At 36.6% G+C, this 66,577-nt stretch overlaps 4 protein-coding genes and 1 non-coding gene across 7 annotated transcripts; 4 read left to right on the top strand and 1 right to left on the bottom strand.

Moving 5' to 3' along the window:
* The first annotated feature begins 5,946 nt into the window (after nt 1-5,946).
* LOC122297460 (glucan endo-1,3-beta-D-glucosidase) lies at nt 5,947-8,922 on the top strand. Its single transcript, XM_043107518.1, has 4 exons — nt 5,947-6,105; nt 6,693-7,681; nt 7,963-8,293; nt 8,610-8,922. The coding sequence occupies exons 1-4, from the start codon at nt 6,012-6,014 to the stop codon at nt 8,645-8,647; spliced, it is 1,452 nt and encodes a 483-aa protein (XP_042963452.1). The 5' UTR covers nt 5,947-6,011; the 3' UTR covers nt 8,648-8,922.
* A 2,531-nt stretch (nt 8,923-11,453) lies between these two features.
* TRNAE-UUC lies at nt 11,454-11,525 on the top strand. The gene has a single exon. It is a non-coding gene; the product is annotated as a tRNA-Glu (tRNA).
* A 102-nt stretch (nt 11,526-11,627) lies between these two features.
* LOC122295435 (glucose-6-phosphate isomerase, cytosolic) lies at nt 11,628-30,098 on the top strand. 2 transcript variants are annotated; one of them, XM_043104452.1, is made up of 25 exons: nt 11,640-11,772; nt 12,099-12,235; nt 12,516-12,593; nt 12,695-12,771; nt 12,934-13,015; nt 13,093-13,140; nt 13,626-13,781; nt 13,858-13,954; nt 14,858-14,900; nt 15,852-15,919; nt 16,048-16,132; nt 16,316-16,364; nt 16,738-16,810; nt 16,886-16,946; nt 17,586-17,652; nt 17,932-17,988; nt 18,102-18,155; nt 18,243-18,371; nt 20,136-20,199; nt 20,321-20,394; nt 21,317-21,370; nt 21,446-21,514; nt 22,277-22,366; nt 22,550-22,657; nt 29,683-30,098. In XM_043104452.1, the coding sequence occupies exons 3-25, from the start codon at nt 12,543-12,545 to the stop codon at nt 29,734-29,736; spliced, it is 1,710 nt and encodes a 569-aa protein (XP_042960386.1). In that variant the 5' UTR covers nt 11,640-11,772; nt 12,099-12,235; nt 12,516-12,542; the 3' UTR covers nt 29,737-30,098. The 2 variants fall into 2 exon arrangements, with proteins under 2 accessions (XP_042960385.1, XP_042960386.1); XM_043104451.1 differs by lacking the exon at nt 12,099-12,235 and having other exon boundaries at nt 11,628-11,772.
* A 2,039-nt stretch (nt 30,099-32,137) lies between these two features.
* On the top strand, nt 32,138-33,313 carry LOC122296704. Its single transcript, XM_043106505.1, has 2 exons — nt 32,138-32,647; nt 33,008-33,313. The coding sequence occupies exons 1-2, from the start codon at nt 32,138-32,140 to the stop codon at nt 33,311-33,313; spliced, it is 816 nt and encodes a 271-aa protein (XP_042962439.1).
* A 981-nt stretch (nt 33,314-34,294) lies between these two features.
* On the bottom strand, nt 34,295-38,189 carry LOC122297437 (deoxyuridine 5'-triphosphate nucleotidohydrolase). 2 transcript variants are annotated; one of them, XM_043107483.1, is made up of 4 exons: nt 37,979-38,189; nt 35,109-35,226; nt 34,917-35,008; nt 34,295-34,829 (listed from the first exon to the last, which is right to left on the bottom strand). In XM_043107483.1, exons 1-4 carry the CDS (start codon nt 38,157-38,159, stop codon nt 34,585-34,587), a joined length of 636 nt encoding a protein of 211 aa, XP_042963417.1. In that variant the 5' UTR covers nt 38,160-38,189; the 3' UTR covers nt 34,295-34,584. The 2 variants fall into 2 exon arrangements, with proteins under 2 accessions (XP_042963417.1, XP_042963418.1); XM_043107484.1 differs by having other exon boundaries at nt 35,109-35,205; nt 37,979-38,184.
* Nucleotides 38,190-66,577: the final 28,388 nt, after the last annotated feature.

Here is a 66,577-nt window from a genome sequence, read left to right as displayed (position 1 = left end):
AAATTCTCAACGGCAAAAATGAAATATTAAAAATATTTAATGTTAATCAGAATAGTAGTAAGCACAATCCCTTCATACTTCATGTCTTCCTTCAAGTTGCCAAAATCAATGTGTAAGTCCCTCAACACAAAATTTAAAAATTTTTGGTGAGAGTTCCCAAAAGGAAAATCTTACAACCTGACCCTCAAATCATGGAAATCAATATGTCGGTCAAAAACGGTAGGAGGACTGGGGATAAGAAAGATGGAAAATATGAGCTCTGCTCTACTTGTTAAAATAGGGTGGGAAATGAGTGAAAAAAAGGGGCTATGGTGTAATCTCTTATCCATCAAATATCTCAATAGAATGGATTTCTGGAGCGTTACGCCAAAACACTTGGATTCTAACCAATGGAAAGGAATCCTCCAGACGAGAGAGCTACTCAAGCAAGGAAGATGCTATCAAATCATTAATGGGAACTCAATCAATATATGGTCGGACACTTGAATACCAACTACTGAAAATTACAAACCAAAGCCACTTCATGTTGAAGTCAGTTTTGCTTCGCCCAATGCGTCATTAAAGGTCTCTGATTTAATTAACTGCAACCCAAAGTCTTAAGACATACAGAAATTGCAAACTCTTTTCAACCCCAATAGCATCCAACCAATTCAACAAATTCCATTATCAGATCACTCGCAGAGGATTGACAAAATAGTGTGGACCCCAAATCATAATGGAAAATTATCTATTAAATCTGCTTACCAATAGGTGATAAATAGTCAAGTGCAAACACAAGTGAGCCAAATAAGTGCACTTTTCAAACCTTTTATGGAGTCTGAAAATCCATGAAAGGCACAAGCTACTTTTATGGAAAATGCTTTGGAAGATCCTCCCTACCAAAGGAAGAGTGAAGGAAGTCATCCCCTCCATACAATTCGATGAATGTTCGTTGTGCAATCAATCAACAGAAACTCTTGAGCATCTCTTTGTGTAGTGTCTTGTCATTTGAAAAATTTGGAATCAAGGCCCTTGGCCACTGCATATAGAAAATCTCCCGATCGATCTCTTCTATATCGGATTGGATTAAAATGATAATATGCCCAGAGAAGGAATTGAGACTGAAAGAGCTAGAGAAACACCACTTTCAGCTCTATGCAATCATTATTATGGATTATATCTGGCGCTTGAGAAACGATATTATCCACAATCACTCTTCCTTTGATCTTAATAGGGCCATATCGCACATCCAACAAGTTTATCATAACTACAAAGATGCTTGGGTTCAGAAAAAAATGATTAACTTGGAACAGTGGGTAGCTCCTCTCCCTCCTTTTCTCAGTTTCTCTTTTGACGTTGTAATAAGAAATTCCTATTCTGTTATCTCGGCAATATGCGGAAACAACAATGGAGCCGTTCTTGAAATTAAAATAGAACAAATCTCACCCTTGAATCATTTGGCAGCGGTAGCCTTGGCAACGCTCTTAGCTACTAAAATGGTTTCGGCACTTCATTAAAGAAAAGCCATTATTGAATGTGACGCTTTGCAGGTAATTTCAGCAATCAAGGATCCAGTTTCCTCTTCCCTTTCGAGAATCTCCCCCATTATTGAAGATATACGAAACCTCTCCCAGCTTAACAATGAATGGATTCTAACGAAAATTCATTGATCCTAGAATCGATGTACGCACTTTGTTGCGCATTAGGTAGCTACTAGTCTTGTTTTTAGTAGCATACCTCCTGTTTTCCTTTTTTATTTTATTTTTAATCCTCCTTGAACTCTTGTACTCTTTCATTATTAATGAATTTGCTTGATTAGAAAAAAAAAAAAAAAGGATAAATTCATATCGAGATTTTGTTTAATCTCAAATTGGGTTTAAGGCACTGTTCATTTAATTATATACTTGATACATAAATATTACACCCGTTTGTTAAGTCAAAATATTGTAATGAACCAACCTATAAAATAGACCGTTAACATTTTAAATAATAAAAATATATGTGGTGAAAATATATGTCATTTGAAAAAGTGATAGTATTCAAGTAGCTTTTTAACTATACCTATTTAATTTCATAAACTCTAACATAAAACTTTAGTTTCAGAAAATATTTCATTGAAATTTTTTTCTCTTATTTTCTAAAACACAATTTAAAAAAAAAAATTCATAATTTTAAAAAATTTTCATAACCAAACATGGGCTATTCTAGAATATAGGGTAAGGAAAAATAAACAAATGAAATCAACCTACATTGATATTCATCGAGTATTTGAAACCAATTCATTTTCGTGCCTATCACTTTCACTTTAACATCATGCAGCCTTACTAATGTTCATTGATTGGGCAATAAGAAACGAGCATTGGCAAGAAAGACACCACATGGATCATATGGGTTAGGCCTCCTGTTGTTAAAGATGCTTTGCTATCTTTTTAAAGGCAGGTGGGGAATTAAAAAAAAAGGAGGAGGAAGGAACAAGGATGCGTGCTTGAATTCTTCCCTTCAGAAGCACTAAAAAAAGAAAAAGAAAAAGAGACAAAATGGTATGATCCATGCTAAGTATCATTTTCCCTTTTCATTTTAATTTTATATATGGCTACAAAGAATAAGAATAAGGTTGCATTGGGTTATTAAATTAAACTCAATTTATTTTAAATTAATTATTGATAAAATTTACTACTTTTTCGACTTTCTATAAAAAAAATTAAGAAAAATAATAAAGCCACCGAAAAAGTGAACACCTATTTTATACCGATTTTTTTTTTTTACGCAATGATTAATGAAGTATTTTTTAATGATATTGTAATTTTTTTAATTTTTAAAAATGTTTAAATGGGTATTAAATGTTTAAAAAAATTGAAACGAAAAAAAAAATTACAATTCGGTAGAAAGAAGGTGTATAAATTTATGTGGGCCTAGCATTACTCAAAAGTTAAACTCATCTGAACTTACTTCATATATTTTAACTTAAAAAGTTAAACACATCTTAATGGGACTCACAAAATATTACTATTCACAACTCAACTCATCTCAATATCTAAACGTAGTTTTACTTTAAAATTTTTGGTGTAAAAAATTCTAAATTGTTAATAGTTATTGAATATTTAATAATATTTGAATGATACACAAGAGCAACAACATATTTAAGTGCTAAGCCTATGCACCTAGCTCTCTATATAATTCAGGACTTTGAATTTGCATGAAAATTTAGATGATCCAAACACATTTAATGCAACATAAACATATTCTTGAAATGAAATTTTGGATTTTTTTTTTCTTAATCACCAATATGAATAGCAAGTTAGTTATGAATCTTGCAAAAATGTTTCTTAAGAAAGGGATATTACAATAGGGTGGCACTAGAGCTACCGATAGTCAGTTTTGTGTATTTTTTTTTTTTTTACATGTATATTTAGGATTTTTAAATATTTTTTTTAAAATATAACATTATTAAAAATCACTTACTTAATCATTAAGTAAAAAAATAATAAAATAAATAATAAAAAAATCCAGTGGTAGCCCCCAGCAGATTACCAGTGGACTTCCAAGCATTTTCCATTACAATAAGGAGTGGCACCAACTTTGCAAACATGTTGTTGAAGAAGTCTCCCTACACCCTCTAAATTACACATTCTTTCTTCTTTTAGTAGTACTTTTTTTAAGTGCTCCCTTGGTCCAAAGGGCCAAAGGGATTCTTCATTCCTCTTTGCTCCATTTCTTTAAGTTAAATTAAAATAATAGAGAAAGGACAGGATATTTTTTTTGCAAAGAAATACGTTATTGAAAAGTTGGTTTTGGTATAGATGGGCGTTATTGGCCATGGCATTCTTGTGGACTGCCCCCATTCTTTATGCTCACTTTAGCATTAATTAGTAGGTTCGTTTTACCAAAAACCAAAGTGGTTTGAGATATATTGTAAAGGGTGTTTTGGTTGAACTTATTTCACAACCTTTTTTTTTTTTGGACTTTGCTAGACGCAGTCGGCAAATACAGTTGGCATGCAGTCGGCTGTACGGAATAAATAAAAATATATATAAAAATATTTTTTTTCATAGTTGTACAGAATGAATAAAAAAAAGTTATAAAAATAAATTTTTTTTTTTCATATAGGTCCCATATTAATTCATTTTTTTTAAAGCGACTGTACACCGACTGCATTTGCCGACTGCACAAATCATTTCTCTTTTTTTTTGTTATATTTTATATTTTTTTAGATTATTTTCACAGATGAGATGAGATGAGTTGAGTTGAGATGAAAATTGAAAGCTAAATAAAATATTATTATAATATTATTTTTTAATATTATTTTTGTTTTAAGATTTGAAAAAGTTGACTTTTTTTTTTTGTGAAAATTTAGAAAAGTTATAATGTTTATTTATTTATTTATTTTTTGTTGTGGTGGCATTGGTGGTGTTGACTAGGTTTTTTTCTTTTTTGTATTGTTGATTAGGTTTTTCCTTCTTTTGTTTGTTTATTTATTTATTTATTTTTATTTTTTTGTCATTGTTGATTAGGTTTGTCTTTGCATATTTTTAATATAAATTATTAAAAAAATTTCGTCGATAAATTTTTATAATTCAAAGAGAAATAAGAACAACATTTGAGTCTTACAATATTACCAATAAAAATATAAATTATTTGATACAAAATTATAAATAATTAAAATACATAATTCCTCTAACAAAATACACAAGATCAAATTACCAATAAGCTGGAACTTAGTTTCCACAACTGTTGTTGTAAATGCATTATAAAAGGAAGAAGAACAAGTCTTAAGGTTCTGCTTGGCCACTGAGATTTTTCATATGAGAATTTTGAGTTTTAAGATTAAATATTAAAATATTATATTTTAATATTATTATTGTATTGAGATTTGAAAAAGTTAAGAAAAAGTTGAATTGTTTATTATATTTTATATGAGGATTTGAAAAAATTGTAATGATAAGATGAGAATTTTATATTTGAAATGAGAATTTCATGTGGCCAAACAGTACCTAAGACAACAAATTGGTAGCATCTTTTAAATTCATGATCATTAAATGTAGGAATGGTTGTATGGCTTAATAATAGATAAAATACCCTATAGTAATGACAATATACTAAAGACAACAAATTGGTAGTCATATTTTGCAAGTATAATGATGATTATGCATTTTTTCATGGATAAATTAGATTATAAAATTATTAAATACAATGCGACCGGAGAAAAGTCCTTGAAAAAATTCTAAAACAAATATTATAATTCAAAAAATAAAATCAATAAAAAACAAACTTAATGATTTTAGTCCTATAATTTATCGATTTGTAATTGAAAAAAGTATGTTTATAATATGATAAATGATATTTGCAGTCTTATAGTATGTAAGTTTCGCATACTCATTTTTTAAAAAATAGGTAAATTTGATACTCGCGTAAAAAAATTATTTATTAATAATGGACCTCATTTTTTTTAAAAAATTAAGCGAGATTTGCAAACACTAAGGCTATGTTTGAATGTCAAGATTATCTTAATCCATCTCAAATCAATCATTGATGACTAACTACTTTTTCAATTTTATGTTAAAAGTTAAATCTATTTCAATATATTTCATACATTCAAACATATAGAACTCATAAAATATTATTATTTACAAATTAACTAGATCATCTATCATCCACGTGGAGACTAGACTGAACTAACATTAGTCTTAAAGATATGGAATGACAATGACGGTAAGATAGGGACTAGTAAAGTGGCCAGCTAAGAATTTGAATGCCTGAAAGCTTTGCTTATGGTTAATGTAAAGCTTGCTTGTGCATGAATGATACCAAACCTTCTCAAAGCTTGCCAACACTTGTGCGTGTTCCTTATATTAAACAAAAACATAATATTCTACGACAATAATAGAAACTCTTTTTACTTAGCACAGAAGTAACACCCACTGGCCTTTTTCCTTTTCTGCTTGTGGAATTTCTCCCTTTTTTTTTAATAAAAAGAGAGGCCTTTGCTTCTAAACATCCCCACTTCTAGCTACCCGACAGCTCTGCTCCGTAACATGCGAAACAGAGAGCTCTCTTCTCCTATGGCGGTTCTTCCTTATGCCTCGCCTTTCGTCTTTCTCACCCTCTTTCTTGCTGTCCATGTCGCTCGTAAGTTTGTAATTCGTTTTCCAGTTTACATGAGCGCTATATATTTGTGCTTTTGTTTGTTTGTTTGTGTGTGTTTGGATCTCTGCCTCTCTGAATTTCCTTCTCGGAGAAGGCATGCATGGCTTTTTTTGTTAAAAAAAAGGTTGTCGGTTTGGTCCTCTCGTTCCTCAGAAATTGAATTTTCTCACAAGCTTGTGTGGGCTGTTCAGTTCTTTTCAAATTTTTTTTTTTTTGGTTCTGTTTGAGGATATCATATTTCGTATGTCTTTACGTAAATGCTTGCTTTTTCTTTGTTCCCATCTGGTCTTCGTGCTGAGAGGACAAAACGGACACCAGTTGACCCTCGTCTTATGGTTAATTCTTTTGAACGTAACGGCTTCCCGCCAATAAAAAAGTATTTCCCCGTTTGGTAGCCAAGAAATCAAAGGAAAATAGAGTCACAGAGAGAGAGAGAGAGAGAGAGAGAGAGAGTGTGTGTGTGTGTAAAGTGTTAAGTAGACTTATTCCCATTACTCAGCCAGTTTCAGTATTCGAGTTTTAAATTTCCTTTCAATTTTTTGTAACGGTGTAAAATCTAATTTTTGTAGACTCCCAATCGTTCATTGGCGTGAATTATGGGCAAGTCGCCGACAACCTCCCACCACCTGCAGCCACCGCGAAGCTTCTCCAATCCACATCAATCCAGAAAGTCCGACTTTACGGATCCGACCCGGCCATCATCAAAGCCCTGGGAAATACCGGAATCGGAATCGTAATCGGTGCCTCCAACGGTGACATTCCTGCCCTAGCATCTGACCCTAATTTCGCCAAAAGCTGGATCAACTCAAACGTGATTCCCTTTTACCCTGCGAGCAAGATAATCCTCATCACCGTTGGTAACGAGGTCTTGACTTTCGGCGAGCGGAGCTTAATGGATCAGCTTCTACCGGCTATACAGAACATTCAAAACGCGCTCAATGATGCTTCACTGGGAGGGAAGATTAAAGTGTCGACAGTCCACGCCATGGCGGTGCTCCAGCAGTCTGAGCCTCCGTCCACCGGAAGTTTCGACCCGAGCACCAGTGACTTGATGAAAGGTCTGTTGGGATTCTTAAACGCGACTGGTTCGCCGTTTACGATCAATCCGTACCCTTACTTCGCCTATCGGGGAGACCCGAGGCCGGAGACTCTGGCGTTCTGTCTTTTCCAGCCAAACGGAGGGCGATTCGACCCGAACACGAAGATCAATTACATGAACATGTTCGATGCTCAACTGGACGCCGTTCGCTCTGCGTTGAACTCTATGGGCTTCAAGAACGTCGAGATTATGGTAGCCGAGACCGGATGGCCGTACAAAGGAGATCCCAATGAGGTGGGCGCAAGTGTTGAGAATGCCAAGGCTTATAACGGTAATTTGATTGCTCACCTGAGGTCGATGGTGGGGACGCCATTGATGCCGGGCAAATCGGTGGATACATATCTTTTTGCACTATACGATGAGGATTTAAAGCCTGGAGCTGGCTCTGAGCGAGCATTCGGACTTTACAAGACTGATTTGACCATGACCTATGATGTTGGTCTCTCCAAGACCAGACAGGTGAGGCTGCAATGCCTTTTTCAATGCAATTCAAGTTAATGAATCCTCAATGTTCTGCCAAAAATATGCTTTTTCCAACATCATTTTTTTTGTAGCAGATATCTAGTATCACAATATGTTTGTTGTTAATCGTTTTATAAGCCATAGTTTTGTTTTTAGGAATTATCAGTGGTTAAGCATCAGCTACAAAATCCTCATCTATACTTTTGCTGTTTGATATGTAGTAGTAGTTGGTTATTTGGTTTGATAAGCTTTACTGACACAAATTCTTTTGCTTGAAGGATTCGTCTATGCCAAAAACTCCAGTCAATCCAGCACCGACTCCGGTCAATCCTACGCCGACTCCGGCTAATCCTTCACCGGGGTCGAAGAAAGCAGTGTGGTGTGTGCCAAAGGTAGGAGTCTCAGATGCCCAATTGCAGGCAAATTTGGATTATGCTTGTGGACACGGTATTGACTGTAGTCCAATCCAACCAGGCGGGGCTTGTTTTGAGCCTAATACACTGGCTAGCCATGCTGCTTATGCCATGAATCTCGTTTATCAAACTGCTGGTCGGAATCCATGGAACTGTGACTTCTCACAAACAGCCACCCTTTCATCAAAAAATCCCAGTAAGTTCTCTAAAACAACACTCTTTTGTTGTTTTCCCCATGTCAATGTCATTACAACACAACCAATAACCATTCCAAGCTTAAATCAAGACATATTAGGTGGGGATTCAACGCTTTCCTATCTTGAATTTTTCTATTGTTCAATCTGGAACTTCCCTAACATTGCTCCCATGATTAATGTTAAAACTTTGTAATTTTTGTTTTGTGCATTATTATAGCTATTGATTGCTTTAGAAGAATTTTCCATCTTTAGTAGGAGATTTCCATTTCTCTACAAGTCTGTTATTTTCAACAAGTCTCTTTCATTTTGCTGCAGGCTATAACAACTGCGTTTACCCTGGTGGCAGTACTTGAGAAGAAGACTTCATATTTGCTAAGAAGAAAACAATAAAAGTGGGACTTCGTTCTATTTTCTTTTGCTTGCTGACAAAGGCATCATGCTGTTCCTAGAAATCCTAAATTCTGACTCCTTTATATTTATTTATAGCATGTATATATGTGTGTGTGTGTGTGTGTGTTTGCGGCAGAGTGGTCTGTAATGTTTTGGTGTTGTAAAGATGGTTGATTGCAAGAGGTGTATTTCCTTGAATCTTCTTTGTAATTGTAATGCTTTTGAATTTTCTTTGTAACTTGTTGCTTTCATTGCCTTCGTCTCTCCTTCTCACTTTCATTTTCCCTTTAAGATGCTTTTGAGAACGTAATTATACATCCTTTTGCCTTTTTATCAATTGGGGAAGGAAGAAAAAAAAAAAAAAATCATCTTTTATTGATAAACAATTCAAATCTCATCATTACAATATTTCTAAATTGCTACACAAAGTATAATAAACAATTCAACTATTTTAAATTTCTAAACAATAATAATATTAAAAAATAATATTATAATAATATTTTATTTAACTTTTAATTTTTATCTTTTATCTAATCTCAACTCATTATCTAAACAGTACCTTAATCTTTCAATTTAAAATTAGTAATTATAATACATTTAAATATTGTCAAGAATTATTGTTCTTCCTAGTTATAAGTGAAATAAAGATAGTTTTCCATAGAGAAATACTTTAGACATAAAAGTAAATTCATAAATTGATATGACTCGATGTGGTATATCAAATTGTAAAATTATTTTTATTAAAAAGTAAATCTAATGGATCTTATGAAATTATATCAGTCTATAAATTTTTTTATATATAATTTCTTTATGTATGTAACAGTTATCTTTTTCAAATATTCATTTCTAAAATTAATTGACCATTATTTTCCTCGCCCTTAAAGTCCACTACCAAAAAAAATTAATTTTCACTTTCTATAAGTCTACGACGTCGTTTAACCATGATTGATCTAGCAATTTTACTTCCCCAAGCAAAATCAGAAAAAATTGAAAAAATTATTCCCTAATAGAATCATAAGCTGCCATATGTAAGAATTTTTAAAAAATTAAGTTATTATTTTTTAAATTAGGAATACATTTATTTATGTTTTTATAACAAGAACTTGATTATCAAATTTTTATGTAACTCACAATTATTCTTACCGATGTGACATATTTAATGGATAATTGTAAAGACTATTAAAGTTAAAAAAATACAAGAATTGTAACTCACATTCCCATCTCTAGGGCTGAATTTGTAATTTCATGCAACAATTAGTTCCAAGTGCAAAGAACTTCTTCAAATCTTCAACTTTATGCCTATACCATGCCCAACTTGCATTTGAATTCTGGATATCCCTGACCAATTGGAGTGCAACACCTTAAAAAATGACCTATGTAAGCTTATCTCATTGCTAAAATCAGTTGCTCTCTCCAAAGCTAGAATTTCGACAATAAGAGGATTCTACACATAAACCCTTGACCAACTAGCAGATGCTATTAAATCCCCTTTCACGTTATAGATTTGGCAGCTAAAACTTTCTAATAATGTCAAAGTGTTTATGTGGAAAGTTGTTAGTGAGGCTTTCTTATAAAGATGAATCTTTTTAAGAGGCACCTGATAAAGGATGATTGCTGTCCCATTTGTTTTCAAGATGCAGAAATAAATTCTCATGCGTTGTGAGGATGTGTGGCTGCTCAAGATATATGGGCAGATAGCCATAGCCCTTTACAGAAATTTAAACGTATGAAGATTGATTTTTGTTTCATCTAGAAAGGTTTGATCATGCAATATGAACAACCAACCCTGGATCTTATCTCTTGTGTTTTCAGACGTATATGGCTAAGGAGAAACAAGCACGTTTTTAAATGAGTGTGTGATAGCCCTACTCAACTATGGCTTAGGGCAAAAAATGAACTTGAAAGCTTTCAACATGCACAAAGTGTAAGTATTAATCAAATCTTTGGGTCACAGGCTTCTAATGGTGTGGTGAGGTGGGTAAAACCTGAGTTAGGATGCTATAAATTAAATTGGGATGCAACTTTTGATGAGAAGAGGAAGAGAATGAGAGGAGGGGTAGTGATACGAAATTGGAATTAAGATATTTTATTGAATTTTAAAAAATAAGATAGAAAAAATTGAATAAAAATATTATAAAGTAAAAAACTTGTTTGAATATAGGAAAAGAGTTCCGCTACTTATCATTTTTACACACCACACACTAAATTTATTTTTCTTAAACTAGTTAAATTCTTCTGCTCATTACCTATACATCACACATTTTGTAAGGAAAAAAGTAAAAATAAAAATATATATAATGTGTGGAGATAATTAATAGAATTTTTTTATAAGAAAATACTTTGTATCCCGACAAAGCATCCTGATAATGGGTCCCAATTTTTTTTTTTTTTACTTAATGATTAATTAAATATTTTTTTAATAATGTTGTGATTTTTTTAAAAAATGTTTAAGAGGACTAAAAAAATGTATAAAATAGAACAAAAAATGCCAAATTGTCTTCTCGGTGACTTCTCTTAGGCTACACCGTCTGTGGGTTTAGCATTGTCATTGAATATAATCTTTTAATATTATTTTTATTTTTATATTTATAAAAATTGTATTGATTTTTGTGTTTTATTTTGAAGTTTGTAATTATTCGATAGAAAAGAAGAAAATATAAAATTGAAGAATTTAATAATTTTGTATCTCATATCTGCGTCTAAAAAGTCTGTGAGAACAAGAATTGAATGTCTTTAAATATTTTTAGATTTTGCAAGGTATTAAACAAATCCGTTGTCGTCCAGCGGTTAGGATATCTGGCTTTCACCCAGGAGACCCGGGTTCGATTCCCGGCAACGGAAGATTTTTTCCTTCTTTTTTGTCTTGGGGGTTCCTGCACTGCCTTATGCCCAAGGAACGACGACGTTTAATCAGACACAACACAAAATCAAACATCATCGGATCTCGCCACACGTGTGGAAGGAAGCTTCGCTAGTTTCTCCCTAATTCCGAGGGTGCAGCTTCCTATTGGCATTAAATGTATAAAATCCACTGACCCAATCCGATCCCCATCTCTTGATCTCTTCTCACTATCAACGTCAATCTCAGGTACGCTCTCAACTATACCTCCCTCATAAACACCCACACCCACACCCACACCCCTGCACCCACTGATTTTCGATCCTTTTTCTACCTTTGGTTGTGGTTGTTTTAATTGGATTCATGGCCATCGCTTTTATTTTTCTCCACCATCGAAATTGGTTCACCACTTCGATCGTTCTGATTCGTCGCCACCCATCTTCTTGTTCGCGGATTTTTTGAATTTTGGTCGAAGTTATCCAATTTGAACTTGTTTTCATTACCTGCAATGTTGTTTTACTGATTAATAATAATGGTGGATTTGTTTATGGTTTTTTTGGCGCTGCTTTTGTTAGTCTGTCAATTTGAAGTATGCTTTGTTTGGCTGCTGAGAAACCGGATGAAAAGGAAGGATTTTCAAACTTATGACGCCTATTTTCTGCCCTCCGAACACTATGTCACTTAAGAGCTACCACTTAGAGTAGAGTCACAAGTGAGCTTCCGTTCTCTCAGAAACCCAATATTCAGAGAGTATTGTATCTTGATCTACCTATAAAGGATGACTTACAGGGTTTCAGGGTGTAGATAACTCTCTCCCTCAAAAAACAAAAAAATGATAACTCTCTCCCCACAAGCAGCATCAATGGAATTTTAGCATTTTTCCTCGATTTTTTTGCCGGCAATCCAATTTATCTCCAATCAATTGGAAAGACGTATTTCTTTTCCTTTCCAATGCGTCAGCAAAGAACTTAATTTTGCAATGTTTGGAACAGGATTTGGTTGTTTGATAATAATTTCCAATGGCTTCACCCACTCTAATCTCCGACACCAACGCGTGGAAGGACTTGAAGGTAACTGGCATGATACTACATACAATTTTTTTTTTAAGGCGAAGTGTATTTGAATGTATCTATAAAATCTGTGTATCGCGTGGAAATGTTTGATTATGTAGGGCCATGTTGAGGAGATAAAGAAGACCCATTTACGTGATTTGATGGGTGATGTTGACCGATGCAAGTCAATGACAGTGTATGATTCTCCATTGGACTTTATATGCTATAGTCAATCACACTTTAGTTTTTCGAGAAAAGTGTGAAACATGGAGAATTCGGATGAATATTGAATAATAGATTAATAATAAAGTTAATTATAATGCTATCACTAACTCTTTTCCCTGCACATTGTCTATAGAGAGTTTGATGGGGTGCTGTTGGACTACTCACGGCAGCGTGCCACTCTTGAAACCATAGATAAGCTCTTCAAGTTGGCAGATGTGCGTATTTACACTGTATACTTTCTGTGATATTGAAATATAGCCTTTTAATTATCTTTACCATTGTGTGAATGCAGGCTGCACATCTCAAAGAAAAGATTAACCGTATGTACACTGGGGAGCGTGTAAGTTGAAAATTTTTCCTTGGTTCACAGGGACTTGGCAATTTACGTAACCTGTTGTTTGAACCTCCATCATCTGTAAAGACAAGGCTTCCTGCTAACTTAAACTTAATTTCACACCATTAAATGTCATTTGGGATTTTGATGCTATAATTCAAAACGAATGCTCCCCACTTAATTCGAAGTAGTAAAAACAATGTCTCCTTGCATAATATGGATTCCAGATGACCTTGTCCCATTTGATTCCTGGAATGGCCTGACTGAATAAGCCATTCCAATTTTCTTGCTGGGCTTGAAAATTGGGTTGTATACTAGAAAAATAAATGACGATATATCTGGTCTGGAAGTTGGCCAACATTTCTTTTTTCACCTGTAATCTAGTGGTACATTGTGAAAGCCTGTCCAATATCTTCTCTATTATCTATGGTAGAACTGAGAAATGCTCCCTCCTTATGTCATTTTTTGCATCATTTTGGTGGTGCCTTCAGATAAACAGCACAGAGAATAGGCCAGTACTTCATGTAGCCCTTCGTGCTTCAAGGGATGCTGTTATACAGAGTGATGGGAAGAATGTGGTTCCTGAGGTCTGGAAAGTTCTGGACAAGATCCGGGAGTTTTCTGAGAGGGTCCGCAGTGGTTCTTGGGTAATCTTGCTGTTATTAAAAAACTATTTTGAACATTAAATGTGTGAAATGTTGAGTAACAAGATAACTTTGGTAGGTTGGAGCAACAGGAAAAGCACTGAAGGATGTCATTGCCGTTGGTATTGGTGGCAGCTTCTTGGGTCCTCTATTTGTACATACTGCCCTTCAAACAGGTTGGAAGTTGTTTTCCCTTGTAATCCTGTGCCACCATTATGCACTCATCTTTTTGTGGAGATCTTATTCTTTTATATGTGAAATCTTTGAAGCTTATTAAACCACATAAACCCAGTCAACATGTTCATGGTTTGTTGCATCTTAGAGCACTAGTATTGGTATCACTATCTGCTCTAGCAAGGCAAAATTTGCCTCATTTGTCTCAAATTTTTTCAGCATTGGAGTAGGCATAGTACAAGCAAGATGCATTGGTGCTACTGTGCTTGTACATATATGTACGCCTACTGCTCTTAGCTAACATATTTTAATTATTTTTTTCTCTCTCTATCAAATGGTAAAATCTTCTATTTTTCTTCTCTTCACATCATATACATGCAGACCCCATCTTCATCTCCTTCTTCTTTTTTCACTAGCAGTTTCACCTCCATTTATGCAGAGCCCAGTCTTTTTTTGTTCTCCTCCGTTTCACCTCTAGCATTGTCTCTCAATTTCTCCTCTCTTTTTTCTTCTCTGTTTCACCCACACCACATAGATGGGGAGCTTCCCATCTTTGTTGTCATCTCCTTCTTCTTTCTTTTTTCTCCTCCATTGCCAGCAAAATAAACTCCAACCGTTAGTTGCTGCTTCTTTGGTTTTTGAATTCTTCTTCAATTTTTTATTTTCCTGGAGCAAGAAGTGGCGATGAAAGGGTTGAAGAACTCTGGTTTTGGGATTGCTCCTTAACACCCGTTGGAAGAAATTAATCAGAAACAAAATAAAAATTAGTATTGTAGGAGTGTAGTACAAAAAGAAGCTAATCCAAAGTGGGGAGTAATTTATATAAGTTAGCCAAAGTCCAAAAATAACCATCTTTAGCCAAATTTGGCCAGTTTTGGACTAATTCGATGCTAATGCTCTTACAGAACCAGAGGCTATTGAATCAGCAAGGGGACGCCAGCTGCATTTGTGAGTATTTATATTTCACTATGATGTCCTAACACTTTTTTATGATTCTTATTTTAGAGGCCTTAATTATATATAAATATGTAACTTTCAGCTTTTAGTTTTTCTAGTGTTACCTATCAAAAAAAAGTTTTTCTAGTGTTGCCCTAGAATGTTGCTTTAGCCACATGCTTAATTAGGTGTTTTCTTTTGTATACATCTTGTATACTTGGGCTTTGCCTACATTTCTATTAATGAAATTTTTGCTTATCCACACTCGGGCTTAGGGGCAGCCCAATATAAATTGAGGACTAAGAAAAAATTAAAATGAGTCATTTTTAATTATAATATAATAAAATGTAAATCATTATATTGAATATTTTTCAAAATTCTGAAGAAAATGAGGCTTTATTTAAAATCTTTCAATAAAAGTTTTTTGAATTTATATTTAATACAACAACTTAAAATGAGACCTCATTGTAAAAGTTTGTCTCAATTTAGCAAGATCTTAGAAGAATCTGCTTAAAAATATAAATTATTCATTTTATTAAATATAAAATTTAGTATCATGGGGCTTGCACATGTTATAAAATATAAAAAATTATTTTAAATTTTATTTAATTGAATGGTTTTTATATTTTTTTTCCTTAAAAAAACATCTCACTTTTATTTTTGGGGGCCTTGTATAGGGTGGGGCCTTAGGCAATGGCCTGAGTGGCCTTAACCTTAGGCCGGCCCTGCTCGTGCTAGAGATTTTAGAAGGACATTGTAGGACATTAGGATTTGTTTTTTACCTTTCTCTGAAGTGAGCTGTAACATGTGTTTCTTGATTCTTATTCTCATGGTTGGCAGAATGTGTGTTGTGCTATTGATGTCACACTGTGATTATGAGTTCTGCCTAGAACAGTTACATATTTAAATGTTGAACTATTTTCTTTATTATCAATCTAACCCTTTGTTTTCATCTGTCTGCAGTCTTGCAAATGTTGATCCTATTGATGTTGCTAGAAATATCACGGGATTAAATCCTGAAACTACACTTGGTAAACAAAAATCTTGTTTATTTGTTTCTCTAACTAATACTGTTTAAGAGAAACCTGAGATCTACTTAATCTCATCGAGTTACATTCTGTGTACCAAAGCACTATTAGGTTTCTTCTGATATTTGCAGTTGTTGTGGTTTCAAAGACTTTTACGACAGCTGAAACTATGCTGAATGCCCGAACTCTTAGGGAATGGATTTCAGCTGCTCTTGGGTTAGTTCCATAATAAGACTGTTACTTCAAGGATATGGTATAATATTGCTGTTTTGGGATTCTGAAGTTATCTAGATTTGATAATGGATGTGAACTAGGAAGGCAGACATGGGGAATAATTCAAAAGAAATGTTAAAGAATGTCTTGGAGATTATCATATGATTGATTTTTTTTTTTTTTCAGGCCCTCTGCTGTTGCAAAGCATATGGTAGCTGTTAGTACTAACCTTACGGTATGACAACCTTTCCTCTCTTACACTTAACTGATTCGGCAGCTGTGTCATCCCAACCTTTATATATTCGTTTGGGTTGCCAAATATATATGTCTATTTATATATGTATGTTAAATTAATACGTTGGTACATGGTGAAAAATTCACATACATGTATTGAGCATGGCTTGTGCTTGCCCTTCAACACTTAGAAAAGAAATTTACCCTGGAAAGTTTGATTTATTTTTTCAGATTTTCTCATGATTATTGAGAAGGAAAAGAAAATACAGTTTTTCTTGTTTGTTCCTTAAACTCAATGGAAATCATAATAAGAACATTAATCAACTCTGAAACAGTTTAACTCTAGTTAATCTCATTTTCTTTTTCTCATGCAGCTTGTGGAGAAGTTTGGCATTGATCCGAATAATGCTTTTGCATTCTGGGACTGGGTCGGTGGCCGCTATAGTGGTAAGATATTTTCCTTTCCTCGGAGGAATTTATGGTAATCTGGCGGTTAATTGGAAATTTTATTCCTGGCTGCAGTTTGCAGTGCTGTTGGAGTGTTGCCATTATCTCTCCAATATGGTTTCTCAGTTGTCGAGAAGTATGTAGCTTATAATCGTTTTAACTTTTTTTGCAAGCATTTCTTCTCTTGAGTTAGGCAGTACTTATTTAATTTTTAGATGGATTAATATGATTTATAATGGTTCGCCGGGTATTACTGATTGGCTAGTACTCCTTAATAGGTTCTTTTGATTGAGTAAAAGGTATGCAACTTCATATTTTACAGAAAGAATACATATAAGTTAAGATTGTGCTTTTTTGTTCTTGTATTTTTAGGAATGTAATGTGCTTTCTACAGACTTTACACATAATACATCTATGTTTATTAGCTTTTAATTGTTTGATTTGCTGCTTGCTTTACTTTAAAAACTGTAAAGTTTTATGTCCAAATAATCCAAAACTCAAGGTAGATATTGCTCTGAAAATTGTTTTAAGGTGTAATGCTACTTGTATCGCTGCCAGCATAACACCCATGTAGCAGAACTGATATGGCAGGCATGCATTGGATGTTATTGTTTGATTTTAGAATTTCAAAATTTTTATGGGTAATGCATGCCTGCCACATCTATGTTATTATGTGGGTGTTATGTTGTGGTGTTACAAGTAGCATTGCTTTATTTTAAAATTTTAAATGATTTTGGTGTTGAATAAATGTTGCATTTTTTTTTTTCAATTGAAGGTTCTTAAAGGGAGCCTCAAGTATTGATCAGCATTTCTACTCAGCACCCTTTGAGAAAAATATACCTGTAAGTGCCCTACTTATTGCAAAGTTTTAATAGAGTTGTAATTTTGTTTCACCAACTGTATATAGGATAGAATAATGATGAGTTAACATCTTAGTAATTATGAAACTGGCTAGGCTTCAGTGTCAGAATCAGCCAGTACTCACAATGGTTGTCATCCATTAAGTTTTTTTTTTTTTTTTTGGCCTCCACCAGGCAGGGGAAGCTTATTCTGGTGACCTTCCAATGTTGCACTAGTAGATAATTAATGAAATGTTTAATAACATTGTGTCAGTGCTGCAGGTGCTTCTAGGTTTGTTGAGTGTATGGAATGTTTCGTTTTTTGGATATCCTGCAAGAGTAAGCACTCACCATCTGCTCAAGACTTGTCAATTTCCTTGTGTTAAACTTTTTCTTATGTTTCTCCTTACATATCTATCAATAACACTTGGAGACTTTCGGTATTCCTCCAGGCCATTTTACCTTATTCCCAAGCCTTGGAGAAGTTGGCCCCACATATTCAACAGGCATGTGCACTACAGCAGTCTGCTTGCTTTTATTTCTGGGATCTGCCTTTTTAATATCCTTATACCTTCCTAATATAAGCAATTCAGGTTAGCATGGAAAGCAATGGCAAAGGTGTATCAATTGATGGTGTGCCACTTCCTTTTGAGGCTGGTGAAATTGACTTTGGTGAACCAGGAACAAATGGTCAGCATAGCTTTTACCAACTAATTCACCAGGTAATCTATGTGTCTTTTACATATTGATAGTAAACTGATATTGATTGTATAAATGCTTATTAAAACTTCTGTTGTCATTTACTACAAGTCTTTCTAACCTTTTTTCTTAGTTCCTTAATAGCATGCTGGTATGTTAAATGCATTGTAGACTACCGTCTTTTCACATGAAATCATGTGTATGATTGTATGCTTTGTACTTACCATAAAAAAAATGATTGTATGCTTGGCATGTAATTTGCTTTTGAGTTTTAACCAATTGATTGTGATAACTACCATAAGCACGGAAATTCTGATGCCTTAGTTGTAATAAGTGCACTTAATATCCAGGAGAGAACCAAAGCTTTAAAGCATATAACAGAATTGCTACTTTCTGAGACTGCATTCATAATAGCATTCACTAATTATGAATGCTTGATAGTGCTTTTTTTTATGTGCACTTGAGAAAGAGATATGTTGTAGGAATGGGCTGGTGCTGTATGGGTAAGCAAAGCATGGAAGAATTGGTCGCCTTATGCTTCAGTGTGAGGTGGCTAGGGATTTATGGGTGTCAATATTCTTTACCTTTGGGATTGAGTGGGTCATGCCCCAGAGTTGGTGTATTTGTTAGTTTGTTGGTGAAGTCCATTTGGTTTTCATAGCTATTTTGGATGTTTGGAGGATGGTTCCCTTCTGTTTGATGCAGAGTATTTGGCAACAATTTATCGTTCAAACCTTTGAAGTTTGTGACAAGATGATGTTTGAATTCAGAGCCATTATATTTAATTTGTTTTATATTTGGATTATTAGCTTCTGTTTTCAGAATTTCATGGAATTGTGTTCTTTTCTCTCTCCTCTAGTTGGCTAGTTGTTTTATATACTTCCTGTGTACTTGGGTTGCACCCCTCTATGCTTTAGATTGCCTTATTGAAAAGGTTTTCACTATCACTAGAGCGCATGCGGGTGTTGATTTTTCCGGCAACAAGATGTTATATTTGCTTGTTGACCTATATCTAATTGCTACTCTACAACTAAGTCTTATGTAGTTCTCAATGGTCTTTTCCTTCTGTTGGCCTGACATTTGGATGTGTCAGACATAGACTAAGTCAAATTCAATTCAAATGTAATCATTTATGGACTTTGAGCTATCCTCTGTGCTTACTAACCCAATAACGGATGATCCCTTGGGGTTTTTTTGTTTTTTTTTGGGTTGGGGGGGGGGGGGGGGGGGTGATTTGTGATGGAGATTTTTTATCATGACTTGGTTTTGATTCTTGGCTCAACTGTGGAGTACTAGATGTGATGGCAAACATGCCTCCAATATGCACAAATTGATAATAAATATGACTGGTTAACTCATACAGAAAAATAGATGTAAATATGGGGGAGCAAACTTTTTCAACTTTAGGGTACACAGGTCTTGTTTTTAAAGAGTTGAAGCTGGGTCATCATATTATTTTTCCATAAATTATAAGGAGTTGGAACATGTCAGAAGTGCCTGTGATTGTAACATTAAGCAATTGTCCTCCACTGACATTGTTGAATTCTGTGTTAGATAGCCTCTGTCATGGAAGCCTAAATGTGAGTAGTGTCTTGATGAGCCTAAGCCCACCCTTGTTTTCATAAATGTTCTGAATTCGCACTTGAAATGTGTCATAAGAATTAAACTTTTTTCATCTATGAAGGAATGTGTTTTTGATATCTTGTGTCATGCATCACCGAACTTTAATTGGAATAACTGTATTGTAATCTATAAATTTGTCAAACGTTTATTCTTTGGACATTCAGGGACGTGTTATTCCTTGTGATTTTATTGGTGTTGTGAGGAGTCAGCAACCTGTCTACCTGAAAGGTATCTAACACCAATCTTGTTGAAGCATATTATCATCAGTGATGGCCTGTTTGAAGGTTATATTCCTATGCTTTGACTTAAAGTGCTGCAGTATATAATATTGCATTCATTTTATTTTCAGGTGAGCCGGTGAGTAACCATGATGAGCTCATGTCTAACTTTTTTGCACAGCCAGACGCCCTTGCATATGGAAAGGTAGGTTTTATGCTTTCTCCTATTATGGATGTTCCTTTAAGGAAAATTTGGTTAGTAACCCCTTGTGCTCTGCCCAAATTGAGATTCGCTCCTTCTGCTTTCTTTTAAGAGCCCTGTGCTATGAATAATTTTGGATTAGGCCCTTTCGAAAAAAAGAGAAGGTTAGGGGGGAGGTCTCCCCTTTCTGCCAGGCCAACCCCGTGGTGGCTGAGCTTAGGCCACCAGGGGGTGGCCGGCTTCAGTCACCCCATAGCGGCCATATTCAACCACCCACATGCAGGTGGTGGATTGAGCTGCAGCATGGGAGTGGCTGAATCTGGCCAACACGGGAGGCCAGAGCTATGGCATAATTTAGTGGCCAGACTCCACCTAGCGGTCCAGGTTTTTTTTTGGTTGGGTTTTTTTGTTTTGGGGGGGGGGGGGGGGGGGGCCCTCATCTCCCAGCCTTTTTTTTGTTTTTAGTTTTTTTTAAGAGTAAACTATTTTAATTTCATTTTTTGCAACAAAAAAATAATAATTATCCATGTGGGAGGCTATGGTAAGACCGCCACTTGTTTTTCACCAATGAGGGTGGACAGAATTTCTAATGGAAGGGCCTGATCCAAAATTTTTCATAACACGGGGTTTAAAAAAAGCACCAGGGTCGAATCTTGAACAAGGCAAAGCACAGGACCTTATTGACCAAATTTTCCCTTCTTAATTTACAAATAAAACACTGATGTTCTTTTAATTTATAAAATAAGTATGTATAAAAAAAAAAAAAGTAATAAAAAGTACTCCAGAGAAAATATGTACTCCAGAGAAAATATGTGTTTTCTTATATTATCAACTATCATTTTCCATCCCATTTGCCAACCAGCTTAAAGAAGACAAAAATTCTATTTCGTATCCGAGTTTCTAATCAAACTGCATTTCCATGTAGACCGAAGAGCAGTTGCATAAAGAGAATGTTCCACCACATCTTATTCCTCATAAAGTGAGTTTCTTCCAGCTTCTATATTAATATTTGATTTGCAGTTGACCTGATACTCACTGTTGCTTCACGTTTCAGACTTTTTCTGGAAATCGGCCTTCTTTCAGCCTTCTGCTCCCATCATTAAATGCTTATAATATTGGACAGGTTTGAGACTCCTTGCTGTTTCTTCAGTTTCTCGTTCATGCCTGATTGTTCAAATTCCTTAATGATTTTCAGCTTTTGTAATTTCTTCTCTCTGCTAGAATGTCCCACAATGAAGCTAGATGGTCAAATGAGATGTTTTGCACTTTAAATGGTTGAACCATTACATTCTTATATATATATATATAAAGGTTGAATCATTAGAAATGGCAATTTTCAGGATGAATGAAGTAACTTAGATTTAGTTGACTATTGTGGATATGCAGCAGTTTTCATACCAAGAATAGTAACTGTTTTCTTTGATCTTGCTCATTGTAACTGAGGAACAAACTTAAGAAAATTAGATTCCTGCTACGCAAATCTTTCATGTATTGATGTTATGTTGTGCCTTTGTAGACTATTTCATGTATTGAAATCACAGCCTAAAATAGCCCCTGATATCTGGGCATTGCACTCCAAAAATGCTAATATTAGCCCCCTACCGTTGCAAAATGAATTTCTCATGAGTACACTGCTTACACTCCATTATTCTAGTTCTCCATTATTTTAGTCAAGGGTTCATTGTTCTACACGGTATTTAGTTGAAGATTATGCCACATCTGACAGCATGTGTGTTTATTGTTCTCCAGTGGTAAATGCAGTATGAATGTGGTTTATTGGCATTATTAAGTTCTGAGAGAATAAATGGTGATGTGAAATTTTTTTGCATGTATATGAAAACTGCTTCTTTTGATTGACACCACAACTCCTTGCTTGTGTTTCAAGTTGTTGGCCATCTATGAGCACAGAATTGCTGTAGAAGGTTTCATATGGGGTATCAATTCTTTTGACCAATGGGGAGTTGAGTTAGGGAAGGTATGTGTGACCAAATCAATCTCATCATGTTTTTTCTCCACCTCACAGGTTGGCTGTTTTATGATAGACTATTTATCCTCTGTTCTGATGTGACCTTTACTGTTGTCAGCTCTTTTTGCAATTTACAGTTCACCAATTTTTTTCATATTCCTTAAGATACGTGGGTCATATTCATGAATGCAGTCACTGGCTACTCAAGTGAGAAAGCAAATTAATGCATCTCGTTCAAAGGGAGAACCAGTGGAGGGCTTCAATTTTAGCACTACAACACTGTTATCGAGATATCTAGAGGTATGGCTTATCATCATCGTGTTGGGAAAAGGGAACAAAGAGAAAAGAGAGACAAAATAATGGATTGAGAAAATAGAAAGTCAATTTAACAATTCTGGTAGATGAGTGATACTGCTTTTATTATTATATGACCACAAAGTTAGCTGAATATTGTTCTCAAAATGAGTTTTAATTTGAAAGCATAATGATTTAGGATCATGTTTGAGGCAGGAAAATGTTTGTTAGAACCATAATAATTGTAACACCCCAGGTGGTTATGTTTCCCATTGATTGGGTAAATTATGATGGAATCTGCACAGTATCAAGTCCCACATTGATTTTTTACAAGGTGAAACTGACTTGTATAAATGATTTCAAGGAACTCCAATTATAACTTTTTAATTAGTTCTTTTAGAGTGCAAGCGCAAACGGTATTAGTACAAAGGTTATTTATTGCTGTACATCACACTGACTTTCTAGTTGTAAACGAAAATGGAGAGAAAAGTGGGGAGAAAAATATTACTCACTTTCTTATATCCACAGTGTACACACAAGCATATATATATACCCTAAAACCAAGAGACACATATACCCCTATACAAACACATTATAGACAATATATTCTAACACTCCCCCTCAAACTGGGGCATATACATCATATAAACCCAGTTTGAAACAAATAGGTTTTAAACGACTCCAACACAAAGATTTAGTAAACACATCTGCGAGTTGATCTGCGGACTTCACAAAAGGCGTAGCAATGTCACCACTTAGTATCTTATCTCGAATGAAGTGACAATCAATCTCTATATGTTTAGTCCTCTCATGAAATACCGGGTTAGAGGCAATATGCAGTGCAGCTTGATTATCACAAAATAGCTGGAGAGGGATAGGAGCTGGAAACCCAATCTCTTGAAGAAAGTGTTGTAACCATGTCAGCTCACTAGTAGTATGTGCCATTGCCCTGTATTCCGCTTCCGCACTAGAACGAGCTACTACTGTTTGTTTCTTACTCTTCCATGTAACCAAGTTACCTCCTACAAAGGTACAATATCCAGTAGTAGATCTTCTATCTGAAGGAGATCCTGCCCAATCAGCATCTGAAAATGCTTCAACTCTAAGATGTCCATTTGGTCGATATAATATTCCAAGACCAGGTGCTCGCTTGAGATAACGAAGAATATGAACCACAGCATCCCAATGTGAGATCCTAGGCGTTTGTAAAAACTGACTCAGTACACTCACTGCATAAGAGATGTCTGGTCTAGTGATGGTAAGATAGTTCAATTTCCCAACAAGTCTTTGATACATACCTGGATCTCTAAACAGCTCCCCTTCTTCTTTCAAGAATTTACGATTGGGATCCATAGGGGTGTCAATAGGTCGTGCACCCAACATGCCGGTTTCTTCTAACAGATCGAGTACATATTTCCTCTGAGATAGGTTGATGCCCTCTTTAGATCTACTGACTTCAATTCCAAGGAAATACCTAAGTTTGCCCAAGTCTTTCGTCTGAAACTGATCATGTAAAAATTGCTTTAGTCTAATAATTCCAGCAGAGTCACTCCCAGTGATTACAATATCATCCACGTATACAACCAACAAAATGTGACCTGCATCACTATGCAAGTGAAATACCGAGTGGTCTGTTTGGCATCTGTGAAGACCAAAGTTCAATACAGCATCAGAGAACCTTCCAAACCATGCTCGAGGAGATTGTTTCAAGCCGTATAATGCCTTTTTCAACCTGCATACAGTACCTCGATACTCCCCCTGAGCAACAAACCCAGGTGGTTGCTCCATATAAACTTCCTCATGCAAGTCGCCATGGAGGAATGCATTTTTTACATCCAGCTGAAATAAGGGCCAGTCTAAATTAGCAGCAAGAGAGATTAGCACTCGGACAGAAGAGATTTTGGCAACTGGAGAGAATGTCTCTTCGTAGTCAATGCCATAGGTTTGAGTATAGCCCTTTGCAACCAGGCGGGCTTTCAGACGTTCCACAGAACCATTAGGATGAAATTTGATAGTGTATACCCATTTACAGCCAACAGGTTGTTTACTAGGTAGTAGTGGAACAAGATCCCATGTGCCATTATGATGAAGAGCATCCATTTCACTTTCCATAGCTGTCCTCCATCCCGGATCAGATAATGCATCCTGAAGTGTCTTAGGAATAGAGAGTTTTGAAACTTGAGATGTAAAACATGAGAATGAAGGAGATAAGGCATGATATGAGACAAATTGACTAATAGGATGTTGAATAACACAAGAACGACTACCTTTGCGAAGAGCAATAGGTAGAGAGTCTGAAGTACTGGGTAACTCAAGATCTGAAGATGGAGGTACGACTGGTTGGGGCAACTCAAGATCTGAAGATGGAGGCACGATTGGTTGAGGCAACTCAAGATCTGAAGATGGAGGCACGACTGGTTGAGGCATGGGAGCCGGCGGCCGCGAGCGACGTGAGTAAACCTGCGGTTGTGAGGGAGATTGTGAGGGAGATAATGTAAGGGTAGGTAATGGTAGAGGGTCACACTCAACACTTGAAGATGTATGGACTCAAAGAAGGTATGGACTCAAAGAAGGTATGGACTCAAAGAAGGTAACATCAGCACTTGTGAAATAGCGTCTAAGAGTAGGACTATAGCAGCGATATCCTTTTTGAGTCCGAGAATAACCAACAAAGAGACACTTGGTAGAACGGGGGTCAAGTTTATCAAAGCCTGAACCAAGGTTATGAACAAAGCAAACACATCCAAAGATTTTTGGTGGAAGAGAAAAAGGTGAAGATGACGGAAACAAGACGGAGAAGGGAGATGAACCATTAAGAATAGATGAAGGCATACGATTAATAAGATGACAAGCAGTAAGAACACCATCACTCCAAAACCGTTTAGGAACATGCATATGTAGCAATAGTGCTCGGGTTACATCTAACAAATGCCGATTTTTGCGTTCTGCCACCCCATTCTGTTGGGGTGTATATGAACATGATGTTTGATGAACAATTCCTTTGTCACTTAGGTAAGTAGCAAAGGCACCGGATAGATATTCCCTACCATTATCAGAACGCAAAATCTGAACTTTTTTATTAAACTGAGTTTTAATTTGTTTCCAAAACATTTGAAATATGGAAAGAAGTTCAGATCTGGCCTTTATCAAAAACAACCATGTCACACGAGAGTAGTCATCAACAAATGTAACAAAATATTGAAACTTGTTTGATTCAATGTTGATTGGTCCCCATATATCAGAGTGAACCAATTCAAAAGGACTCGATGCACGTTTATCAATACGAGGAACAAAAGACACACGATGGTGTTTACTAAGTTGACACGCTTCACAAGAAAAGGGGGACACACTCCCCAAGTTCTTAATTTGACACTTCAAAAGAGAAAGTGAGGGATGACCCAGGCGACAGTGCCATTCAAAAGCAGATGATGAGGGGGTTGTAAGAGCTCGAGTGGGTGACTGTTGAACATCAAGATAATACAGACCACCAGCTTCATGCCCCGTACCAATCTTGTTCCCCGTCTTGAGATCCTGAAAAACACATGAAGAGGGATAAAAGGTCACTGAACATTGTAAACTTTGAGTAATCCTACTAATAGACAACAAACTAAAAGGAAAACTCGGAGCATGTAGGACAGATGACAAGGATATGGAATCAGTGAGTTTAGTGGATCCAATGCCTGTAACTTTAGCAGAGAACCATTAGCAAGAGTGACACTTTTTACAGATGGTACAGTATTTAATTTAGACAGGACAGAAGACAAATTGGTCAAATGTTCGTTAGCTCCTGAATCAATGATCCATGGACCCTGAGTGGGTAAAACAAGACATGCAGATGCTATACCTGAGTGGGTAAGAGTAGCTGTGGAAGATGAAGCCCCTGTGTGACCCAAAAACCGCTCATACTCCTCCTTTGATATACTGATCATATCTGAAGATCTGTTGGAGCTCGTTGGCTGTGAATCATCTTGAACAGTGGCTTGATTAGCAGACCCAGATGGTCTACCATGCAGATTCCGATTAGCAGACCCAGATGGTCTACCATGTAGATCCCAACAATAATCCACTGAGTGATTAGTGCGACCACAATGGGTGCACTTACGAAATTCACGACCTCGAGTGCGATTATCTCTTCCCCCACGTGCACCTCTTCCACTCTGACCTCCACGTCCAGCAGGAGCAACATAGGAAGCAGTTAAAGCAGATCTCTCGTTACTCTGATCAGAAGATAATGTAACTCGTTGAAGTCGAGAGAATACATCAGGAAATGACGGAAGCTGTGGACTTGCCAAAATCTGAGACCGCACTGACTCATATTCCGGTTTTAAGCCAACCAGGAAGCGAACAATATTAAAATCTTCTCGTTGTTTCAGCATACTTGGAACATCAGAAGTGACGGGTTGATACACTTTGAGTTCTTCACATATGCCCATCACTTGAGAATAATATTCTTCCAGGCCCAAAGCATTCTGTTCCAACACGAAGAATTGTTTACACAACTGATAAATACGAGTTATGTTTCCAGCACCTGAATACATCTGTTTAAGATGCCCCCACACCTCTTGAGCAGTGTCAAAATGTATTAAACTCGAGCAGATACTAGGTTCAATACTAGTCAACATCAGAGATAATATTTGAGCATCTTCCTGCTCCCATTGAGCAAATGTAGGACTAGTCGAAGCAGGAATAGGATCAATCAGATGAGTACGGCGAAGACCCTTGCCTTTCAAAAACATTTCAACGGATCTCGACCACAGCATGTAATTCTTTCCATTTAACTTCACTGAAGTCATAGGCATACTGATATTTGGTGCAAGTGACATCGACTCAAATTTATTTGCCATGGGAAATATACCAATATATCACAACAGTCCATTTAGAAACAAAGATTTCACATAAAAATCATGAAACGTGGACCAAAACTGGAAAAAACAATCTGGAAACGTAGAAATCCAGATTAAAAACCCAAATCCCGAGCCTGTATTGAGTGAAATAAGTCTGAACCGGTCAAAAAAGCATTGTACCGGTTCGGAACCGGACTGTATCGGTCTGAAAGTCGCCGGAATCGGACTGTATCGGCCGAAATCGGCTCTGTTTCGGCCGGTATCGGCCTGTTTCGGCTCTGTATCGGCCGAAATCGGCCTGTTTCGGATCGGATCCGGTTCGAGGCCGGTATGCACTGTCTCGGATCGGGTCGGACTCGGATCGGGTCCGGGTTGGCCTCGGGTCGGGTCTGGCTTGTTTGGGCTGCGCCGGATAAGCCTATCCTAACCGAGGATAGGTTTAATCTATCCGTGTTACCAAACACGTTTTATTCCAACCTGGAATAAAACCCTATACAGGTTCAGGAGTATTCCTACTCCAGAACTAGAATACGAGTTTACCTGCAACCAAACGAAGCTGGATCGACGGACGGCAACCTCTTCCGGCGGCTGGAGACGACGGCAACCAAGCTTGGAGACAACAGAATCGGCCGGCGAGCTCACCCCTAGTGTCCAGTACCCGAGATGATGCCGGAAACTGGCCGGAAAACACTTCAACCACCACACGGCGCCGGCAACCACAAAAACCACACGGAAAGCACACGGAAACACTCCGGCGAGCACAAACACCACACGAGCTACACTTGAAAAATATTCTCAACCCACACAGAGCTCGGATTCGTGAGAATCGGCTCTGATACCATGTAAACGAAAATGGAGAGAAAAGTGGGGAGAAAAATATTACTCACTTTCTTATATCCACAGTGTACACACAAGCATATATATATACCCTAAAACCAAGAGACACATATACCCCTATACAAACACATTATAGACAATATATTCTAACACTAGTCATACAATGCGTGCATGATCATTCTATGATGGATTAAGGTGAAACACTTATTCCGATCAGTATAGGAAGCTCATTTGTTTGATGTTTAAGTTTGCGTCCAACGGAATAATGTTCTAGGTTTGATTTGTTTTATATATAACTCTGACAACTAGGAAGAATGTTGTCTTCGATATGTCTCCAATTTCTCATAATGAGAATGCATCTACAATGTCAACACGAGATTAAATTCTCACTGACATTGTAGCCAGAGGTATTGAAAGAGACTGTAGCTTCAATTTGTTCAATGTTAACACCTGCCCGATATTGAGGGGCAACCGAACACATTGGAGGTATAGTACTGGTTGATGCAAATTGAGGAGCTTATGAAGATCTTGATCTGCACTGATTAGTGGAGGGTGCAGTACGCTGGCTTTAAGCTGACCACCAAAGCTAAGAGGCAGTGGACATCTAAGAAGAACAATCTGCAACAAGAGTTTGGTTGAATGATGTCAGTTGAATTGTGAGAACTTAAGAAGAAAATATTTTGTTCAACCTAGTGCTACTAATCACATTTGTGAAGAACAATGGGTCGATGCGGCTATGTATCTAGTTCGAAGAGTTGAATGAGGTCAACTTCCCTCTACCTTGTATCAACAAATTATTTGACCAGCTACAGGAAGCTCAATTATTCTCTAAGATTGATTTTAGCTCAAGTTATCACCACTTGAAGATTAAGGCAGAAGACGTACAGAAAACTTTCAAGGCGATATGTTTTGAATCTTACACTTCAGTTAATCTAATGTTCCAGTTGCATTCGTAGGTTTGTTAAATAGGGTGTTCCAGGAATTCATTTATTAGTTTGTGATAGTCTTTATAGATAATATCCTGTGCTCAAAGAGTCGTGAGGAACTCAAGTTTCATTGTGGATTGTTCTCTGAATCTCAAGAGAGGAGAAACTTTAAAACCAAACTCAAAAAATGAGTTCTGGTTGGAGAGAGTCATCTTCTCGGGACACTTAGTAGTACAATAATGGCAAATAACAGGAGTCATTCTTTCCCTAAAAAAAGTTCCACTTTCAGCTTACCTATTTTCTAAAATGAGGTGTTTATAGAGTGGTGTTGGCATACCTGGGAGTTGTGCTAGTGTGACAATTTTTAGATAGTTTGTGTTGTATAATTTGGCACTGTAACTAAAGTCATATTCTACTTTTGCAGGCCAGTGCAGATGTCCCTGCTAATCCTCCTACTACCCTTCTGCCAAAGATATAATTGCTTTTGCTGAGAACTTCTGGGCTTTCAAGTTGGGAGAACTCATGGCATCAACCTCGTGTGTCAGCTGTTGTATGACATCATTTAACTTCTTTTCAATCTCGAGTCAGATGAGCTCTTGATATCAACCTAATAATCGGTACCTTCACACGTGATTTTGCCAATGTTGTTCAATATAAACTGCTTTGTGTGGTCTCTTCAATAAGTTCAATAAATATGTGTGTCATCTACTTTTTGGTTATAAAGATGAGACTACTGGAAAGATGGGATGGCCATAAAGGTCTCAATAAATCCTACATTTGAATCTCAGTATTTTGGAAACCGAGTTTCAGTGATGAGTATTTGTAAATTTTACTGCAAAAGCATTGGGTGTTTTGTTTTTTTTTTTTTTTGCCAATGAGCTGATCCTGGATACTGCTGAAGTAATTCCTCACAGATTATCTGATATAGTCAATTGTGGGCAGGGCGCCTTTGTTAATTTGCACATTTGTGTCATTTGTTTGTGGGTTAGGAAATCTAGACTTTGCTGGGATGTCAAGACAGTTTCATAAATATGAGTGTGTGAATGGTGTAAAAACTTTTTTTAAGATGATGGTTTTATGGTGTTTTAAAAAAGTTGTGGGACCCATTACAAAATATGTTTAAATATAAGAATGTTTTAGAGAAATTCTGAGGATGAAATAATAAATAATACGAAAATTTTATTTATATTTTTAATCTCTAAAAAAAAAACAAAAACAAAACAAAACAAACTTGAAATGCAAGCACCCCCCGGGTGACTGCTACCAAAGGGTGGCTAGTCTTGGGGTCAGCCCTATAGCCGCCAGGGTGGCCCAGATTGTGCCGATGATGGTGGCCACGGTGGCAGGGGCAACCACCAGGGGTTGCTGTGCAATGAGTTTTTTAAATGAAGTTATTTTGAATATGAATTTTATAATTTTGAGTATGGGTGGTTCAGACAAGACCAAACCATTTGGTCTGGTTTGGACCAGATTGAACTTTAGGTTGGTCGGTCTTGGTCTAATAAATTGTGAACCGAGACTATTCGATCCGGTCCTAGGATTTATAGATTTTGGACTCGACCAGATTTAATGGACTCAATTCCTATATATTTTTTAAAAATATTTTTAATAATTTAATATATTGTTTTTATATAATAATTATATAAGTTAATGATATAATTTTCATCTAATTTATTATCATTAATCATATAAAATATTTTTTTAATGAAATAGTTACATAACCTATATTAATAATTTATTTAATTTTAATTTAGTAATTTAAATAAATTTTTTTATTAATTTACTTAAATAATAATAATAATAATAATAATTAGGCTAGACCGATTTATACTCAAAATGGATTTTTAACACCATGGATATTTGTATGTTCGGATATAAGACCATCTTTAACAGAAAAACTATCTCCAACTTTGAAGTCTTACCATCCAAATAGGGCCTAAACAACCTATTTATAATACGCTAGGGTTCAAGTCAGTCCAAAGTGCCTTTGTTCCCAATAGGTTGATCACTGATAATGTAGTGGTGGCTTTTGAAGCTATGCACTCTATGCAAACATAGATCAAAGGGAAAGAATGATTCATGGCTCTAAAATTGGATATGAGCAAGGCATATGACAGGATTGAATGGTCCTTTTTTCAAGCTATCATGATAAGGATGGGATTTGACTCTAAATGGATTGAGGTGATTCTGAGATGTGTTTCTACTGTGTCATATTCTGTTCTTTTAAATGGGATCCCACAAAGTTCCTTTACTCCTTCTCGAGGGATGTCTCCTTACCTTTTTATCATTTGTGTTGAATCTCTAAGTAAAATGATCTAAAGTGCTGAAGGGACTAGTGCTATTACAGGTGTTCCTCTGGGTAGAAATCAGGTGAGGATTAGTCATCTGTTTTTTGCAGATGACTGTCTTCTTTTTTGTAAAGCAAACCCCTTGGAGTGGTCCAGGTTATCTCATCTTCTAGACACCTATGAGCAGCAAGTGGTCAAAGACTTAATAAGGAAAAAACCTCAATTATGTTCAGCAAAAACACTAAGGCTGAAGCTCGAGATCTAATCACTCAAGTTGCAGGCATTCAATCCTCTCAACCTTATGACAAATATTTAGGTCTTCCTGTGGAGATTGGAAGATCAAAAACCAAAGCCTTTAGAAGCGTTATTGACAAAGTTAGAGGGAGGATTAGCAACTGGAAATTGAAGTATTTATCTCAGGCTGGCAAAGAAATCCTTATCAAGTCTATTATCCAAGCTATCCCTACTTATTGTATGGATGTGTTTAAGATTCCTAAGTCTCTCCTATTAGAAATTGGTCGATTGACTCAATAGTTCTGGTGGGGTCAGAAAGCTGAGGAGAGGAAGATGCATTGGTGTCACTGGGATAAGATGGTTAAGGCTAAAGCAGTGGGTGATTTAGGATTCAGAGACCTTGAACATTTTAATCATGCAAATGCTAGCCAAGGTTGGAGATTGCTTCATTTCCCTAATTCTCTTGCTGCAAAAGTTCTCTCATCTAAATACTATCTTGATGGCCAATTCCTAAAAGCTACAACTCCAAGGCACTCATCCCTTATATGGAGGAGTCTCATGGCTGCTAAACCTTTGTTGGAAGAAGGCTTATTCTGGCGTATTGGTAATGGAGCAGATACTAAGATATGGCACCATAAGTGGTTGCCTATTCCAACATCATTCAAAGTTCAAAGTCCTATTAGTTGTTTTGATCCTGAGGAGACTGTTTCTGCACTTATTGATCATGAAGCCAAAACCTGGAAGACAGATGTGATTGATCAAACTTTTCTTCAAAGGGAAGCTGAAATAATTAGACAGATTCCAATAAGTTTATGCAACAGTCCTGATAAAGTTGTCTGGAGATATACTTCTAATGAGATTTTTTCTGTTAGAAGTGCATAGCATCTGCAACTTGAGCTTCAACAAAGAGATAAAGGTCAGCATTCTCAAGCCTTTGTTGACAGTGAAAACTGGAACAAGCTTTGGAGGATTAAAGTTCCAAATGTAGAGAAATTATTTTTGTGGAAAGCATGTCACAATAGCCTTCCAACAAAACTAAATCTTTTTAAGAGAAAGGTTATAAAAGATCCTTGGTGTCCTATTTGTAATCAACATGAAGAATCTGTGGAACATGTCTTATGGGAGTGCGTGGCAGCTAGGGATGTGTGGTGTCTTTGCTCATCAAAATTGCAGAAACAATGTAAGAACCAGATTAACTTCAGAAGCTTGTTGATGCAAATGGTGCAGGAACTTGAAGATGAAATTTTAATGGAAGTAGCTGTGGTGGCATGGAAAATTTGGAGAAGAATGAATGATTTGGTTTTTAACCAAACTTTTTCTACCCTTCAATTTATTGTAAGACAGGCAACTCAGAAACTTGAAGATCTCACTGCTCTTTTTTCTCAACAAACAACTAATCCTACAACCACCATCCCTCAGACTATCCAATGGAGTGCTCCCCCTGCTGATGTGTACAAAGTCAATTGGGATTTTGCAGTGGATAAAGTGAATTGCAAAGTGGGTGTTGAGACTATTATTTGGGACTGGGAATGAAGAGTGATTGCTTATATGAGGATGTGCAGACCTCTATTTCCTGACCCTTACTTGGCTGAGGCTTTTGGAGCTCTACATTCTGTTAAGTTGGCTTTAGACATTGGATTGAAACAGATCAAACTTGAAGGGGATGCAATGAATGTAGTTAATGACATCAAAGGCAATAAAGATAGCTGGAAACAAACTGGTTTGATCATTACTGATATCAAACAGATGCTGCTGAGTTTTGATTCATTTTCAATTAATTTTACACCTAGAGGTTGTAATAGTTTGGCTCATTACTTAGCTAGAGATGCTCTACACATCATTGATATCCTTGTTGATATTGAGGATCTCCCTTATTGTATTGCTTCTTTATTGTAATCGGCTGATGCTTAATACAAATGTTCCTTTCAAAAAAAAAAAAAAAAAAAGTCAGTCCAAGATGGCATAGTCGTATCACATGATCATGGGTGCAAAGTGCTCTTTGCACCTGAAATTCAATTGACCCACCTCAAGTTTGGCATGCATACGCTCGACTAAATGAAATTGGTGTCACGATAAGGGCTTACTCATATTTTGCATGGAAGAGGGTTTAAGGTTAAATCGATTTCTTCCCTTTAAACCTTTAAAGGTTAAAAGGCTTCCTACCCCACACAGCCTCCACCCGCCAACGCCGGCCTCCAGTTCCTGAGAGAGATTATCTCTTTATGTTTTGTAATTTCCTCTCTCGAAGAAGCATTTTTTTATTTAAAAAAAAAAAATATTGGGGCGGCTCATCCATTTATTGGAGGAATAACCATGAATACATTATAATAACATCACCCAATAACCAAACAACTACTAACTACGAATATAATAAATGCCCAATCTATCCATGCAATAAATGCCCAATCTATCCATGCGTACAAGCCCACAAAGTTTCCCCGGACCAAACCTTCTCAAAGAAAATCCATAACAGCTACCATGTTAGCCTGTTTAAAAATATGCCAAACTCAAATATTAAGCAAAGAAGAGAGACTCAAACTTCATCCCAATAATCGATACCAATAATTGCAAATCCCCAAAAGAAACCAACCAACAACACTTGAAGATATAATAAGCCCATTTGTTCACGCGTGCGTATACATGCACACACATACATATATAATTTCTTTGCAGATACTAAAAGGACCAATACCAGAACACTAGTTCACTACCTGTTTGACAAAATTAGTCAAAGACCACATCATCCAATTTTATGCCCCTGCAACAAAGAAACAAAACAGGGTAAATGCAGCAAAGCCAGAGGCTCATATGCCTGTAGACCCGAACCCACCATCGCCTCTTGCAGTTGCATCCAAATCTTCAACCTCTGTCACTTCGGGTGTCATTATCTTCTCAATTATCAACTGTGCAATCCTATCGCCAGCTTTCACCTCAAAATCAATGTCAGAATGGTTAAACAGTATGACTCCAACTGGACCTCTGTAGTCAGCATCGATCACGCCAGCACCCACATCAATCGAATGCTTCCACGCCAACCCCGATCTTGGTGCTACAGATCCATAAGAACTCATTTCATTGAACAAAAGAAATATACCTGAGGAAGAAAATAAGAGAGAGTGAGTGAGTGAAGCCTCACCTACGCGAGCGTAGGTTCCTTCAGGTACTGCAATGCTCAGATCGGTTGGAACCAGGGCTTTTCCTCTTGCAGGCACCTTGACCTCCGTTGCACTGCACACAATATCGACAATGATTAAACGATCAGAATTAGCGACACATTTTTTTCTTCTTCCTTTTGCATGAAATCAATGAAAAATAGTAGACTAATTACCTGGAGAGATCGTAGCCTGCAGAGAGAGGGGAGCCTCTGGAAGGCAAAATGGCTTTCTTGGATAGCTTTTTCACCCTAAAGTATGAATTTGGCTCCCCTGGTATGAATGATAGATGCACTAGTAAAATCCAAATAATAACCACATCCTTCACATATATTGGGACTTCTACAAAATTTTCATGACTTCCAAAAAAACATATAGTATCACAAATTTTGTCACCTTCACAAATGGAGACTTTATTCATTCCCTCAAGAACTTTAAATGAGCGGTGGCATAGAAAGAAAGGAAGGACCAGTCAGCATTTTGAAGATCGAGAAAGGACATTGGATGAACTTAAATGCCTCTTGTTTTAATACTTTGTTCCTACAGACTGTAGCAATAGATTTCAATGGACTAAGCTTTCATGATTTCCTTGTATCTACTACTATTTTTCTTAAATAGGTGTTGTCTCTCGTATACAACTCGTGTACTTGGGTATGCCTATTTTTTATTATTAATAAAATCTAATCTTTCCAATGCAAATGCTGAGTCGCCAATCTCCTCGACTTACAAGGAGAAAGGGACCATGCAGTGAGCGAGTAGAGAACCGAAAGTACAAGATTTTCCAAACAAAAATGTCAAATAAATAGCTGTCTTAACTAAAGCCTTTATCATAAACAATGTCAAAGCATACTAGTTATTTCCGCCCTTCCAGAAACCAAATGGGGAGCAAATGTAAAACGATAACAGAGAATTGCATTACTGAATATAAACAAGAACCCTGAGAACGAAACAAATACACAAACCCCAAGCTCAAATGTATAAATTTTTTCCCACCAACCACGGTAGAGGCACTCTGTACGAGAAACTGAACACGAAAACCTCGAATATCCAAAGGCAAAGCATTTGCTCCTTTGATTCAAAAGGAGATGAAATACCTTCGGAGATCTGCTGGGGAGGCGTGACTGAGAGGAGGTGGCGGGGATCGGAGTCGGTGCTGTCAGCCATGGATGATTGACAAGAGTTGCAGATAGAGAGAGGGAAACCCTTGCTTTAGATTGGGCTTTGAAGGAAGGAGGGAAAATAGAGGGAATGCGACTCGAGGGGAGAGGGAAAACATAAGGGGCAACGGAATATAAAAATCAAAGGGGTGTAGGTTAAGGGGAACTTACTCATCAGCTGACGTTAGTATTAGGGGTTTTTGCTATATTCTCACTCGCCTTAATAACGATGGAAATCACGAATCCATGTTTGAGAACTATGCATAAAGCTATACATCAGCCACTATTCCTTCCTACACCCCAAAACGTGGACTTTTTTTTTTTTTCTTTTTGATTTTTTCTCAAAAACACGTTTTCAAATCTACACCCCACAATTTCAAATTTCAGAACAGAACCCCGTGTCGCCCTCTTGGCTTCAATTCTGGAGGTACCTGACTGCAGAGGTGCTCGAGCTGGCTGGAAATGCAAGCAAATATTTGAAGGTGAAGAAAATGAACACCCAAAGGAGAGGAGAGGAGAGGAGAGGAGGAGCTTGACATGCTGATCAGAGAAACTATTGATGGAGATGGAGTCGTCCCCCACACTCACAAGTCCTCATCAGCAAAAAGAACTTCTAAAAATAGTCTCTTTTGTGACTAATTCAGGTAAAAAAAAAAAATATATCAGATCTTAACTATAGGTTAATGTGTTTGGTTAGCGAGTCATTTCAGTATTTGTTAGTGTAGACTTTCCAATTTCAATGTCGAAGTCTGCCTAGATCAGCAAGCTCTAGTTACGTTAGGATATATGGGCTAATCTTTTATCAGTTTATGTCTATTTTGAGTCTGTTTATGGTAGGAGTGCTATAATTTGTTGAATTGTATTTGAGTGTGGTTCGCCTATGGCATTCTGAAATGTGGTTTCTGCACCTAATACGAATGATTTTTTTTTTTTTTGGTTAAAAAATGCTGCATTTTTTGGAAATTCTCAGACCGACCAAAACCCGCATATCTGAGTTCATCACACCAGTTATCAAAATATAAAACCGTAAGAACCATCATATATGAACAAAATCACGATAAAAAAAAATCATAAATTTCCTCAAAATATGAATGCCCATGAGGCCAATTTCCTCTAAAACGAAGAGATCAGAAAGAAAGGAGAGAGTGAGTGAGAGCAAGATCAAACCTTGGGTTGAAGAGTTCTTGTGCCAGAAAGTGTCCCACCAGTCAGATTCAATGGTTTTGGGTTCTTCGGGAACCACACCATTTACATTTTTGCATTTCTTCAATTTTTTTAGTTCCTTTTTGCTTTTCTTAGATTTCTTGTTAGGCGCAATGAATGAGAAGAGGTGGTGGGGAGGATCGGAATCGGTGCTGTCGGCCATGGATGATTGACAAGATGTTACACGCCGAAACAGAAGAGGAAGAAGCGAAGGGATGTGCTGAAGTGTTGAGATGGGGATGTCGGCAACCCTAGGGTTAACTTCAGAAGACTTAAGCAGGTTGGGCTTAAGAAGTGGACGGGCGTTGGGCTATGAAAAGCTGAGGGACATGCAGTGAGCGAGTAGAGAACCGAAAGTACAAGATTTTCCAAACAAAAATGTCAAATAAATAGCTGTTTTAACTTAAGCATTTATCATAAACAATGTCAAAGCATACTAGTTATTTCCGTCCTTCTTCCAGGAACCAAACGGGGGACTACGCAAATGAAAAACGATAACAGAGAAATGCATTACCGAATAGAAACAAGAAACCTGAGAACGAAACAAATACACAAACCCCAAGCTCAAATGTATAAATTTTTTCCCACCAACCACGGTAGAGGCACTCAGTACGAGAAACTGAACACGAAAACCTCGAATATCCAAAGGCAAAGCATTTGCTTCGATTCGAAAGGAGATGAAATACCTTTGGAGATCTGCTGGGGAGTCGTGACGGAGAGGTGGTGGCGGGGATCGGATTCGGTGCTGTCGGCCATGGATGACTGACAAGAGTTGCTGATAGAGAGAGGGAAACCCTTGCTTTGGATTGCGCCTTGAAAAAAGGAGGGAAAAAGAGGGAATACGACTCCAGGGCGGAGGGAAAACATAAGCGGCAAAGGAATATAAAAAGAGAAATTGGTGCAGTCGGTAAATGTAGTTCGTGAGCGGTTATTTTAAAAAAATAAATTAATATAAGCCTTATATGAAAAAAGTTTATTTATTTTGTATAATTATAAAAAAATATATTTTTATAATTATTTTTTATTTATTACGTATAGCCGATTACGTCTAGTAAAGCTCAAAAATCAAAAGGGGTGTTGTTAAGGGAAGTTACTCATCAGCTCACGTTAGTGGTAGGATTTGTTTGCTAATTCTCACGTGCCTTAATAACAAGTGGAAAACACGAATCCGTGTTTGGCAACTGAGTATATTGCTATGATCCAGTCTGTGGCTTGGAAATTTGGAGGGAATGTCAATTATAGGAGGGTGAACAATACGCGCCAAAATGGGGCATGGCTCTTATAAATAGGCTACTCCATTGATTCATTTATCAGTCCATTCATTCTAAATATAGAATTATAAATGAGTTTTGTTATATACAAATATAATCGTATATTAATTTATATATTAATATTAATTTATTTATATTTAAAATTTATATTAATACTATTTTTAATAAATTTTATTTTTTGACCAATCAGATTATATTAATATACAGATTAATGTATAATTGTACTTGTAATTATATTTTTTCATTATAAATTATTATTATTATAAAATAAAATTTATATGTAATATTCTATATAGTTATAAAGTGTATCGATGACGTATAGTTATTTGAAAAAAGAGTATAGTTTATTATTATTAAAAATTAATTATTTTATATAAATTCTATTATTTTTTACTTTTTTAGATTTATAATTGTAATCGAGTCTAGCTTTAAATTATAAAGGGAATTTGATTCAAATTGCTTGAGTTGGAACCGGAAACTTGCCAAGCCGAGTCAAATTCGTGTCGGGCATATGTATGGAATCGGCCGAGCATTCTATATAATCTATCCAGACTCCTATTACGCTCTGTAATTTGTTGATATATATTTATATACAGAAGCGCTGCTAAGCGGTCCATCCGCTTTTCTTTAAAAAGCAGCCCTCCACTTAGAAGCTGCCACCTCAGCTTTTTGCACTAAACTGTTCTACACTCGTGTGCATGGGAAAATAATCCTTCAGATAGCTCTGTTTCAATTTCAGACCAAAGTTGCCTCGCGCTCAAGCAGTGCATTTCGGCCCCAGAGACCTCTTCGCGTCCAGACCACTCCCTGTACTACCGAAACCACCGCCAAACACGACAGTTTCATTATGAATATTTTCCACTTTATGAAATTTTTTTCTTCTTAGAACTTTTACCGAACACGTTCTGTGCATTAATATTTCTGTGCCTTCCATAGTGTGATTTCGTTCTTCTTCTTCACCAATTTACATTCAATGTCTCTAACACAACACATCAACAACCATAATACCATAATACCATAATCATATGATTTTTAGTTTCTGTATTAATAAATGGTGAAAGGGCAAACCAGATAAGTGAAGGTTACTGAGTTGCCGAAAATAACACTGCTTGAAATTTTTCAACGGTGGCTTCGTCTTCTTCAACAGTGGCTTCGTCTTCTTCAGCGGTGGCTACGTCTTCTTGTGCGGTGGCTGGTACAAATCTGGTGAGTCGCTGGTGGGTGCGAAGGGGCTGTGCGGCGACAGGGAATGGATATTGTTTTCGCAACGGGGAAGGGGCTGCGGACGGCGACAGATCACTGACTCCAGATTTGCGACGGCGCCGTGGCTGGGCAACGAACAACGGGGTAATATTTCAGGCCAGGGAGGGGGTGTCGGAGGGGGAGAAAGTTCCGTGTAGTTCGGTTTGGGGGATGAGAACAGAGGGAGGGAAGGGAATTGAATTACAAACCGGTGCGGTGCTGGTTTACAATAATTGTCCTGGAGGGTCTACGTGTCATGTTTTATCGTGTGGGCTGTTTTTTGAGGATCCTCGGATGGACCGGCCCATAGGAATTCTCATTTATATATTACTTAGGAAAGAAAATATATATTTATGTATTAGTTTTGCAATGGTGACACAGCATGTGCACAGTAGTATACACATTATTCAAACAAAATATATCAACATTTATATGGTTTTTAGGGGTGTAATCGGTCCATTTATATGTTGATATAAATGTTGATATATTTATATGGTTCGGTTCGGTTTTAAACAAAATTTATGACCTAACCGATATGTACCAGTTTTGTATTTTTCAAAACTAATTACGTACCGGTTACCCTTCTAAATCGGTACTCATGTTTTACCGGTTTTAATGTACTATATTATATATTACATAATATATATAATATAATATATTATAGTATATAATACTATAGTGATAATATATTGTAATATGTTATAATATATATTATAATTGTATTATAGACTATGATGATATATTATAGTATATTACGATATATAGTGATATAGTATTAGTATAACTATTAATATGCACTATATAATATTAGTATAATTATTAATACAATAAACAAAATGATATAAGATTTTAAAATTTAATATTATAGTAATTAGTAATTTATCATATAATATAAAACTATTTTATATATAGTTATATATTATATACAATATAAAAAATTAAAAATTATATGTAAACCGGTCTGGTCCGGTTTTAAGAAAAAAAAAATCAGAACCAGACCGATTTTGACCAGTTTTAAGAAAAATAAAATCGGTACCGGACCGAACCAAACTCAGGACTGGGCCGATCCCACCGATTTAGTCCGGTCCGATCCGATTTACCAATTTATCAATTTTTTTTCCACCTCTAATAGTTCTTTACTATTTTATGAAACTATTAAATCTTATCTACTAACTATTATTCATATTATTGGGGGGATTTTTTGTCATAGGACCAATGGCCTCTCAAGGCCTAGCCCATCAAGGGGGCTTCATTAGATGACAAAATATAGGAAAAATGATGGAATACGGGAGAAGAAAAGAAAAGGAAAGGAAAGAAAGGTGATGGGAAGAAATGTCAAAAAGCAGGAGGAAAAAAAGGAAAAATACGTGAGTGAGGATGATGTGACGTATGAGAAGGGAAATGAAGAGATAAAGGCAAAGGGACAGACAACTTGAGGGGGGCTTCAGATGGACTCTTCGGGTAGATTGTTTGAGAGGCTTCTCAAAAAGGGTCTCTCCAACCTCTAGACACTAGTTCCAGTTAGAAAGAGAAATATATTAAATCTACTGTATAGAGAGGATGAGAGACCCTAAAAGACTGTAAATCAAACTTATTATAGTTGATTCTTCCCTTCCCAATCCCTCGTAGACGTAGGTCCAGTGCCAAATCACGTAAATATATGTCTATTTCTCTATATTTTCTTGCATTTATTTATTGTTCACCATTGTGGGCATGCGCACAAATTCTGTACAATGTCACCAGATTAGCCAGGGGGACCACTCAGTTCCAAGCCCAATGCCACCTCAGCTTGCTGGGGAGGGATCATTCTTCTCTTCTAGACTATTGACGAAAATAACTGTCAACACATATTGTGATACCTCGTTTTTACGTATATTTTCACTGAATGAGTATTTTTAATTTAATTAATATATTGGTTCTTTTATTTTAAAATATTATATTTTAATTGGTTTTATTTTATTTGATGTGGTGTTTAATTTATTTTAGTCGTTTTATGATTTTTAAAATCGTTTTCATCGGGTCAGTTTTTGGATTCCGGAAGTGAGGATTGGACTTCATTTTCTTTCTCCATCTTTTCTTTTTTCTTTTTTCTTTTTTCTTTTTTCCTTTTTCATTTTTTTCTTTTTCCTTTTCTTCTTTTTCTTCTTTCTTTCTTTTCTTCTTCTTTTTCCTTCTTCTCCTTTTCTTCTTTTCCTTCTTTCTTTATTTTCTTCTTCTTTTTCCTTCTTCCCTGCGCACGCACAGCTCTCCCTCCTCTCTCCCATTGCCGATCGTTCCTCAGCCTAGAACCACCGCCGCCGGTCGACGTGGCCGACACAACCACCACCGTCCGACTCCCCTACGGCCGACGCACCAATCCACCAATTTCCAGCATCATCCGTGTCGCCGATCACCCCCTACAGCCCATCTAAGCTGCACGGTTTTGAGTCGTTTCCTGCGCCGTCGCTCCACCTTCGGCCACCACCTCTTCACAACTTCATCCCCTACCTCTTGCCTTCCTAATCCACCCATTTTCGGGCCCGATCCGTTGTCAGAGCAGCTCCCACGAACTCAACTCCGATTAGCCCATTTTTGCACTTCCACTGCCGTTTCCATTGCCACCCACGGCCAAAGCTTACTTCCATTAGCTTCATAAACATCCCTAAACCATTTTCTATCAATTTCGTGTCTTGGTTTATCCTCGTTTGAAAGTGGGTAATTTACAACCCACGGCCACAGTGTAAAATACACTGTTACGTTGCTTTTTCTCCATCGTTTACAACGTCGTGAGCTTTCGAAAAATACCTTATAGCGCTGTAAGTATTTTTCAAACTCTATTTTTAGATTTAAATATATTTTGCTTTTACAATAAATTATTGGACTGGTTGGTTGATTTCAGACTGAGTCCGAGGAGTTCGAGGTCGGATGGATTAAGGACGAAGTTGTTTGGTTGATATTGATTTTTGTTGGAGATATTTGTACCTTGATGATTGCATTATATAGTGCACGCATTTTTATGTTTAAAAAAGGAAAAACCGGGTTATCGTGTAGTTGCATGCATATACATGTGTTTGTAAAATGGAAACTGGGCTTGTAAGCGAGAAATGATTTATGGTATATGTGAACGGTTAGACTGAATGAATCGAGTCAGAGGCACGTGTAGGGATGGTGGTAAGCAGGGACGGTGGTAGAATCCCGCCTGTGATTCCCGCCTACGATGCACGCGTAAGGATGGTGGTAAGCAGGGACAGTGGTAGAATCCCGCCTACGGTGCACGCGTAGGGACGGTGGTGAGCAGGGATGGTGGTAGAGTCTCGCATGTGATTCTCGCCTACAGTGCTTTGATGGTCTGGTTTTTGGGCCATTATCGGGGATAATGGCGAGGTTATGTTTAAAGGATATGTCTTGGGCCAAAATGGGATTTTGGCATGCGTGGAAAAATGTGGTTTTATAGGATATGTGTATTTGCATTCTTTCATGCATATTGTTTGAGTTTTAATATGTTTTTATCTTATGGTGTTTGGATCTTTACTTACCTGCGGCACCATTTTTGGTACCGTAGATTTTGATGCAGAGATCGAGGAGGAGGAGGAGGCTGAGCCCGATGAGGCGGCTCCGCCGGAGTATTGAGTTGGAGTTTATGCCTTGTAGATGGTTTTGAAACATATTTGTGGCTTGTAATATTTTATTATACATGTTTTGAACAGTTTTGTATTAAACAAAGAAAAATTCTGGTACTTAGTTATATGACTTTGTTTATCCACTGCGTGCTTTCTTTTGTACACTTGTTGTATGTACACACACTTGATACTTGGTGATAAGGTGGTGACCCATTGTTGTCATCATCCGGACATCTCGATTTTCCCGTATCCGTACGTGGGATTTGGGGACGTCACACATATTATAAAAAAATCTATTATAATTTAAGCATTTAAGTACTTAAGTAACTAACGGATAACTATGAACCCTATTCAATATATAGGTATAACAAAGTGTTACATGTTATGTCTTTAATTATAAAGGTTGCTCTACTTATATTATTAAATTTAATATATATATATATATATATATGTATATACACACATACATATATAGATACATATGAAATGAGGTATATATATAAACGATATATGATCAAGCTTTAATCAAGTTAAGTCGGGATGTCTTAATGAGTCTTAATTAAGTTTAGTCAAACTTAATTGAGTATGTGTAATTTATTAATAAAATTGATTTATACTTTCACGATCGAGTTTTTTTTTTTTTTTTTTCATGAGTTGAGCTTGGTTTGAGTCTAATTCAACAAGTACCTAGCAAACAATTATAAATACTAATTCATTTATCTGAAAATTTGAAAATTATAATTATCTGAAAGTTATATGGGTATTATCACTCATTAATAATTTTTTTAAAATTGAAACTACATTCTGCATTATCTAAAAAATCACGTTCGAGGAAATTAATATTTTCTTCAAACTTATTTTTTAGATTATTTGATATTAAAAAGTACTTTAATATGTAACGATCAAACAATTTAATTTTTCTATTAAAGAGCTCTTAAGATTATTTAAACACTTTGTAAAACTTTTAATGCAACCCCACGGGCCCTAAACAAACAAATATTAGACTCAATACTAAGTGAAACCACCAAATTATAAAAAGAATATACGTAAGAAAACTCTTCTAAGAAAAAGTATAAAGCTCAAAATAGTTTGATACAACAAGGCCACCACGTCCATACTAATGAAAGAGTGTGCAAAACAATTCCAAAACACAGCATGGATATTGGGGACACGAATACTTTTCACGGTTCTTTCATATATACACAAGGTGGTGGTTAATGGTTGAGAAACTCGTATATGGAGTACTCAAAACCTCTAAATAGAGGGAATTGAGGCATTGCACTATACAAATTTAGCCTTTAGGGCTTATTTGGGAAGTGAGATGACCTCATTTCATTTTATTTTAAAATTTCTCATAATTTACTTCTCAAAAGTCTCACTTCCCCTTAGCAAATATGAAGCCGTTGCCCCCTGTGATACCCCATTTTTACGTGTATTTTCACTGAAAGGTTGTTTTTAATTTGAATAATATATTAGTTTATTTATTTTAAATTAATGTGTTTTAATTGGTTTTAATTTATTTGATGTGTTTAATTTATTTTAGTCGTTTTACGGTTTTTAATATCGTTTTCGGCGGATCGGTTTTTGGTCTCCGGAGTGAGGATTGGACCTCATTTCTTTTCTTTCCTCTTTTTCTTTTTCCCTTTTTCCTTTTCTTTTTCCTTCTTTTTCTTTCTTTTTCTTTCTTTTCTTCTTCTTTCTTCTCCTTTCTCTCCCACGTACGCCCAACTGCCCCTTTTTCTCATTCCCGTCGCCGCCACTTTGACCGGCCAGTTCTCCGTCGTCCGGCCACCGTTTGGTGCGCCGTCACCACCATTCTCTTCCCCTTCCACCAGGGATCATCCCCACCAATTTTCAGAGCCATCGAACCAGCCGTTAGCTTTCGAGAGCTGCCGGAAGTCGCTGCACCTGCTCTATTTTTGCCCCTGTCGCCGGTTGCTTTCGCAGCCCAGAACCGCCGCTCGCCGGTGGCGTGGCTGACACCACCCACCCAGTTTTCTTCCCCTCTCATCGGTGAACATCCCCACCAAGTTTCACCTCCATCCGAGCCACCGTTAGCCGCCACGAGCTCCTCCAAGCCATACGGTTTTTCACCGTTTCCGGTGCCGTCGCATCACCTCCGGCCACCATCTTTTCACAGCTTCTTCCCCTACCTCTTGCCGACCTAAACCACCCATTTCCGGCCTCGATCCGTTGCCGGAGCAGCTCCCACGAGCTCAACTCCGTTCAGCCCTTTTTTGGCCTTCGACCGCCATTTCCACCACCACCCACGGCCAAAACTCATTTCCCTTAGCTTCATAAATATCTCAAGGCCATTCCCTATCAATCCCGAGCCTTGGTTTGTCCCCGTTCGAAAATGGGTAATTTATTACCCATGACAACAGTGTAAATTACACTGTTACGTTGCTTTTTCTCCGCCGTTTGCAATGCCGGGTGTTTTCTAAAATTACCGTATAGCGCTGTAAGTATTTTCTAAACCCTATTTTCAGATTTAAAAATATATTGCTCATTCAATTATTTTATTTGTTGGTTGGCTGATTCTGGACTGAGTCCGAGGAGTTCGGGGGTCGGATGGATGGAGGACGGAGTTGCTTGATTTATTGTTTTATGGTTGGTTGTTTGTTTTGGAGCATTGATAATTGCATTTGCATGGCGCATGCTTGTGTATTTATTTTATTTGAGAAACCCTGTTTTGCTGACGTGAATGGATTTTCGGGTGCGTGTGTCTCACGAGCCCAAGCCGGGATTGGTTATTATCTCGGTGGAGCTCCTCTGGTCACTCGGGAGTGGATAATACTGAGTGACGTCCCCTGAGTTGTCGTTGGGCGACGACGGGAGCGGGGCTAGAGGATGGCCCGGCCAGGTACGCGCAGGGCGCGAGTATGGGCATCACTCTACTCACCGACTCTGTGGCCCTTCGCTGGTGAGGGCTAGAGGATGGCCTGGCCAGGTACGCGCAGGGCGCGAGTCTGGGTATTGCTCGTTTAGGTGTCACATGCGTAGTTGTTACCTGCGGTGTGGCACCGAGCCAGGGTGTGCGGATGATCCCTAGGGGAGATCATGGTGCATGCATAACCGGTTTGTTTTTATGGTTTTCGGATGCGGGCCATTTTCTGGGAAAATGACGAGTTTTGGTTTTGAGGCTTTTGATCCATTTTCTGGGAAAATGGTGGTTTGGGCCATTATCTGGGATAATGGCGAGGCGTGGTTTTTAAGATTATGTTTTATGGGGCCAATGGGTTTTTGGCGTGCTTGCAAAAATGTGGTTTTGCAGGGCATGTGCATTGGTTTTTCTTGCATTCATGTTGTTTGAGTTCTATGTGTTTTTATCTAGTGGTGTTTGGGTTTTACTTACCTGCGGTACCATTTTTGGTTCCGTAGCTTTTGGTGCAGAGTTCGAGGAGGAGGAGGAGGAGGCTGAGCCCGAGGATGCGGCTCCGCCGGGTTGCTGATGCTATGTTTTATATTTGTTTAAAACTGTATTTGTGTTTTTGTAATATTTTATCTATGTACGTTTTAAACAGCTTGTATTACGTTGAGAACAATTCTGGTACTTAGTTATGACTTTCGTTATCCGCTGCGTGTTCTTCCGTACACATTTGTTGCTTCTGCACACACTTGGCACCGTCGATGGGATGGTGACCCGGGTTGTCACCATCCGGACGTCTCGATTTCCCCGTATTCGGGCGTGGGGATTTGGGGGCGTCACAGGTGGTATCAGAGCCGTTTGGCTCTGGGTAAAACCATATGTCCCATAAGTGGAGTACCAGAAAGTTTTAAAAGCTGGTGTTAAATTTATTTTAATTTATTTAAGTTGATTTGTTTTTCTTTAACTTGATTCGATTTTATTTGATTTGAATTTATTTTATTTAATTCCATTTGATTTGGTTTGATTTTATTTTATTTTATTTGAATTGCAAGTATGTTGTTTATTTGTTTTATTTATTTTGTTTTAAGTTGTTTTGTTTTGTTTTGTCCGAAGTTAAAGTGGGGTTGAGGATTGTGCTATGGCAGGAGGACAGTACTATTGAGAATGTCGTTGATAGGAAAAAAAAATACTTAGTGAAGTAGGGTTGAATTTTATAGAGGTGGGTTACTTTTATAATATTGTGGTTAGAAGGGAACGACATGGATTAGACAATTTCTTGGGAGTAGGAATGTAAGTTGCAACTAAGGAGGGGAGTTAGCTTTAAGTCGCTTAAGATGGTTGAGGTCTTAGGTTTTGTAGAATTTATGTAATGAAGCTATAGAATAGGAGAGTGTAGGTTCAACGAACTTTAAGGATTGGTTTAAGATAATTTTATCTAAGGTTTGAGGCCTTATAGATTTTAGGAAATAAGATTTTGGTAATTAAGGTTTTAGGTTCGACAAGCTTTGGAGGAAATAATTAAATTCCAAGTTTTAATTTCGCTGATTCGAATGAGCAATTTGGTGGCAATTTGGGTTTTAAAATTTACAAGCTTTTAAGGTGAATGTTTTGGATTAAAGCCATCAATCTTGAGGATTTCAGAAAATGATTTATTATCTATTAATGTTTTAGAATTTGAAAGATTTGGGAGTTGATTTTTTTTTTTTTTCTATTACGGGATGTAAGTTGTTTGATCTTAGAAGTTCCGGAAGATGATTCTTATTTGATTTAAGGTTTTAGAATTGCAGAGTAGAAGGATTGACTTATAATAAGAATTGAGTTCTTAGTTTTACAGACTTAGTGCTGTAGCTTGATCTACTCTGGTGAGTGATTAGTTTGTAACCATTAAAATGGGGTTGATTAGAGTTGAGTTATTGATATGAAAATTTTTCTAGAGTAGATTTCTTTGAGAATGGAAGGTAATGATCTAGCTCATATACTTCTTTGAGGATTGTAGATATTGACTTAGTTCAGAAAATGACTATTGTTAACTCGAGGTTGTAGTAATCGATTTTAGGAAATGATTTTTGTCGGTTCGGAAGAAATAGATCCATTGAGGTTTTGGAAGCAATAGTTTAATTGTTGGTATTGAATTCGATTGAAGTTGAGACCTCATATTCCGGAGACTTTTGGGAACGGATTATTAGCAGGTTTAAGGTCATTTTCAGTACAAAGCTTTAAGCGATAACTATTTGCTGATGTTAAGGGTATAAGTTAAGCAGATATAGGAATGATTCATGTTGATTTGTAGATATAAGTCCAGATGATGGAAATAGTAGTAATGGATTACTTGTACGTTAGAATGACTATTGATTTCGGCTAAGGACGTATGAGATCGACACGTGATAGTGGTGAATCGATTGGAGTGTTCAGTCTAGGCGTGTTACTCAATGGAATGTAGGTTGGCAATAATTGTTATAGCTTGAGGTTATAGTGATAAGTTTTAGGATTGATTCATACCGAGTTGAGGATAATAGATGATGCAGGTTTTGGGAAATGATTTTCGTTTATTTTGACGATATAGGTACGGATGTTGGAAATGGAAATAATGGATCACTTATACGTTAGAATGATTATTGATCTTAGCTAAGGGTACATGAGATCCATTTATAGTGGTGGTGAGGGTGTATGGATTTCGGAGAGTACAAATCCTAGTCTCTTTTTGGCTTGAGAGAAGTGGCTTTGGTGAGTACTGAAGTGGATTAGATGTGATAGTATTAAATTCAATAGATCATAACTTCGAGTTCTTGGTGAGTTGATCGGAGTGTAGAGTTGAAGTGGGTTACCAATTGGAGTGATGGTTGGCATTAATTATTGAGACTATCTCTAAGAATTAATTGTGACTTGAGGTCACATAGGAATTTAAATTTTGAGGCTATACTTTCCTTTGGAGTTTGAGTGTCCAATTGGGAGAGTTATAGACATTTTATTTAACTTGAGAGATTGTTGGGTCGCAATGTGTAGTGGATAATAAAATCTTGAAAGTGGAAGCTGGGGAATCAACGGTGATTAGCCTAAGCAGGTACGTGAGGTAATAAGCAGTAGGAGTTAGGAGGGTAGTGCAATAGTTTTGATGGATTGGAGATATGAACAGTATGGCCTATCTTGAGATTTAATTTTGTATGCAATTAAAGGAAATAGTCGTGCTACTACTAAGGTTATGAGAATGGAAGTAGGTAAGTGAGTTTTCAAGAAGGGTTCATTAAGGTTATGGTGAATTCAATCGTGGTTCGTAGTGTATTTAGTCATCTCTAAATTTATACGATATTCAGAATTTAGGTGATGATCTTGATAGTGTAAGTTGTTGGGTAGGAGTTATAGGTGCTTTATTAGTTGGTCGGGATGGATTCGAGCCTTATGTTCTTTATCTTAGATGAGATTGGCGTATTTTGAGATAATGTTACTTGTTTTTAATTTGGAAGTTGCAATTGATTGATATTGTCTTTTTGTTGAGGATCATGGGTGTCATTGAGGAATCTTGATTTGATTAAGGTAGCTAGAGATAATTGAGGGATAGGAGTGATGATTCATGATTTTGGGAGATTTTATTTTCTATCAAAGTGTGGTAAAGGATTTTCTTGCTTTCAGGTGTTAGAGTTAGCTTGTACTCAAGGGTGTTAATTTATGAGGATATAGTCTTTTTGCATTTTGGCGAGTTATCAGAGTGTGCACGGAAGTGTGATATTTTGGAGATAATTAGGTGTTTAAATCTTGTGCTGATTTTGGAAAATTAGTGATGACTTAAAGTTTTAGTCAGAAGTTAATCATTTGGTTGTATAAATTATGTTGATTGATGGTTTATTTTGGAAGTGATTATTAGGTTACCAAGATATAGTGTATAATGAAGGTTGGAGGTTATAACACAGGAGCTGATTGAGGTTAACACAGTTTATTGTGGAAAGATACTAATTGTTGGAATTTACTTGGGTGCGGTTTTGAAGTTCTTGTGGATATGGTGATTTCTGTTTACGGGGCCGCTTTAAGAGTTCTAGACGTGATGCGTCTCTGAGAGATTAGTGCGAATGTGATGGAATTGCTTATAGGAGTATATTTGGAGAGAGCTTTATTCATACTTGTGTGGAAATGGTTGATAGTATGATTTTTTTTTTCAAGTATAATCTAAGTTGTATATTGTATCTGCTTGGCGCTGATGTTTGATTTCACAAATTTTGAGGACGAAATTTATTTTAAGGGGGGGAGGATGTGATACCCCGTTTTTACGTGTATTTTCACTGAAATGTTGTTTTTAATTTGAATAATATATTGGTTTATTTATTTTAAATTAATGTGTTTTAATTGGTTTTAATTTATTTGATATGTTTAATTTATTTTAGTCGTTTTGCGGTTTTTAATATCGTTTTCGGCGGATCGGTTTTTGGTCTCCAGAGTGAGGATTGGACCTCATTTCTTTTCTTTCCTCTTTTTCTTTTTCCCTTTTTCCTTTTCTTTTTCCTTCTTTTTCTTTCTTTTTCTTTCTTTTCTTCTTCTTTCTTCTCCTTTCTCTCCCACGTACGCCCAGCTGCCCCTTTTTCTAATTCCTTCGCCGCCACTTTGACCGGCCAGTTCTCCGCCGTCCGGCCACCATTTGGTGCGCCGTCACCACCATTCTCTTCCCCTTCCACCAGGGATCATCCCCACCAATTTTCAGAGCCATCGGACAGCCGTTAGCTTTCGAGAGCCGCCGGAAGTCGCTGCACCTGCTCTGTTTTTGCCCCTGTCGCCGGTTGCTTTCGCAGCCCAGAATCACCGCTCGCCGGCGGCGTGGCCGACACCACCCACCCAGTTTTCTTCCCCTCTCACCGGTGAACATCCCCACCAAGTTTCACCTCCATCCGAGCCACCGTTAGCAGCCACGAGCTCCTCCAAGCCATACGGTTTTTCACCGTTTTCGGCGTCGTCGCACCACCTTCGGCCACCATCTTTTCACAGCTTCTTCCCCTACCTCTTGCCGACCTAAACCACCCATTTCCGGCCTCGATCCGTTGCCGGAGCAGCTCCCACGAGCTCAACTTCGTTCAGCCCTTTTTTGGCCTTCGACCGCCATTTCCACCACCACCCACGGCCAAAACTCATTTCCCTTAGCTTCATAAATATCTCAAGGTCATTCCCTATCAATCCCGAGCCTTGGTTTGTCCCCGTTCAAAAATGGGTAATTTATTACCCACGACAACAGTGTAAATTACACTGTTACGTTGCTTTTTCTCCGCCGTTTGCAATGCCGGGTGTTTTCTAAAATCACCGTATAGCGCTGTAAGTATTTTCCAAACCCTATTTTCAGATTTAAAAATATATTGCTCATTCAATTATTTTATTTGTTGGTTGGCTGATTCTGGACTGAGTCCGAGGAGTTCGGGGGTCGGATGGATGGAGGACGGAGTTGCTTGATTTATTGTTTTATGGTTGGTTGTTTGTTTTGGAGCATTGATAATTTCATTTTCATGACGCATGCTTGTGTATTTATTTTATTTGAGAAACCCTGTTTTGCTGACGTGAATGGATTTTCGGGTGCGTGTGTCTCACGAGCCCAAGCCGGGATTGGTTATTATCTCGGTGGAGCTCCTCTGGTCACTCGGGAGTGGATAATACTGAGTGACGTCCCCTGAGTTGTCGTTGGGCGACGACGGGAGCGGGGCTAGAGGATGGCCCGGCCAGGTACGCGCAGGGCGCAAGTCTGGGCATCGCTCTACTCACCGACTCCGTGGCCCTTCGCTGGCGAGGGCTAGAGGATGGCCTGGCCAGGTACGCGCAGGGCGCGAGTCTGGGTATTGCTCGTTTAGGTGTCACATGCGTAGTCGTTACCTGCGGTGTGGCACCGAGCCAGGGTGTGCGGATGATCCCTAGGGGAGATCATGGTGCATGCATAACCGGTTTGTTTTTATGGTTTTCGGATGCGGGCCATTTTCTGGGAAAATGGCGAGTTTTGGTTTTGAGGCTTTTGATCCATTTTCTGGGAAAATGGTGGTTTGGGCCATTATCTGGGATAATGGCGAGGCGTGGTTTTTAAGATTATGTTTTTATGGGGCCAATGGGTTTTTGGCGTGCTTGCAAAAATGTGGTTTTGCAGGGCATGTGCATTGGTTTTTCTTGCATTCATGTTGTTTGAGTTCTATGTGTTTTTATCTAGTGGTGTTTGGGTTTTACTTACCTGCGGTACCATTTTTGGTTCCGTAGCTTTTGGTGCAGAGTTCGAGGAGGAGGAGGAGGAGGCTGAGCCCGAGGATGCGGCTCCGCCGGGTTGCTGATGCTATGTTTTATATTTGTTTAAAACTGTATTTGTGTTTTTGTAATATTTTATCTATGTACGTTTTAAACAGCTTGTATTACGTTGAGAACAATTCTGGTACTTAGTTATGACTTTCGTTATCCGCTGCGTGTTCTTCCGTACACATTTGTTGCTTCTGCACACACTTGGCACCGTCGATGGGATGGTGACCCGGGTTGTCACCATCCGGACGTCTCGATTTCCCCGTGTTTGGGCGTGGGGATTTGGGGGCGTCACACCCCCAGCCCCATAGACCCCCACATCACCGCTACCCTCCTTCGTTAAACTCAAGCATCACCAACCTTCTCTCATCATTCAAGCGTCTCTGAGACTCAAGTTCCATTTTTTTATTTGTTATAATTTGTCATTTTGTTGTGAATTTCGATTTTATTTGTTATGCATTTTTGAAATTTTTACGAATTTTGAGTTGAGTTGTTTTGAATATGTGACGTGAATTTGGAGATGGGTTAATCATCGACAGGTCGAATGTAAGATTCCGGCCGATTCTCTCCCTCCCTGTTGGCCAGTTTCGGTTGGCATCACAGATCTAAAAAACTACTATTGCGGTTTCGGTTTCTCTTCCTCCCTATCGGCCTATTTTAGTAGGCATTAGAGATCTAAAAAACTACCGGTGTGATGATAGTATTGATTTTCAGCCCTAATACATGGTGAAGAGATCTTAGCCTCCATAAGCATGTGAGAGTGTCTTCTATCTCTACTGTAAGTTTCTCTATTTGTCATGCGGAATAGGAGAAGATCCTTCCCTACCACAGACATAAAGGAGGAGAATCTCATATGTCCCAAATGAGGGGTGGTATTTGTTGTTCATAACCACTCATATTAATTCAAATTATTCAATGTGATAGCATTATTACTGTTGATGTAGTACGAAATTGCTATTATAATGGTAAATCTAGATCCATAAGAAGAATCACAATATTGTGAGGTTTTATTTGAGTAATGGTGTCTTTAATTAGATTATGTGAAATCATGTGAAATTATACCTAATCCAGTGTGGCGCCCTATCCCTCATGAAAGACTAGATGAGGTTTTGTAGTGCTAAGGATGTTGGCTGATCGGTCAACACCCAGAGGAATTATTAGGTGTGTAGTAATCCCGAAGGAAGTACACATGTAAGAAACTCGGTTTATGACAACGCACCGGAATAAAACAGAACATTTTGTAGTTACATCATAAACAAGTATGTACTAGAAAATTAAATCTCATATAAAAGGGGTTTCTCGCCTTTCATAACCTCAAAACAAACATTATCTAGGATACATAGAGTTAGTTGCCATAGATGGCCTACTAAATTACAAATGAGCACTCGGCTTAGTGATGTACATCTTACAAAAAGCACAAGGTAGCTATGGAGGTTATTGGTGCTAAGACAAATCCTAGTCCCTCGACCAAGATTGACTCCTCTTTACCAGGCGTCATTCTAGGGTCCTAACCTGTATCAAAGTTTATGATCCTAAGAACAAAACCATAAGTAGGTTAGGCAGCTATAACAAGGCTGTTAATGAAAAATAATGCTATTGAAGATGCTATGAAAACATTTCATGTAAATATTGGAAGAACATGTATACGCGTGGAGAGGTATCATCCTCTCTCTTGCATCTACGCACGTTCTCAAAACATGGCGAGGAATCACTTTTTCAGTGAAAACACACACGCACACAGAGGCATGGTGAGCAATCACCCTCTCAAGACGTAGCCATTAATTATGCAAATAGATATAATCTCAATAGTACTATTATGTTAGGGAGTTACCGATCTTCATATAATAGAAAATCTATAAAAACCAATATTCAGCATATTTTAGCCAAGTATCATTATTTGCTCGTAGGCATTCATTCGCCACACAAGACCTCGGTTGCTCATAGGCACACACTCTTGCTTATAGGCATACATTGAAACTTATTGCACCAGATATGTTACTCTACTCAGCCACAACCAACTCGAAGATACCAACACGTGATACATCGGGGGATCCCGCATTCCGATTATCATGTGAGGCCAAGTAAGACATCATTCCACCTCACTCCCCACGAGACATTTTTCTTCTCATGTGATGTACATGGTAACCCTTCATGGAATGGTCCCAAAAAATTCTCCATCCGTACCATGACTCACGCTAACTCTATAGACACTTACACACACACACACACACACACACACACACACACACACACACACCAATATCCAGGGTTTCCACATAGGGTCTTACTCTCATTATCAGTTGTAGAAAACAATTAAAAGCATTGAAAACATTGAAAGCATTAGAAATCTGTGAGTAAATATAGTTAGAAAGATAGTGCTTGAAATATTTATTAATGCTTGAAGATTACAAAAGTAATGCAATGCCTCACACACAACATTCACCTCACATTACTCAGCATTGTTTTAGAAGCTAACCTACCTTCCTATGTCAGATGCTCTCTCTTCGTCTCCCCGCTCTTTATTTTCCATAGCAATCACCTTCTCGACCTCTTTAGTGGATAAGGTCTCAAAAGTGAGATCTTATCTCACATCTAGATCCTTTAAATAGAGTGTGAATGTTCTTTCATCCTTGTCCTGTCATACTGCAAGATGACAAAGACATGTGACCAAGGTATAGTCCACATACCCTACGGTTTGCCAACTCCACAATTCTTCCTTGAATGAGGGTTCTCCACATGGCACCAGGCCATACTTCTAGGTCCTGAGGACACGACTTGTTGAGCCTTCACCTTTCATTACAGAGCAACTTTAGATGTGATCTCTCAAATGGAGTATGGGCTTTTGCGCACATTGCTGACACTTCTCTGAACTCTTCTGTGTTATCTCGAAAAGTCCACATGTTTGGTTGTGTCAGTTTTTTACTATAGCTCCTCTTTGGCAAGTGATCATTTCTCGCCTTGGGCGGGTAGCTCGTATCTCACCCAAGCTAATAAGTCCCTTTAGCTCCTTGTTCTAGTCCTAATGGGAGATGAATTTTCTAGCTCGTTTGTTGTGGCTAAGTTCCTTATCTCTACCTTACTCTGGGACATGTTAATTGGATTCTCATGAGGTGCTTGCTAGCCCAAATGTTGGACTAGCTATACTTAGTATCTTTTACTGTTGATTCCTTAGACCATTGGGGTGTTTCTCGTCTTTGCCTCTCCTTCAACTCCATGAATGGTTTGTCCCTTTCGCATTAGGTAGTGCCCTCACATCACATCCAGTAACCAAGTCTTTGAAAAAATAAATGGACTAGAATACATCGAGGAAAATGGAATTAACTCCACAAAATCATGAGCCACATATGAGGATATCCAATTTAGAGATCAAAGAATCTAGAGAAGAATGAATCGTTTGGTGGATGTAAGAAATATACCATTAATTTTATTTAGTAGTTTTCTCATTCATATAGTGTGAGTACATTTGTTGTTTAATGTTTGAAGAGGATAAGTCTTTTTCTAAAATACTCTTAAATGAAAATTTGTAACTCGTAAGTAAAGTGTCATAATTATAGAAACATCCTTAAAAAAACTTACTTACCTATATGAGTGTCAGAGTGAGTCCACACCCTATCATAATTTAACTTATTCTCAAATACACTCAAATGGAGATTAGCATAAGGTATAACGTGTTGGCTTGTAAAGTTTACATGAATACCTAGCCTAATCTATTTGTGAGCAGTAACTCTTTACTTCCCTTAAAAGTCTGTTGTTTGACTTCAGCATGTCTACTAATATCTAGAGTAATTTATGAGTATTTATATTGGTAATGAATATATAGCATTTATAGCCCCACAGTTTTTTGTTGCTATTATTGATTGCGTCTAGATAGCCCATATTGCTTCTTATGGGGTTAAATGGTCCAGCGGTATAGGCTGGTTTGATTACATAAAATTAAATTATTTCATCTATCCCATCTCATATAATAATTAAAATTTTATCAAATTATTACATAAAATATAATACACAATTCAACTTTTTTAAATATCAAAATAAAACTAATATTAAAAAATTATATTATAACAATATTTTATTTAACTTTCAACAAAAACATCTCATCTCATCCCATCTGAATTATGTAACCAAATGAGACCCTTGGGCTGCAAGAAATAAATTCAGATAGAACATCTGAACTTAGAGCATATTTGAGTAATATGATGAGATGAGATTACTGTGAATAGTAGCAAAAGGATTTGAGTTAAAATGTTTTATTGAGTTTTAGAATATAAGAGTAACAAAAAATTGAATAAAAATATCATAAAGTCAAAATATTGTTATAATAGAATTTTTTAATATTATTTTTATTGTAAAATTTGAAAATTTATATTATTTTTTGTATTTTATATAGAAGTTTGTGAAAATTGTAATGACTGATGAAAAAGTTACAGATTTAAAATTCAAAAATATTTGTACTTGAGCGATACTTGTGATGAAAATTATGAAAAGTTTCGAGATGAGAAGATTTGGCAACCTATCTTATCAGCATGAACGTTGCCAAATCTTCTCAGCATGAACCAAGATAATAAAAAAAAAAAGTAATTCTACATACAATCGTTAAGTGCACAAACGTCGCGTAATCGCTTTAAAAAAGAGTGAGATATTAAAAAATTAATTTCTTTTCATGTGGGTCTCATGTTATATTCACTTTTTTCAAAACGATTATGCAGCAGTTGTATAATTCATGGTTACAAATATTTTTTCTAAAAAAAAAAATGCTCGTCATTTGCTATATAGAAAATCTTCTAAGCATTTTGTTTAGAATAATCATGACAAGATGTGGAATATACAAAAAAGATGGAGTGCCATTGGTAGAATTGTTGGGGTAAACCCAATCAAAGATGAACGATATTATGTATGCCACCTAGTAAACCACATTAGAGGGCCATCATTATTTGAATTACTAAACATAGTTGATAGAGTAATGGCTTCTTTATTTCGCAAGGCCGCTTCTTTTTATGGCCTTTTAGAAACACATGATGTTTTGGTGAAAGAATAATTCTATTTGAAATTGTTATATGTGCTTCTTTTAAATTGCTCCCATAATACCCTTGGATTAGTTAGATTGCAATAGATCAAGATTGTTGTGAACAATTTTCTTAAATGATAAGGTGTTTTATATGAAAGACACCTATTTGAGGCATTTCACCAAAGAGTAATGCTATATGAAGGTCTTTACACTATACATTATCTATGTGGCATAATTTGAATTATTCTTAGAAGACGAGTTTTACATAGTTTATATCCTTGAAATTAAAGGGAAGAAATATCAATGTTTATCGATTAATCATAGAATATACCTTGAAAATGGGAATGCACGACCAGGGGAGAGAGTCGATGAGTGTAAAATATCGATATCTAATGAGGATCTAAGTAGGGGTGCTACCCACACCCTACGAGGCAAGGTAGTCCCCTACACATCCCTTGCCCCGCATGGGTAGGGGGTGGGGTTTTCAACCTCCAACCCTACCCCAATGCGGGGGGTTGATCCCCAATCCGCTTTACTCCCTGCCCATGACAATAATAGACTATAACCCACTAGGCCCAAAAATTATTCATGTGTCCAAAAGTAATCAAAAACAAATTTTTAGATCCAAATTGTAAATATAAATTTGTAAATATAACTCTATATAGTTTTTAAATTATCCTGTCAAGGCAATACAAGAGTCTCACATTACTTGAGTATGAGATTTGTATTGCCAAGGCAACTTATAAAAGGGTCACCCTACTATACTACAACTTACACAAAGTATTAAGTAAAAGTTCTACTTAATACGTATTACTATATTTATATATAGTAAAAATAATAAATATTTATAAACATATATATTTATATAAAAAAAATTTAAATATGCTGGGAGGGGGATGGGGTGGGGCCCTGCTGAGGCCATACCACACCCCGCCCCTGCCCCCGTCGATGTTCTACCCTGCGGGGTAGGGCAGCAGGTACAGGGCCCTACTGCCTACCCCTAGATCTAAGGCTTCAACGATTCTCAATATTGAATAAGGAAATGTATAGAATGACATACTTGAGTGGGTCTTGAAATACATCTAGGTCTTTCTTTATTGATGGGCCAAGCGGTATCTGGAAGACGTTTTTATATAGGGTCATTCTTACTGTGGCTAGATCAAAATATTTTATTGTTCTTGCTATTGCATATTTAAGGGCGGCTGCACTCATATTATAAGGAGTAATGTTATTTCAGAGCCTTTATATCACACATTATTCATATGAGATAATTTGATTTATAATTTTAAAACTTATTTTTCAAATCAAATTATACTACGAGGATGGTGTGTGATGTAAATGTCTTCCAATAGAATTATTCATATTACAACAAGTTGAGCAATACTGTATACATCTCCAATTCAAAAAATCACCCGATTTTGATAAATTTCAAATTTTAAAATTTATCTTCTAAATCAAATTATGTCACGTAAATGATATGTAGTGTAAATACCTTAAAATATAATTATTTATATTACAAGATGTTGATGTTGTGTTTCAAAGCCTAGACAACTCCACATTTCCACCGTTTTACTTGTAAGACTCAAGGAGATGAGAGCTTGGGTGATAGGCTCTAAGATGGATGTAGTCTTAAAGATCTTTTGTAAGTTTCAGATAATTACAAGGTCAAGAGTTGAGAAGATCAAAGAAGCTATGTAAGGATTAGTGCAATCCAATTGAGACGAGTTTAGCAAGATTCCAACATTCAAGATGGGCTTGAAAGAAAGAGATATAATTTTGAGTCACTTAATACAAGGTATGAAAGCCATGACTGAGGGTTATTATTTGGGCCCATTGTTATTGAAGGTTTTGAACTTGTTTAATTCATTAAATAGACTTATTTTATTATTTATAAGAATTAGTTTAAATAATTAGGCTTGATGATGTTTGGCCCACATACGTCTTATGTTTTATTAACTAGGGTTTTAAGGGTAACTTTTTTAATGTAAACTCTAAGGGGGGCACCGATCACATAAGGGTAATTTGGGTTCTTTATTGGGAAAGCTTGTATTTCGGCCAAGAGTATCTTGGGGTCTTTTGGGCACCTAGGGTTTCGTGGGGAGGGATATTTAATCTATTGCAGCCGACTTTTTGAAGGATTAGCTTATTTTGATTAATATTTTTATTGTGAGTTGAGTTTTTTCCTCTTATTCTTGAATGAATTTTTGAACTTATCAAAAGTAAATCACAACTTTTGTGGCATTCTTCCTTATAATATAGGTTCTTGAAACAAGTTCTTCTATTGGTCTAGATTTTCCATTGGCTTGATTTGACTTTCTTGGGTTGGTTTTCAAATTTATTGTGGGTTCAAGAAATTTCAATTCTACGAGTTCATACATTTGGTATTCAAAGCTTCGTTTCCAATTCAGGTCTAATTCTATCTTTAATTCTTGCATATTTAATTCTAGGGCTTTATTTCTTAGGATTACCACAAAAAAAAAAAAAAAAAGAAGAAAAAGGGCTACTGAATTGGTTAGGTTGGCTGAATTGCATCTAGGTTTTCTTGCATTTTTGAGCTTGTCAATTACTTAGAGTGCCGTTTCATTGATTCCCTTCAAAATCCTTGTCAATTTTTGTTTGTTTGTTTGAATTCAATTGTTTGATTTTTACAATTGAATACTCGTGCTTATTATTCAAGAATTCATATTTGTGTTTGTTTCAAGTTTGAATTCAATATTGTTTTTGATTATCCTGTTTTTATTCAGTTAGAGAAAAGAAAAGAAAAAAAATATAAAAGAAAAAAAAAATTCAAAAAAAAAAAAAAGGAAAGAAAGAAAAGAAAATGTAGCATATTCAAAGGTTGATACATAGTTACAACAAAAGAGAAAGAAAGAAATTTGTTGATTGAGTCTTCTCTTCAAAGGGGCCGAATTGCTCTTGTTACATTATCCTAGTTGATATCTTGTGTCGTAATTGCTTTTTTCTTTGTACAAATTTCTTGATTCTTGTGTCATTTTATTCATTTCTTATTTCTTGTTCTTATTTCTTGGATTTATTGCTGGTTGTAACAATACAAGGTTAAGTCTTGATTTAGTTTAACTAGTTCTTAAAGAACTTGGGCAAGAAAACTTTTGAGGTAAAAGGCAAAAGAGTGTGAGACTATTATCGAAAAAAAACTAATTTAAGAGTGAAACACGAGTGAAGTGTCATTATTTGAGTGCAAATACGTAAATGAGTGCATGGATTTTTTTATTTTATTTTATTTTTATCACTAACATTCTTTTTGTGCAGCACATTACGATATCTCATAAGAGTGACTTATCATTGAAGGGGGTGGCAAATAATTCATTTTTTATGTTGCATGCCATGCAACAACAATTTGAAATGTTGAATTTGGTGTCGGGGGAAATGAGGGATAGGATGGATCAATAAGATGAAATGATTAGAAATCTGCAGGGTGTGAGAGATAGGAGGAGACGTGAGTCTAGTATTGAACATGAGTATGAGAATGAAGGAGATTGAGAGGATGAGTGACACTTAATATCTGAAGTTGGGATGGATAGGTATAGAAGAGTTAGGTGTAGAAGATTACTTAGGGAAAATCCCATGGGTCAAGATGGGATAGATAGGGACCTTGGGAGCATCAAAATGAAAATACCATATTTTCAAAATAGAAATGACCTAAATATATTTAGAGTGGGAGAAAAAAAAAGAGTTGATATTTGATTGTCATAGTTACTCAGAGGAGAAGAATGTGAAGTTGGCAGTAATTGAGTTCACTGATTATCCGATTATTCGGTGGGGTCAATTAGTGACCAATAGGAAGAGGAACCATGAAAAACCTGTAGAAACATGGAGTGAGTTGAAAGCTCTCATGGGGTGGAGATTTGAATCTAGCCACGACTATAAATAAAAGTTTTAAATACCATACCGGTTAAGGCATTGGAATGAAATATTTCGGTCCCGGTATATTTTCATATACAGTTTCAGAATAATATTTCGATACCAATACCGTTTCAGTACTAATACCGTTTCATATACTATTTTAGAATAGTTTATACCTAGATAAATTATATATATATACAAGCATTAACTATATTCCAAAATAACAACAAAATAAGTCATGAACTCAATATTTCTCAATACAACTCTTAAGTTTTAAGTTACATCAAACATCATATAAAAAAAAAAGGTTACAACAAACATACTTGTAAAACTAAATAAGTTCTTAATCCAACTATTTAAATAAAATCACTTATCCTCATCAAAAGGACAATATTAAGGATCAGGATTCGACATGTTAATTAAAATATTTTCATCAACGTCACCACCGTCATCAATATCAACATTGACATTATTATCGTCTTCCTCATTTAGTGAGGCTAATGGCTCTCAATACTTGTCCAATTCAAATCTTCTCTATCAAAAAGTTCAGATTCTTCACACACTCATTCTTCTATCAAGTCATTGTTTTCAAGATTGATTAGATCTAAAACATTTCTTTCATTTTTTATGCTCCTGTCAAAATAAAATCAAATATAAGTGAAAATGTTATATATTTTTCAACAAAGAAAAACATTAGTATTAAAAAAATTTACCTCTCTCACAGTTTCAAGTTATAATGAATAAATACTAAGTCATTCAAATATTTATACACTAATCTATTTCTCTTATTTGAATGAATAAAATCAAATGTGCTCCAGTTTCTCTCACATTCAGTTGTACTACAATATTGACTTAGTACTCAAACAGTAAACCTTTAAAGTGTTGGAACCTTGCAACCAAATTGGATCCACCATGCAACTATAACAAGAATGCAATTATAAATTATTAATTAAACAAAAGTAAAAATAAAATAAGATAAAATTTAAAGTACAAAGTCACGTTATTTAACAAATGATATTAATAAATGATAATACCTGAATTAATCTTATCACGCTGACGGATTGCTAAAGGATGTCCAAACTCACATACTATATTCTTATACAAGTCAAGTTCTACAATGATTTTGTCTTATGTTTCGGGATCAAGTTTCATTTTCATAACACAGCTGTTAAAGTCTCTTACAACATCATTTTTATTTTTAAAGTTGGGGCTATAGTAAATTCCAAGGTTAAGAAAACAACCCACCGCATGTAATGGACTGTGAATCTGCTTATCCCATCTAGAATCAATGATCCTAGTGAATGGACTGAATACACTAACTTTGTTATTGCATTTTTCTTTTATGTTCTCTTTGACTCCTTCCATTGTATCATACAAGTATCCCATTGTAGGCTTCTCATCCCCGTCAACAAGTCGTAGAACACGTAGCAAAAGCTCACTAACTTTAACAATAAATTGACATTGAGTCCAAAACTCTTTATCTCCTAAAACAATCCTAGATATCTCATTCGCTACGTTGCTCAAGAAAAACTATGCCTCGAAATGTTTTAAATGAATGAATGTCTTATGTGTAGTATGTATAGAGTGATGAATGCATGACTAAAAGCTTACGTTATTATATTTTAACTGTATGAAGTAATGCTTACGAATTTTCGACTCATTTTAGTTTTTATATATGCCCTCACAGGAACAAGATGGAAATTATAAGTCAGGATGAACATAGTCCAAAAGAAAGAGCACGAAAGCTTAGGCACAATGTTTTGTACAAAATATTTTTAATATAAAGTTTGATGTTTTACGCTGTAACTCTATTTAAATTAAGAAACATGTTTTACTTTATAAACATAGAGTCTTCAGTATCCTCACATGGAAGGAAAAAGTTTTAAACGAATGGTAATTCCCGTCGTCTTTCTTAAAATTATTTTCTAAAGGTCCCGCTATAAGGACGACTGTTACAGATACAATATTTGATGGACCTTTATAAGGAATCAAAGGGTTCCCTTCGACCTTACATTTGAGTAGAGCAACGCCAAGAACACAAACTCAAAGTCAAAATAACCGGAATCAAACCAACCAAATTCCCTACCTTTGAAGCCTTCTTTGTTATTCTAAACCATGCTTCTACCAACTTACACCAAGATCGGTTTACCACATAAGGAATACCCAATATATTAGAACAAGTCTTTCGTAATTCAGAAGCAATTCTACCCCTATACAAAACATGGTTTAAGTCTTTAGATGCTCCCTTTTCACAACATTCACACTTGGACACCATAGGTGCCTATGTGCCTTATACGTTCATCCACACTCAAATTTTTTGTGAAAAAGCTTTCCACATGGCAACCAAAAATTTCCATATGGCAACCAAAAATTTCCATGGCAAAGCAGTATGCCATATCCATTCCGACCATTGCCATTTTGGAGCAACTACACGAACCAAGTCCCATGCTCTTGAAGTGGTAAAACTGCCATCCAAATTTTCCAACCAAATCTAAATATCCAAACCATCTTTTGTGCCCCCTATATTAGACAAAATCTTGTCCGATAATTTCCGACCTACAAGTTGCACTAAGAGGTCCACATCCCAACTATTCTCCACCATACATTGCTTAATTTTCAACTGTGGGAAATCAACAATTCTGAGCTCTTCATATATTGGACCCGGCTCCAACCATTTATTTCTCTAAAATGAAATATTTCCTTCCTTTACATGCCATTTCAAATGATTAAGCACCAATGAAATTGAATCCATAACCATCTTCCAAAATCGAGACCCCTTCAAAGGATTGACTAATAAAATAAGCTAATCCTTCACATGTTTGGCCTTAAAAAAAATTTGCCCACAAAGAATTTTAAGTCAGTAATTTTCAAGCAAATTTAAAATGCAAGGACATTTGAATATCGATCAGATTTCTCAAACCAACTCCTCCATCATCAACTGGTTTATACCTCAAGTCCCATTTAACCTTTTTTTTTTTTTTTTTTTTTGGCTTCCTCTCAACCAAACCCCAAAAGAAAGTGCTACACAACCTATTAATCGACATGAAAATCGACTTCAGAGCTCGTAGAACAGCCAACAAATGAACAGGCAAGCTTGATAAAATATGCTTTAAAAGAATTAATCGTGCCCCTAATGATAGAAATCTCATCTTCCATCCTTCTATTTTCTTATGAATTCTCAGCAACAAATCCTCCAAATACATTAGCCTTCATCCGATTAGAAATGATAGGGACTCTAAGGTATTTAGTAGGAAAACTTCTTTATGTAAAACTTGTTAAGCTTAATATTCCACGGCATCTATTAGAAGACATTTTGGACGAGAAAAAAATAGAACACTTCTCTTCATTGACCACCTGCCCCGGCTAGCTAGCATATAGATTGAAAAGTTCTTTTATCATCTTAATGGATCTCTTACCACCTTTAGCAAAAATCATCATATTATCCTCATAAAATAAATGTGAAATTAATGGAAATTTCGTGGCTGAGAAAATAATGAATAATCCAATTTGACCAATCTAAAATTTGCTACGCAAAAGACGAGTGAAGACCTCCTCCACAATAATAAATAAATAAGGCGATATAAGATCCCATTGACAAAGACCCTATCCACCCTTAAAAAAATCCTTTAGCATTACCATTCATAACAACCGAATGCCAAGGAGTAGTGACTATTGTTTAACAAGATTGCAAACCTCAACCGAAAAACCAAATGCACTCAAGACTTGGAAAAGAAAGTCCCAATCAACAGTGTCATATGCCTTGGCCTTGTCTATCTTCATCATAATATTTCCACCTCTAACTGGCTTGTTAATATCATTCACCAACTCTTGAGTAATGTTTATGTTTTCAAAAATACTTCTTCTAGCTAAGAACGTACCTTGCTCCATAGAAATAAATCTACTCAAAACTGACGTCAATCTTCCAACCAACAGCTTAGAACAAATCTTATAAACCACTGAGCATAGGCTTATTGATCTAAATTTTTTCAAAAGAAGAAGGGTTCGAAACCTTAGGAATTAACACAATAAATGAAGATGTATAATACATGGGAAGAGAAAAACATAAGAAAAATTTACGCACAACTTCCAGTAGATCACTCTTCACCAAGTTCCAGCAATGACGAAAAAAATGGATCTAAAACCATGTGGACCTGGGCTACTATCTACCGGGATTGAAAATAAAGCATCCCTAATTTCCTACTTCGATGGACACCTGCAAATATTCTAGTTATCCTCTTTCGAAACCTTAGCTTGAATTAAAGTCGTAATATTTGGAACTTGGCCTTTATGATGAGCTTGAAGAAAGGCCTAAACATAATTCCCTGTTGCATCATGGATAGCTTCTGGAGACGATAATACACGACCATTACTAATATGCATATCAAGAATTGCAGTATGCTTCCTAGCCTTTAACACTACAAAAAAAGACAAGTGTACCTCACCATGATCAATCCATGTTTTCTTTATTTTTTGGGCAATATGAATTTCCTCTCTTTTTAGCCAAGACGTTAGTTCAATCTTAGATGCCAAGACATCACTCTCAACATCTTCTGAAAATTGCTCTTGAAGCCTTGCCTCTCCTACCTCCACTCTCTCCTCCAACCTTTTAATATGACCACAAGTCTAGCTAAAGACCCCCTTATTCCAACGTCAAAGAGCTACTTTAAGCTTGAAAGCAAGCTTTGACAGTCTTGAACCACTTATATTTTCTTGCCAAACAAGCGATACACACTTCCAAAAATCCTCATGCATTGTCCACATATGTTGAAATTTGAAAGAACTTGGACCATACCTCAGCGATAAATTAGACAACCCAAGGAGCATAGGAGCATAATCTAATGCTCTACGAGCCGTATATTCAAGAGAACCCAAGGGAAACAAATCCAAGTAACTGGAATTACAAAGGGATCTATCCAAACGAGCCCAATTTCTTGCTAACTCACATTGCCCATTACATCAAGAAAATTTATTCCCAGTGAATGGAACATCAATCAACCTCCCAACATCATTAAAATTCTCCATTACATAAGGCAATCTTGGATTTCCACCCCATTGGTCACAACAAAGCCAATGAACCAAAAGAGACAAGATCAGACCAAATAGACTTGCGTTCCAAGTACATACATTTTGTATACACAGTAGAAACGAGCACTGTAGAATTGATCAACAATGTAACTTGTTGATTAGATGCT

The sequence above is a fragment of the Carya illinoinensis genome, chromosome 15 (genome assembly GCF_018687715.1).
Source record: "Carya illinoinensis cultivar Pawnee chromosome 15, C.illinoinensisPawnee_v1, whole genome shotgun sequence".
Classification (NCBI taxonomy): Eukaryota; Viridiplantae; Streptophyta; class Magnoliopsida; order Fagales; family Juglandaceae; genus Carya; species Carya illinoinensis.
This window is presented reverse-complemented; position numbering and strand designations above follow the sequence as displayed.

Excerpts from the sequence above, each read along its gene's own strand:
- LOC122297437 (XM_043107483.1), bottom strand. The coding sequence starts at position 38,159 with ATGTTTTCCCTCCGCCCTGGAGTCGTATTCCCTCTTTTTCCCTCCTTT. Across the intron at positions 35,009-35,108 it reads GCAGGCTACGATCTCTCCAG|TGCAACGGAGGTCAAGGTGC; the intron begins GTAATTAGTCTA and ends TATTGTGTGCAG. Across the intron at positions 34,830-34,916 it reads AGGAACCTACGCTCGCGTAG|CACCAAGATCGGGGTTGGCG; the intron begins GTGAGGCTTCAC and ends ATGGATCTGTAG.
- LOC122295435 (XM_043104451.1), top strand. The coding sequence starts at position 12,543 with ATGGCTTCACCCACTCTAATCTCCGACACCAACGCGTGGAAGGACTTG. Across the intron at positions 13,782-13,857 it reads GGGTCCGCAGTGGTTCTTGG|GTTGGAGCAACAGGAAAAGC; the intron begins GTAATCTTGCTG and ends TAACTTTGGTAG. Across the intron at positions 18,156-18,242 it reads TGGCCCCACATATTCAACAG|GTTAGCATGGAAAGCAATGG; the intron begins GCATGTGCACTA and ends TAAGCAATTCAG.
- LOC122297460 (XM_043107518.1), top strand. The coding sequence starts at position 6,012 with ATGCGAAACAGAGAGCTCTCTTCTCCTATGGCGGTTCTTCCTTATGCC. Across the intron at positions 7,682-7,962 it reads GTCTCTCCAAGACCAGACAG|GATTCGTCTATGCCAAAAAC; the intron begins GTGAGGCTGCAA and ends TTTTGCTTGAAG. Across the intron at positions 8,294-8,609 it reads CCTTTCATCAAAAAATCCCA|GCTATAACAACTGCGTTTAC; the intron begins GTAAGTTCTCTA and ends ATTTTGCTGCAG.
- LOC122296704 (XM_043106505.1), top strand. The coding sequence starts at position 32,138 with ATGGTTAAGGCTAAAGCAGTGGGTGATTTAGGATTCAGAGACCTTGAA. Across the intron at positions 32,648-33,007 it reads CTTCTAATGAGATTTTTTCT|GAACTTGAAGATGAAATTTT; the intron begins GTTAGAAGTGCA and ends CAAATGGTGCAG.